The 53610-nt window shown below is 41.5% G+C and overlaps 1 protein-coding gene across 1 annotated transcript; it reads left to right on the forward strand.

The window, feature by feature from the left end:
* Positions 1-708: 708 nt before the first annotated feature.
* On the forward strand, positions 709-26215 carry LOC121293224 (tetraspanin-8-like). The gene is made up of 8 exons (XM_041216071.1): positions 709-863; positions 13975-14037; positions 15660-15791; positions 17024-17098; positions 17218-17313; positions 19756-19890; positions 24558-24641; positions 24726-26215. The coding sequence occupies exons 1-8, from the start codon at positions 804-806 to the stop codon at positions 24777-24779; spliced, it is 699 nt and encodes a 232-aa protein (XP_041072005.1). The 5' UTR covers positions 709-803; the 3' UTR covers positions 24780-26215.
* Positions 26216-53610: the final 27395 nt, after the last annotated feature.

Here is a 53610-nt window from a genome sequence, read left to right on the forward strand (position 1 = left end):
GTTAGTGCAGATAACCAAAAGCTTGATCAAAGACAAAAACAATAAGACCTGGAAAAACTCAGCAGGTCTGGCAGCATCTGTGGAGAGGAACACAGTTAGCGTTTCAAATCCGAATGACCCTTCAACAGTTCTGAGCCAGTATTTTCTAATGAACACATACAAGTTTTAATTGAGTTTAATGGGAATTGCCTGAACACGTCAGCACATTGGGAAACCTTTCTCTTGGCTTCTTGGAGAAAGGAACACTCAGAAGAAATTGAATGTTTATGAATGAGGAAGTCCATTTGGTCCGTTTAAATCATCCATCCAAACCGAAGCCCGCACTCCCTCAATTGCTGCTCCGAGTTGCTTCTTAAATGATACCAGGGATTGTATCTGTCACTTGGAAGTCCATTCTAAATACTCGCGCCCTTCCCCATCTACTTTGAAATGTCACCGGCAAAAATTACCCGATTTACATTGGGTATCGGAATGCAAGTCATTGATTAAAATAAGAAACCGCGGGCTATGTGGCTGGCTGGATCTGTTTAGTCACCTTTTTAAAAAAAAATATGGGCACCACAATTAGCCTGTTTTCATATTCTACTGTCCCTACAGGGGTCACTGATCCCTGATAGCCACACTCGGTGCATCGCTGAACTCTCGACACTTTGCACAGTGTCTAGTGCAGCAATGCGCAGCCTCCACTTTCGAAGGGTTCGTTCCAACCGGGCTGGGAGTGGCACATTCATTAGCAGTGAGGAGCAGGAGAAGCAGTATTAAAGTTTCACCCGGTGGCTGAGAAACAAACAAAAAACAGGGAAATGGCCGGGGTTAATACATGCATCAAGTATTCCATGTTCTTCTTCAACTTTTTATTCTGGGTGAGCGTTTATTTTTAAATTGCCAGTCAGTTTACGCGCTGCAGAAAGTAATTATATCCGTTGTGATTAAAACTAAAGTAGTTAAAGTTGTACCGCCCGTCTGAAACTGTAGCGTTTACATTTCCGCGTCCAATTATGTTTTATTTCATCTCCATCATAATGCCTGACTTATCGTAAGACTGCCGCTGAATCGCTGATCAGCCCCTGCGAGCAGTTTCACTCCTTACCAATTGAGTTTGACCTAATCGCACGGATCTCTTAGTTTAATTATTTGTTTCCCGTTTAATCATTCGTCTACAAAATACAGCTCGTTTTATAGAAATCTCCATATCTTCTAAGGGGCATTTTTAAAAATAAAAATTTCGAGGGAGCCTCTTCCTGTTAACACACACACAGTTGTTCATCGATAACCTGGCCATGTTCAGAGTGATTCATGTGCGGAACGTGGATTTTCCTTTATTGCTTCCCCGTTTTACATGCTCCTGAAAACGACATAGATCTTGCTAACTGCTACTTGTAATTATTTAACGCCAGGTTCCTTGTTGTGTCTGAATTTTAAAGTCTGTATTTTAAGATGGAAGTCATAGTACAGGTTGCAGTTAGTCAAGGTCAATATTTATGTTAAGTAAACAAGCACTCCCTCTACACTTAATCGATTCCTCTCCCTTCAGACGATTGAGCGTTAGTTCAAGGGTGAAGTTTTTTTACGACATGTACTAGACTGAGACTAGTTGCGTGTGTTAGTTGCAGTGAAAGCCATTACTGGTTTTCTGGATATGTATGTGTATTCACAAATTTCATGCACCCAGCAAACTTAGTAAAATCTAATGTGAAGTGGAATGAACACAGTAATAGTCATCTTCTGCATCAAAACTATTGGACTCTGGTGGAGAAGATGGCACTCCCCATGATGGGATTTGTTTCAGCATCTCCTGACGTCCAGTTTGATGCATTCCTCTGCACATTGCTGGTTGGAGTTAATCTGCCTCTTGTATGCAACATCTGAGAGTTTTGTTCATGAGATGTGGGCATTGCTGGCTAGGCCAACATTTAATACCCATCCCTAATTGCCCTTGAGAAAGTGGGTGAGCTGCCTTCTTGAACTGCTGCAGTCCATGTGGTGTAGTTACACCCACAGTGCTGTTAGGGAGGGAGTTCCAGGATTTTGACCTCAGCGACAGTGAAGGACTGGCAATATACTTCCAAGTCAGGATGGTATGTGGCTTGGAGGGGAACTTGCAGTTAGTGGTGTCCCATGTGTCTGCTGCCCTTGGCCTTCTAGGTGGTAGCAGCTATGGGTTTGGAAGGTGCTGTCTAAGGAGCCTTAAATAGAAGAGTGGAGGATAGAATGCACATGGGACCTAGTTCACTAATCTGACTTGAATGCAAAGGCAGCAGTATAAGTATAATGTAAAATGGGAACCATTATATGTTGATGCAAATCTACTAGCATAATGGCAGCCATAACTGAAGCTTTAATATTCACTTCTGTTTTTAAACTACTTTTATATGTTTCTCTCTCTTTAATCTCAGGATATTTACCTTTCCCATAGTACAAAAATCTTTCTTGTTGCTAATATGGTCAATACCTTTGGGGAAAAATAAACATACTGCTTGGCCTTGCTTATGTCTTTAGTTGTAAACATCCCATCACCCCTTCACTTACCTAAAAATGCAAATTCCCTTCATACCCCACATGCTAAGCCCTCATTCTTGTTAACTCATTTAGCATTTCAAATTCCTTTTATCCCTAACTTATTTTGATAATTTCAAGCTCGCAGTCTTTCTTGCTGTAATTCAACTAAATCACACAGAAATATCTACACTTACATCCGTAAACCTACTTTACAATAAACCACAATAATATAATGAAAAATGTTAGCTTCATGACACAAATAGTAAAAACACTATTGTACTAAACTTTTCTGTAGGTAACTTAAACTGACATTCTCCTTTTATACTTATTACCCATCCCACTCCCCACAGATTTACTGTTCTTTTAGCAACAGTCCACAGTTGTTCTCAGCTTCCTTTGGGTTCGTATCCCCATTTTGCCAAGTAGTAGCATCGAATGACAGTGTCTAAGCCTTTCCCTTGGTTTTTGGAGAGTTTCTTAAATCCACCATCTGCAGTAAATCTTGTACTGAGGATTTGTCCTCCTCCCTGGCCAGGACAAATCTCCTGGAATCTGTATGTGGCTGCAGGGTAGGTGTCTTTAACTAGAGACCGCCTCCCTCCTGCTTCCAGCGGTAGCTCAAAAAGCCGAGCAGTCTTTGCCCTCTGCTGACCACACAGAATCCCTGTCTGTCTTGTGATATTTGATGATTTTTAAGCCTCGTAGCCTGATTTCAAAAATCACTCCCTTTACCTTCCCGTTGAAAACATGAAACACATTAACCTTGCATCCAGGTAGAACTGCTTATTAGGTATTCTTGACCCCAACTCCTTTTCCTCTTAGAAGTAAATAGACAGTTAACAGCCAACTGTTTACAATCTGATACTGATTATACTTTTCTGGAATTTTGGGAGACGCCAAGTATATTCGTTGTAGGCACAAAGACTGCCTCCAATGTCTCCAAGCGTAAATAACTTGTACCTCCTTCCCAGTAAAACAATCAAAACCTTTCTTTTGATATCTTAACAATCAAACCACCAGGCTTACTGTCAAGCAGAGCTCAGAACAGGACACATTACTCCCTTTATTTATCCTAAATTTAAATCTACAGCCCTAAAATATCATCATAGAAACCTCAATACTAATAATATTTCCCAAATGCCTATAAGTCAAGGGCAATATTAGTCCAGCAGCTCTGCACCTACAGTACAGGGAAAATCAAACTAATGATTGAATATTTTTGTGGAATTATGTGCCACTAGGCAATGGCTAGTCAGTATTTTAGTGACTCTTTAAATAGCCATCAGAGATGGTGGTAGAGTAAAATTTCTCTTTGGTTCTGTTTGAAAATCAAATTTCTGTCATGATACTCTGAAGGATTTGCTTAGTATTGTGATTGCATCCTCCATTGTTGATTGTGTTTTAGAATCTAATTATGTTATTCAGTTAAACAGGAAGCCCTGGAATTATTTAAGAAATGGCTGGTCCTGCACTGCAGCATTCTAACTAAGATCTTTTAAGACGAATGAACTAAAATGGGCCAAATGCTTTTTGCTTTTCATCATTACATCATGAAAAGGACCAAGTTAATGATTGAAGTGTTCCATTCCAAACTTGTTTACTTGTGCTAATTTCCTGGCTGGCTTCCCATACAACACCATTCATTAACTTCAGATCATTCAAAAGTTTGCTACTTCTGTTAACTTCTGCAGTGAGTCCGTCTTACCTGTTGGCTCTTCTGCTAACCAGTGTTGGTTACAAGTTAGCAAAAAACAGAAAATGCTGGAAAAACTCAGCAAGCCGAACAGCATCTGTGGAGGGGAAAACAGAATTGACGTTTCAAGTCCATATGACTCTTCAGAGCTCTGAAGAAGAGTCATACAGACTCGAAACATTAACTCTGTTTTTCTCTCCACAGATGCTGTTAGACCTGCTGAGTTTTTCCAGCATTTTCTGTTCTGTTTCAGATTTCCAACATCCACAGTATTTTGCTTTTATCTTGGTTACAGGTCCTCCAGTATCTCAAATTTCAAATGCTTATTCTTGGGCTATGTTCCTCCATATACCTCACATCTTCTAATCTCTCTATCATCCTCCAGTCCTACAACCTCCTGCTAAACTCTCCCATCCTTTTGACCCTGGCTACTTGGGCATCCTCCATCCCTTTGCCTCATTGTTAGCTGCTGTGACTTTAACTACCTGGGCTCCTTTTTATGGAATTCTTTTAATAAACACCCCTAAATTTCTAATTGCCACCCCTTACTCCTTTTCTGATCTTAGTTAAAACCTGCCTCATTGGCAACACCATTGATCATGCCTCCTTACATCTCCTTTGTCCTGGAATATTTTCTCTCCCATGTTTCCAAAGCACCTTAGGACATCATTCTTAAAAAGTGCTCTTTAAATGTAAGTATTTGTAGCCATGTTGGAGAGCTATTAAAATACTGACAACCCTGGCCAGTGTGGTATTGCATTGTGCTGGAGCCAGCACTTTTCTGCAAAAATATTGGGACGTTGGTCCGATATTTTTTTTTCCCCCCTACATTGTTGAAAATCTGACTGAAATAATACTAGTGAGGGGAAAATGGAAAAAGAAAGCAAGGGGCATGTTTGTACTATGTCTGAACAGCACTGGTTTGAGCAGAATTCATGAAAACCTGGGTATAATTTAAGACTTGTACAGTCAATGGGTGGAATTGATTGGGGTGGTGTGTGGGGACCATGCCATTTCCCCCCCACCCTCCACCATGATTAAATCCATGGTGGGAAGGCCCATGAACAGCCATCCCACCCTGCCACCAGTTGTGGCCCTTAAATGAGCAATTAATGCCCACTTAAGGGCCTCATCCTGCCGCAGGTGATAACCCAGTGGCAAGTGGGCAGCTTGCCAGGCGGGAAACATAACAAGCAAACCTGTGTGGGGTTACTTGCAGGCTCCCAAGGCTAGTAGGTGGCTATTGTTCAGAGATCTGGTATTGAGAAAGGATCCTGCTGAGACCCAGCCCACCCTTGTTGTCAACCCTGGCACTGTCATTTAAGAGAGCTGCAGGCCTCTAGTTGGCAGTTCTGGATGAGCAACCCTCCCACTCTCGGGGCCCCAACCACAGGGAACACACCAGCTGCTGACCAGTTAAATGCCCAAATGGCACTTAATATGGCAGAGCCTTCCCTGAAAGAGATGACCTGGCACTCTCGCCGGCTCTCTAGCCACCAGACGAGAATCTCATTGCCTCCAACCAAAGGTTCATTTAAGGAATCAATGCACGATCTTCTCTGTGGTTCTTTTATAGTCATGTTTCTTTTCCTTGATGTTTTTCTGATATTTTGTTTCACTGTCTTTTGAGAATCAAAGGTGAACGTGTTAAAGGTAATGCAGAGAGAATCAGGGGTTCCACTCTGCTCATGTCCCACGTTTTCTATCCCCATAGATTTGCCAATGCTCTCTGATGTTCTACTAAACTAGGAGTCAGCAACTGTAGCCACTATGACTTATGAAGGATTCGTGACCTTGATCGGTCGAACCATTTTATTTCTCAGTTTTTAGAAAATAGTTGTCTACAATACTTTCTTAAAAATATCAGATAGTGAAAACGCTCCTTGGTGATGGATATCTTAGCGGATAACAGCCAGAACATGTGCACTATTTAATCACAAAAATATTAAGTTGTATCAACCCTGCTTGGATCAAAGTTACAGTTGCACTGCCAAGCAAAATGACATCATGTGCCATTGTGCTAGTAGCTAGCCTATCATCCATGAATCTCTTGCAGACAAAGATGTATACACCAATAAAGAAACTAAATGTGGTCTTTGTTTCAAGACTTTTTTTTGTAGCAAAAGCACTTATTACAGGAAAGAGAAGTTTGCGACATTCATCAGGGGTGCCGTGGGGAATATGAGGGTTGGCAGACGTTTTTTAAATGGATTAGCGTTTGAATTTAATTTTGTTTGAATTTAATTTATTTCTTTGGTATTGATACATGTACGTTTATAAGCATCAGTCAAAAATCATGGAAATCCTTAAATGTGTTTCTGTCTAGTTTTTCATTATTATTTGTACTTGAGTAACAGCATTGTGGGTTGAAACTTCCGAGGAGTGCCAATAGCCATTGGATTGCCATTCCACTTCTATTTTACTTACCTTACACCAGAACTTATCATTACTTGCCTGGACCTTGGAACTGGGCCTCAAATGTGGAAGGTACATGTTCTGGAAGTCGTCCTTCGTAGAGCAGGATGGTCAGCGAAGCCAGGCCATGCCACCTTTTTACAGCACTAGTTGCCATATTCCAGTAAGGTTGAAAGGTCCAAGTGCCACTTTGAGAAGCTATAGCAAGAAGGTAAGTATGTAAGGTGGGTGGGTGAGGGGGTAGGGTGGCAGGTGGGTCGGGTGGCAGATGGGTGGTTGAGGAGGTAGAGTTGCAGGTCGGGGGGAGATTATTGGGGTTATTCAGTGGGTTAGTCAGGGTCGGTGGGGGGGGGGGGGGGGGGGGGGGGGGGGGGGGGGGGGGGGGGGGGGGGGGGGGGGGGCTGGTGGGGGGGTGGGCTGGTGGGGGGGTGGGGGGGGGTGGTGGTTGTTAGAGGAGTAGTTATGGAGTCTGTAGTATAGGTACCCAGGAGTTAGAACTGGTTTTAATCCTTCCAACTTTCCAGAGTAACTATTTGGGTAAGTAAATCAGAACCACCCGAAGTCTCCAACCTTATCAGAGTTTCAGAGGGTTCCAGACACATGGTAATTGCCCATTGGAAGTCCAAACTTCCCAGACAATTCCTGTGTAGTCATTGAGTGGGGACTTCTGAGCGGTCCCCCACTGCATCTTGGGGAGTAGCTCTGGTTTACGAACATCCAGAGATTGGAAGTTCTGGGCCTGTGTCTTGACTAATTTTTAAACTCTGCAAGTTGTATTTCTAGTTTATAAAGAGTCAACTGATGATTTCTTCCAGGATTGCAGTTAAGCTGCTGCACTTGACCTTAGCAGCCTGGGCTAGGAAGGAAAAAGTTAAAGCAGGGTTCCTATTCCTGATCATATTGCGCCATCCAAAGAATGCAAGTTGTGTGGACGTTGATGGTCTAGATAATGCTGGCCACCAGTACAATTTGGAAAGGTGCATTGACCTAACCCAACTGGTGCTGCTCCAATTTCTGCCAGCTCATGTCGCCGATTGCTCTAAATGTGTCTCAAATTTCATGGTTTTTCAAGATCAGACAGAGTAGGAGCATGGGCAAGCCAGAGGCAAATGCAATTTGGTGCAAGAAAACATAACACAATCCACATTGGAATTGGAAATGGAAATGTAACCTTTAAATGGTACTTTTTTCAACTCAGTAGCAGAACATGGGTGAATAAGTTTTATTAAAAGATTTGAAGGCAAATGGAATTTGGTTTTCTATTGACAATAATTGAATATAAAAGCAAAGAAGGTGTGAAAACTACAAAATAACAGGCCATATCTCGAATACTTATACAGTTTGAGCTCCACACTTTAGCAGCAACATATTAGTGGCCCTGCAGAAAGTGTAGTGCAAACAATAATAATACCAGAGTTTACAAGTTAGCAGGGAGGATTGGCTTGACTAATTCCATAACTATATTCCTTCCAACTGAGAAGATAGAGGGAAAATTTGATGTTCAAAATAATAAAAGGAATACATTTTTTGGTAGGTGAATGAATGGTCAATGATCTCAAGGTTACATGAGGTTGGAGATTAGAAAAACTATGGCACAGTTGTTGAAATGTGGGATGCTTTGTCACATAGTGTTAAATTGTTACATTATTCAAAAATGAATAAGGGCCTAAATTCAATACTGACAAATGGCTTCTTGCTGCATTTGGCATGACCAGATTTTCAAAGTCAAAACAGAGGCATATTGAAAAGCCTTGGGAAGGTGGAGCTCTGTGATGATTGACATGTTGGGTGACCAATGGTATGAGTCTGGGGAAGGCATGGTTGAAGGCGGGAGGTCATGTGATGACATCTCTGGAATATGTCCAGCCAGAGTTGGCAACCCTAAAGACACCCAATTGTTGAAGACAGCAGTTAGGAACCACAGACTTCTGTTTCAATGACATTTCTGCCCCATTTTCTCAAAGAAAAACTGAATGGCGTCGTTTGTCACAAGATCCCAGAATCCTCTATTCCACACTTTACTGTACAATGCACAATGGTAAGACCAATCTCTATTTAAAAGCTTTGTTTCTTTTCATTTGCACACTAAGTTATAACACAGTTGTTTTCAGCAGGAAGTAGGATTTTAAGTTGGGGAACGTACCTCAAATGTGCAAGAATTTGTTTGCACCCAGAGCTGCAGGCAGAAAAACACACATGATCTTTCAGTGAAAAGTCTGGTCGAACATGCGAAGGTTCAACCGAACTTGCCTCCCACCTTCTTCAGTGCTGATTGGTGTTTTACCAAACTGCGCTGTCTGAATACCTCGTGTGGTTGGTGAACACTGCTGTCAATCTTCTGTCATCACCCAGTGGCTGATTCCTCCTGGCTCCCAGGTAGTCATGGGGATAATTTATAAATCAATGTTTTCCCCCCACCCCCTGCTGGCCACCTGCTCTCTCCCATTGACCTTCAGCTCTCCCTCACTGGCCACCTCCATGGAATTCCTGGCTGGCCAATTGGAGTGGCCAGATGGAATGGCCATTCGGGTTACTGAAAGGCAAACCAACCAGGGCAGCAGGAAGCTGCCCCATTAAGAGCCAGTCCATTTTGTGGAGTGGGGGGGCGGCGGTGGAAATATTTGACCTGACACCAGCGGCTCTGCACATGCTGGAGTGTTCCAGAACAGCTGATACCGAATTGGAATGCCACCCACTCGCCAATCGTTAGAGGGTTTATTTTGGGGTTTGCCATCAGCAAATGGCGCACCAGGAAATGGGGAGATGAGAAGAAGTGAAGAGAAGAGATGCCCATGCTGTGTGAAAAGGTGAAGTGCTGACAGAAATCTATGAAAGGGTTCATTTTCAGAGGGAAAAGCTGCAAAACGAGCGTTTAATGAAAAATTGGGACTGTTGCAGCAGAACCAGGCTGTCTGGTCACCATGTGCTGCATTATAATTTTTATTTCTAAATTTGAGTGTAGGAAATGATAATAGGAAATCCATTGGAACACCAGCATTTGGAGTTGAATTTAATTTAAATATTTAGAGAGTAGAGGTTGTTCTCTTCCAGCACATTGAACATTTACATTTTAAGTTTGGAGAAACACCTTGTGGGTAGAGCATGGATCATTTGTACCTGGGAAGTTTTAAACCAGGTCCTATAACCGGCATATTATAGTCTTGGGCTCAAAAGAGCCGGGTATGTTGATTGCCCATTTATATTGCATTAAATGGACCTTCATCCCTACTGAATCATGCTCTCTTACTCCACCCTCCACAAGCTTCCTGCTTTTCAGGTGCGGTTAGCCTAATTGTACATCACAAGCTGGAAAGCAATGTCATAAGTTCAATTATTGCTATTTTCTTCACACAATATTAATTCTTAAACAAGAAGGTAAACTAGTTTTAATGCATGTTACTTTTTAAACCATAATATAATATATTGAAATAATTTTGATGGCATAAAGCTTTCCCCGAGCCTCATCTGATATCTCTAATGTTAGGCTGAATGTCCTATGTGCAGCATTGATTCCTATGTCTCCATAACCCTTAACATTCATTTTCTGTGCCGGCCAGTACTTGGAAGCTTATGTTAGACAATTCATAAATTTAGGAATTATTTGTCATGTCTTGTAATTATGAATTTGATTAACATTTTAAGACTATTTTGGATGCTTTGTAGATGATATCAGAACTAACCAATGCAAGCTGCAAATGCTGCTCAAGTCTTTAAACATATTTATTTACATATCTTAGTTTTCCGCTCCCAGCAATGCAATGCTTAATTTACTTTCACTGTGGGGGAAAAGAAAAAAACAATTTAAAAGATAGGAGCAAAGGAAGGGAAATGAAGGGTGTCATAACATTCAAGGCTATGGGCCAAGTGCTGGTAAATTAGAAACAAAAACAGAATTACCTGCAGTAGACTAAGTTGGGGGAAATGCAAGTGAAATGCTGCTTCACTTGAAAGGAGTGTTTGGGCCCTTGGACGGTGAGGAGAGAGGAAGTGAAGGGGCAGGTGTTGCATCTTTTGCGTGGGCATGGGGTGGTGCCATAGGAGGGGGTTGAGGAGTAGGGGGTGATGGAGGAGTGGACCAGGGTGTCCCGGAGGGAGCGATCCCTACGGAATGCCGATAGGGGAGGTGAAGGGAAGATGTGTTTGGTGGTGGCATCATGCTGGAGTTGGTGGAAATGGCGGAGGATGATCCTTTGAATGAGGAGGCTGGAGGGGTGATAAGTGAGGACAAGGGGGACCCTATCATGTTTCTGGGAGGGAGGAGAAGGCGTGAGGGCGGATGCGCGGGAGATGGGCCGGACACGGTTGAGGGCCCTGTCAACGACTGTGGGTGGAAAACCTCAGTTAAGGAAGAAGGAGGACATGTCAGAGGAACTGTTTTTGAAGGTAGCATCATCGGAACAGATGCGACGGAGGTGAAGGAACTGAGAGAATGGGATGGAGTCCTTACAGGAAGCGGGGTGTGAGGAGCTGTAGTCGAGGTAGCTGTGGGAGTCGGTGGGTTTGTAATGAATATTGGTGGACAGTCTATCACCAGAGATTGAGACAGAGAGGTCAAGGAGGGGAAGGGAAGTGTCAGAGATGGACCACGTGAAAATGATGGAGGGGTGGAGATTGGAAGCAAAATTAATAATTTTTCCAAGTCCCGACGAGAGCATGAAGCGGCACCGAAGTAATCTTCGATGTACCGGAGAAAGAGTTGTGGAAGGGGGCCGGAGTAGGACTGGAACAAGGAAAGTTGTCTGGCGCACTGACCTCTACCTCGCGGAGGCTGAGCGTCAACTCGCAGACACTTCCTCCTACCTCTCCCTGGACCATGACCCCACCACTGAACATCAAGCCATTGTTTCCAGGACTGTCACTGACCTCATCTCCTCTGGGGATCTTCCTCCCACAGCTTCCAACCTGATAGTCGCCCAACCTCGTACGGCCCGCTTCTATCTCCTACCCAAAATCCACAAACAGAACTGCCCCGGTAGACCGATCGTCTCAGCTTGCTCCTGCCCCACAGAACTCATTTCTCGTTATCTTGACTCCCTTCTCTCTCCCCTTGTCCAGTCCCTTCCCACCTACATCCGTGATTCCTCTGACACCTTACGTCACAAAAATTTCCAGTTCCCTGGCCCCAACCGCTTCCTCTTCACCATGGATGTCCAATCCCTCTACACCTCCATCCCCCACCAGGATGGTCTGAGGGCCCTTAGCCTCTTCCTCGAACAGAGGCCCGAACAATCCCCATCCACCACTACACTCCTCCGTCTGGCTGAACTTGTTCTCACGCTGAACAATTTCTCCTTCAACTCCTCTCACTTCCTCCAAATAAAAGGTGTGGCTATGGGTACCCGCATGGGCCCCAGCTATGCCTGTCTCTTTATGGGGTATGTGGAACTTTCCTTGTTCCAGTCCTACTCCGGCCCCCTTCCACAACTCTTTCTCCGGTACATCAATGATTACTTCGGTGCCGCTTCATGCTCTCGTTGGGACTTGGAAAAATTTATTAATTTTGCTTCCAATCTTCACCCCTCCATCATTTTCACGTGGTCCATCTCTGACACTTCCCTTCCCTTCCTTGACCTCTCTGTCTCAATCTCTGGTGATAGAATGTCCACCAATATCCATTACAAACCCACCGACTCCCACAGCTACCTCGACTACAGCTCCTCACACCCCGCTTCCTGTAAGGACTCCATCCCATTCTCTCAGTTCCTTCGCCTCCGTCGCATCTGTTCCAATGATGCTACCTTCAAAAACAGTTCCTCTGACATGTCCTCCTTCTTCCTTAACCGAGGTTTTCCACCCATGGTCGTTGACAGGGCCCTCAACCGTGTCCGGCCCATCTCCCGCGCATCCACCCTCACGCCTTCTCCTCCCTCCCAGAAACATGATAGGGTCCCCCTTGTCCTCACTTATCACCCCACCAGCCTCCGCATTCAAAGGATCATCCTCCGCCATTTCCACCAACTCCAGCATGATGCCACCACCAAACACATCTTCCCTTCACACCCCCATCGGCATTCTGTAGGGATCGCTCCCTCCGGGACACCCTGGTCCACTCCTCCATCACCCCCTACTCCTCAACCCCCTCCTATGGCACCACCCCATGCCCACGCAAAAGATGCAACACCTGCCCCTTCACTTCCTCTCTCCTCATCGTCCAATGGCCCAAACACTCCTTTCAAGTGAAGCAGCATTTCACTTGCATTTCCCCCAACTTAGTCTACTAAGTTGCTCCCAATGTGGTCTCCTCTACATTGGAGAGACCAAACGTAAACTGGGCGACCGCTTTGCAGAACACCTGCGATCTGTCCGCAAGAATGACCCAAACCTCCCTGTCGCTTGCCATTTTAACACTCCACCCTGCTCTCTTGCCCACATGTCTGTCCTTGGCTTGCTGCATTGTTCCAGTGAAGCCCAACGCAAACTGGAGGAACAACACCTCATCTTCCGACTAGGCACTTTACAGCCTTCCGGACTAAATATTGAATTCAACAACTTTAGGTCGTGAGCTCCCTCCCCCATCCCCACCCCCTTTCTGTTTCCCCCTTCCTTTTTTTTTCCAATAAATTATATAGATTTTCCTTTTCCCACCTATTTCCATTATTTTTAAATATCTTAAAATCTTATATGCTCTCCCCATCCCCACTAGAGCTATGCCTTGAGTGCCCTACCATCCATTCTTAATTAGCACATTCGTTTAGATAATATCACCAACTTTAACACCTATGTGTTCTTTTGTTCTATTGTTGTTGACATCTTTTGATGATCTGCTTCTATCACTGCTTGTTTGTCCCTACAACCACACCCCCCCATCCACTTCTCTCTCTTTCTCTCTCTCTCTCCGCCCCCACCCCATACACCTTAAACCAGCTTATATTTCAACTCTTTCTTGGACTCGAACTCAAGTTCTGTTGAAGGGTCATGAGGACTCGAAACGTCAACTCTTTTCTTCTCCGCCGATGCTGCCAGACCTGCTGAGTTTTTCCAGGTAATTCTGTTTTTGTTTTGGATTTCCAGCATCCTCAGTTTTTTAGTTTTTATCTGCTGGTAAATTGGATTAGGTAGGTCAGGTGTTTCTCATGTATCGGTGCAGACTCGATGGGCCAAAGGGCTTTTTCTGCACTGTGATCGTATGAAATGGCTTAGTGCCTTCCTTCTGTGGTGTAAAATTCCATATGTTGTGATAATGGTGGATTTATAGTTGTATTATCCGTCAATTATTTTATATTGCCCGTGGCTTACAGCAGTATGAGATAGCAAGGTGTTGGTTATATAGTTCCGGTTTTAAACTGAACTAACTTTAAATGTTTTTCTTGTTCAAGCAACTGTTTTTAAATAAGTATTTTTAAAATGTTCAATCTTTTGGTTTTCAGCTGTGTGGTTCGGTTATACTTGGAATTTCAATATGGATGCGTGTGAGCAAAGATGCAAAGGAGGTAATGATGACAGCTGATTGACAGAAATGCTTCCCATGAATAGAAGTTAGAATCTTGGGCGGAATTTTACGGCCGAGTCACAGTGGGAACTGGGTCGGAAAATGCGGCAAACTATTCAAAAGTCCGTGACTTCGGTGGGACCGGAAAATCCCGTCGATGGGAGGGTCCCTAAAATTCCATCCCTAGTTTTGAAAAGGAACTTTCATTTATGTGGCTGTTTTCACAACATCCATTAAATATTAGGGAGGACACCCACAGTCTCCTTTGAAATAGTGCTACAACATCTTTTATGTCTGAAAGGGATGACTAATGGGGCCTCAGTTTAACATTTTTCCCCAAAATCTATATTAAATTATATTATTTATCCCTCAATCAACTCCACAAAAACAGGTTATCTGATTGCCATTATTGTAATCCTGCTATGCATAAATTGGCTACTGCATTTCCTACATTGCAACAGTGACTACAATTCAAAAAAGACAAGTTCTTTATTGGTTGCCTTTATGCTTTGAGACACCCCAAGGTTGTGAAAATAGCTACATAAGTGCAAGTTCCTTTTCTGCCCCTTAGCACTGTACTGAGGTATTAATCCAGATTGTTCTCATTGGAGCTCAGGAGATTGAGAGGGGATTTAATAGAGTTGTACGAGATTGACAGGTTTTAATGGGACAGGAACAATTTTTTTTTGGCTATTAGCTGATGGTAGAAGGGCCTAGGAGACACAGATTTACAATTTTAAACAAGAGGTGGGGTGGGGGAGGACAGGGTAATGTGAGGAAGAACAATTTATGGAAGACCAATTTAGTTTCGATGAAGGTGGTAACCTGCAATTTGATAGTTAGGAGAAGGTCGGAAATGGAGATGATTAATGATTTCAAAAGGAAATTGGATGGGCATCTGAGGGAAATTAATTGGATGAATACTTGAGGGAAATAAACACCCAGAGCTGCAAGGATAGAATGGGATTGACTAGATTTCTCTACAATGAGCTAGCATGGATTCAATAGGCCAAATGGTTGCCTTCTCTGCAGTTAAGACTCATCTGTCTTTGGTGTGGGGCTTGAACATAACTTTCTGACTCAGTGCTATACTGAGATATGTTATCTTTATGGTAAAAAAAGTAATATTGATGAATTGTTATTATCGTGTTTTGCATTATGCCACCTCCCCTTCCTTTAAAATTTGTTTAAAAAAAATTATTTCTGCATGTTTGCAATTTCTTTCCCTTGCCAGCTTCCATCCATGGGTCATATGAATTTTGCATAAGCCAATTTGTGAAACTGCAAAGGCATATTGTACAGCTTCTGGTTTGACTTGTTTTATGATTTTAAAGTAAGTGTTGGCTAAGGGTTAACTAAATCTTGTAACACCATTGAATGAAGTTGAATTAAACTGTTGAGAATAAAATTACAGGGATTTGAAAATGTCTCCTGAATCCACAGGAAACAATTGTTTTAATGTCTGCTGGCTTGATGTAGCGCACACCTTTCAATATTGTAAAACGTTCAAACAATTTTGAATTGATAAATTTAAAAATGTTAACTTTGTCAAAAATACAATGGTAGCAAAATTGAACTTACTGTTATTTTGTAGTTTAATGTATCATGTCCTTTTCACTGCAGACTATTGGAGTAAATATTGCAGAGTTTTACCCTGCAATAAATCTTCTGCTTGCTGTTGGGTCTATCATTATGGTGCTTGGATTTCTTGGTTGCTGTGGAGCTATTAAAGAGAGCAAGTGCATGTTACTCTTGGTATGTATTTGACTTTTATAAATACTATTAGGAATTGACAGTGTCGAGAGGTAATTTGACATCAGTGATGGTGTAAAGTGGGCAATATCTGATCGTCAGTGGAAACGGGAGAGATGTGTAATGGAAGGCTAATCAAATGTACTGTTTCTAATGTACCGTTTTTATATTGCCCAAAGTGAAAGCTACCCCATCTTCTGCTCTCATTATTGATGGAAAATATTATTGCTCTTTTTGTACGGCTTTAACCTGCAGTAAAACCTTAATTCTTCCTGGCACCTGGCTTTGTGCTCACAACTTTCCACAGTGATTTTCTGATTCCGAGTGATAATGATTTGTGTGGAGTGACGTTCAGGCTCTTCATTGAAAGGGAAGGAGAACACCTAAGATCCAATAACTCTAAATCCACTGTAAAATCTTCTTTTTAAACTTTGAAAATGTAGATTCAGCGGAGAGAGCTTTAATTGTAGAAAAGAACTGCGGACAGTCAGGTCTTTACCAGCTTTGAGCCAGTGAGTAGAGCTGTATATCAGTTATGTATACACATGCATAGTTCTCCTTCATCAGAATACAGAATGCCGTGGAGCACGCTGTATAGCCCTGTGCTGTCAGCTTACATTGCGCTTAAGATCCAGCACCAAATCGTCACTTGCAAACTGTAGGAGCTCTAAATTGTACTTCATGAGCACTAACATCACAAAAACTATTGTTTAATTTTGTCATGGCTTATGAGGTTGTCTTGACTGTGACTTAATGTTGGGTGCGGTGAATGTTGGATGCGTTGGCACCATTTTGAAGTGAAACATGAAACTTTATTTTCAAGTAATATTTTAAGCCTTTTGTTTGCTATTGAGTCACAATCTGGAGGACAGTGGCTAAAGATATGTTTCTGAGACTTTTTTAAAAAAATTGTTTAAATGAAGGACAAATGGAATGAAGAGAAGCAAATGTGTTGTAATATCTGGAAAATAAACCCATATTTCACAAAATAAGGGAATGATTTATTGTCTCTTTGGAGTTTTCATTTGGTGGGTCGCGAAAATGGACAGGAATTGAACAAAGATCAAAATAAGTATGAAAAGGAAACATTTTGATTGGAGGGACAGCAACAAAGATTTATGCAGTGGATGAATAAAGAGACAATTTAACATAATGCGAGAATGTATCTAAATCTTTGGGACGTAATTGCCAACAGCATATATTCTACATTTTGTAATCTTTCTCTTGCTTCACAGTTCTTCATTGGACTGCTCCTAATTCTGGTTCTTCAAATAACTGCAGGTATTCTAGGTGCTGTTTATTCATCACAGGTAATGCTTTCAATATCTTTACATTACATTACTTCAGAAAAAGAGGTAATTGAAATAATTTCCAGTTAGATCCAGAGTATATGAGAGTTGAAACAAGTTGTTCTATTTGTTTCTTTAAGGTTGCATCAATGATAAAGGATAAATATCAGGACTATGTTCCATTAAGTGGTCAACCAGATAAGATTAGAAAAGAGATAGAAGTTATGCAGCAGGAGGTAAGTCTGATACTAAATTCACATCAATATTGTAACTGCTCTTCCAACATAAAAAATAACCCTTTGTATTACAGAGAAATCCATATGTAGATTCCTCCTTTCTGTTTATAGCCCAGCCAAAATTAATCATGATGTGCTACTGACGTACCAGAAGTTTTACATTAATGCAGAATCAGCAGGTTCAATTTATTCTGTTTGCTGCACATTACTTTGCAGATTAGCCAAAGTGAAACTTTGCATGTGTGCTGGTTATGCTTTACTTCTGTATTCATTCATATGAGGTATGTTAGTGGTATGGAACAGAAACCTTCCTATGTCAAGTATGCAGTCATCTGGTATAGTACAATTGAGATGGAGTAAAGCTCCTGTACTCTGGCACAAAAATAGACACCTCTCCTGCAACCCAGCCAAGTCCCACTATTACATTAATGTAACCTTACTTTTCCATTTTCCACCCTGTAATGTGCAAACTTCCAATTTAGTTGCTTTATTCCCATGCCCATTAGAAACTGGATTGAGACAATGGAAATTAAATTTACATCAAGACTCTCTCAGCTGGTAGACAGGGAATACTTTCATCCCAACAGTTGGAATTGAACCTAGGCCGGCTAATCCACTATGTCATCAAGTTTCTCCAGGTTATCTTTTTTGAGTGTGGTGAAGAGCCAAATGACATTCAGTTCTCAACTAAGAAAAGCTTTTGACCTTAATTTTTAAGCTTTACCACCTGGAAATATTTTTTTAAAAATCACTAAGGACAAATTGAATTATATACCACAATTGGTGTTGAACTATGTGAGACTATAACAGTAACTTATATTTATAATAGCATGCAAACATTGTAAGACACCACAAAAGCTCTTCAGACTACCAACTCAAATTCCAGATTTTCATTCAAGTCACTTCAGTCTAAATTTGTTAATTTTTTTTTGCACTGTCGCAAAATGATGGGAGTATGACTGGCCTACTAAATATGATTCTATTCGTAACGGAAGTGCCTGTCCATAACTTATCTTTGGCAGAATTCCACATTGGGTTAGAAACGAATAACGATTTTGCATGCACAATACATGACTTTTACAACTGATGAGATTATTAATCTAGGCTGGGCGCCTGAAAAGGGAATTGAGTACGTTAAGCCACTCTTCCACCAAATTGTTTTAATTGTTTCCACTAAATTGATCAGTCTGGAGTCACATGTAGGCCAGACCAGGTAAAGAGGGTTACTGAACCAGTTGGGTTTTTACAACAATAGTTTCATGGTCATCATTAGACTTTTAATTCGAGATTTTTATTGAACTCAAATCTGCCATGGTGGGATTTGAATCCATATCTCCAGAGCATTACCCTGGGCCTCTGGATTACTAATCCAGCGACAATACCACCACACCATTGTCTCGCCTGAAGCACTAAGACCAAGTTGTGACTTTATGATTTGGTAAGACACAGGTGGGAAGCAAATGTGATTTTTTTTTCACAGTTAACCAAATGACATGGTAGAGCCCAGCAGTGGGTGCACTTGCAGGATCAGTATGGTCCTACCAATCACAACTTTTTTAGAGGATGATTTTCAGTCTTTGAATGAGGTGCATCACTGGATAAATTAACAGGCTTCTACCGACACTTTTGAATTCAATTCGTACAAATAAAAAGTCAGAGAAAAAACCCTTAAGAGTCACATATGCTTGAAAACAGTCTTAGCTTATCAATAATGTCCAGCACTTGAGGCTCGTAATAAGTTTGAATTGTGCATTCTCAGGAGATGGGAAAAATGCCCATTTTGCACAATTACCTTGACATTTTTTCAAACTCACCATCTGTAATCCGTAACATCTCATTAACACATAACAAAGCGTTAATTCTTGATAAACATGTCCGTATGTTTACTCAACCTGTGGTTTAATGAGTTTTTGAAATGTTCTCGTGCATCAGAATATGAACAGACTCCATAGCTGAGCAAACTTGAGGGCAGCTTCTGGAGCCTCGATAGTACTTGGACAATTAAAATCATCTGTGATCATTTGTTTTTGATTCTTTAGTTATAACAAGAATGACACCCATTTCCCAATGTAATGGCACCAAACAATTGATATTAACAGGAACAATTTGGCCCATTATCATTGCTTTCTGTTCAGTCTTTCATTCTCTGCTTCAGATATTCATCTACTTATCTCTTAAACGATGCAACCGCTTCCGATGACAAAGCATTCCATTTTTGTTGATGAGACAGAGGCTTAACACGTTTACATATTAATTATTCATGTGCTCTGCAAACAGTTCATTTGCTTAAAGGTATACTGCATCCAAAGCACATTTGTAAACCCAGAGAAGAGTTATGTAAAACAAAAATATTCTTGGACCTTTTCTCAAACATCTAAACAATAGGTTAGTAGTTGTAAAAATAAAACAGATTGTAACTTTTTTTCTTCCCCTTGACTAAAGCTAAAGTGTTGCGGTCTTTTCGATGGCTATAAGGACTGGAAACATCCTGTTCCATCATCCTGCGACTGTAAAACTGATCAGTCTGATCCGACGCTATGTGTGACAATAGAAGTTGACAAATCCGTTTGGAGTCAGGTACCTTGTTGTTAAAATGACAAATAAAAATAAAACTAGCTTCAATTTTTTGCTTCTGATTTTGAAATTACCATGTTTCTTCTACAATGCGAATGGCATCATCATTACGTTTTAAACAAGGATTCATGTTTTTAAATCATTTAGGATAACTGTGCTTGCAAAACTTTCGAAACTACCTTTGCATGACCTGTCATTGGAAGGTTGGCAGTAATGTTGAAATATATGTAATCTTGATCAATTTTATCTAAACAGATCACATTCCTGCATTTTAGAATGGTGGTTAGAATGTTACTTTTTCATTGTGTATGATGTGATTAGACTCCAGTAAAAAAAAGGTTGCATAGTTATAATTCTTGGCCAGACCCTCAAGTTGTTGGTAAGATCTGGTTAGGAACAAATAACATTTTGTTTAAAGTAGAAAAAGTTTGAGATTTAAGATACTTACTCAGCAAAGAGATTCCACGGATTCTGATCAAAAAAATAAATAAATTTTACTATGCAAGATCAGAAGGATAATACAATTTACAATATCTTTCTTATACTTCAACATTCAGGGTAAGAATAAGGTAATGTGAATTAACATCAAGCCAACTGTGGTTGAACACACCACAATAAATGGCAAATGTGACAAAGACAGTACATGGATTTCTCAGCAATCTACCCAGATGTTAGTAACACTAAGTCAACCAATCTCGCTGAAACTCCAGCTGTCTACAAAGGTTTCCAAGCTTCACCTTCAAAGATCTCACCTTTGAATTCTCTTGAAAAGTTGCTCCAACTCAGATGGCTTCAAGGATGGCCCACCTTGCAGGGTTTCAATCACACCTTCCAAGATTCTATTCCCCTGGATTCTCGAGTCTACCAACTCATAAGCACAATTTCAGCTCTTCGGCCATGCCAAGCAGAACACTACTGCTCCAAAGAGATACCTTAACCCTAACGGCCCACAGCAGGGCATCACCAACCTTCAGCTGCCTCCCTGGATCTTCAGGGCTTCTTGAGCCCCCTTCGAATCCCGAGCCCACTTCTTCACTTAAAGTCTGCTCTCGGCAGCCCTTTCTCAAATCGGAGCCTGTTTCTCTGCTCCTTTCTTTTCTCTTAACTTAGTTGGGACCTGTCCCTATCCCTTACATGGGGTGCTTCTTAGGACCTATCCCCTTTCTCTGTTCCCTGCTTGGGGCACTTGCTGGCTATAGCGCTCCGCTGCCGGTTATCTGAACCAGGTTTTTGCACCATCTTTTTCGAGTTCACAAGCACACTGGGTCCCAAAGAACGTAAAAGATGCAGAACTCTGTTGCAGCCTCCTTGAGGTCTGTTGGGAGTTGAACTCTAGACCTCTGAGCTCAACAGTAGGTTAAGTTTGGGTTTGGTAACAGTAGGTTAAAGTAGAAGGGTGGCTATTTCTGGGGCTCCATATTACATTGCACACAGAAGGTGTGCTGGAAAAATTGAAAAACTGTGGGTGCATTGCCCACATTTATTCCTCCGTTACTCACCACCACCTCCTCGAGGGCAATAAATGTTGGCCTAACCAGCAATGCCCACATCCCGTAAAAGAATAAATTTTTTAAAAATACTGATAACGGATGAAAATTCTGCCCAAAACATGCAGGTCAAGGTTGGATGATCATGCTGATGTCTGGAGAAATTGAGGCATCTGGCTGACTGGGGAGTGAGGAGTAATAGCACTGAGACATCTTCAAGAGAATTTTCCCCTCGGCGATTTGGGGGTGGGGCCCACTCGTTGAGGGGAAAATGACGCGGGATGACATGGGGAGGAACCCCCGACGTCATCCTGGTCCATTTTAATCTTCAGGAAAGCGGGCAGACAGCGAAATCAGCTGTTCGCCCGCTGACCTGTCAATGGCCAATTAAGGCCATTGACAGGCTAATTCACTTTGTTAATGACCCTGCCCATCCAAGCTTAAGTCTAGCGGGCAGGCCAGGAGCCCCAGTGGGTTCCAGATTATTCATGAAACTTCATCCACTGGCAGGATGAAGTTTCATGTCCGTTTTTAAAAAATGTAATAAACTTTGTGTTTCTTATTAGCATGTCCCATCTCGTGTGACATTGTCACATAAGGGGGACATGTTAATAATTTTAATATTTCTCTATTTTTTGACTTTTCTTACCTGTTAGTAAACTCCCTGAGACAGCATTTTGCCTCAGAGCGCACTTTGACAGTTGGGGATTCCTTTCCTCCCATAGAAGCATAGCGTTTCCTGTCGGGCAGACCGCTGGGCAGGCCTTAATTGGCCCGCCCACTCAAAATGGCAGCAGGCCCTGTTTCGGCGGTGGGAGTCAGCTCTCCCACCAAGGGCAAAGTTCTGCCCCTTGTTGCAGCATTCATGATCTCCTGGTGTTCTAGGAAGAAGACCAAAAAAAATTACTGAAGACAGCATAAGGGAGCAATTCAATCACTTGCTGAAATCGGACCAAAGTTTTATTTTTACTTGATGCCCCATGGTCCTAGCAATGCTGCATCTGAGGAACTTGCTCCTAAAGGTGGTAAATGGCCCTCTGTTGACTCTACACCTGAAATCTGGAGCAGAGACTGATTGGAATCCTGGCCCATAGGATTATAATTCAATAAGGTTATTCAAAATTCAAGTTCTCTTTGTCCAGGTATCTGTAGGCATTCCATTGGTACAATTTACTGGAGCTGTGGATGGGGCGAGGGCAATGTGCAGCTCTTGTGTTTTGGATGTCCTTTGGTTCCAGGTGGCACATCATTTCAATTGAGGAACTCAATTATTGATATTGAGGGCCATGTTATGGCCACCTTAATTCTGCTACTATCCTCCTCTGTTTGAGTTTCATATCGCAGCGATGTATGAAGGCACATGACCCAGATATAGGGTCAATATGGTGTTGAGTAGAGATGTGTTGAGACCTAGACATAGCTCCTCACTTGTACCCTTTACTATATTTATGGATATAGTTACAAGACCTAGACATAGCTCTTTGCTTGTACCCTTTACTGTATATATGGATATAGTTACAAGACCTAGACATAGCTCCTCACTTGTACCCTTTACTGTATATATGCATATAGTTACAAGACCTAGACATAGCTCCTCACTTGTACCCTTTACTGTATATATGGATATAGTTACAAGTAGTTAATGAAGACTTGCTGTTAACATTCAGAAGACTACAAATACTTCTTTAAGAGAGATGTTCTGTAATGAATACCAACCTAACAATATCCTCTCCATGTTTTGAAATTAGACCCTACAAACCAAAGTCTAGGCTATTAATACATATCAAAAAGAGCACTGATTTGAATACTGACTCTTGGGGGACACCAATGTTTGTTTTCTTCAGACTGGAGAGAAGTAATCATTCACCTCTACTCTGCTTTCTGTCTCTTAGCCAATTTTGTATTCATGCCGCCACTGCCCCTTTTAATCCCATATGAACTTTAGTTTTGCTGACAAGTCTGTTATGTGGTACTTTATTAAATGTATCTTATAAGTCTCTCTGCAACATCAACCGCACTACCCTCATCAATCCTCTCTGCTACTTATTCAAATAACTCAACCAAGTTAGCCAAACATGATTACCTTAAAAAATCTGAAGGGAGGAAACACAGCAGCCATTTTTCACATAGCAAACAATAATGAAATAAATTACCAGATAATTTGTCTTAATGATATTATTTGAAGGATAAATTTTGGCCAGGATGCCAGGAGAACTCCCCTGCTCTTCTTTGAATAGTGCCCATGAGATTTTTTTTTTACTTCCAGCAGAGAGGACAGATGGGACCTATGTTTAATCTGAGAATGTACTTCCAACCCCCTTAGTATTATACTGAAGTGTGGCCTGTTATTTGCACAAACCTTTAATGCTTGAACCAATGACCTCCAGGTTGTGAGGTGAGAGTGCTATCACTGAGCCAAGGCTGATGTTAAAGCCTGATGAAGTGAAAATGATTGAAAGCATCAAATCTCTTTAGTGCCTTATCCAATTCTGGCACTAAAGGGGAGCCTGTGGGAAGAAGGTGTTGTGCTAATCCACGTTCTTGGCTAAGCAGAAGTGGAGGTAATGTGAGTGTTTTGAGTTTGTGCAGAGTGAAAGAGTAAACGTTCCTCTTAGTATACAATGTTCTATATATAAGTAAAGGCCTGAGGAAATTAAAGCAGTGCTTTCAGCCTTAGGTTTCAAGGATCTAGGAAAACAAAATGAATTCACTTTTTGAAAGAAGGAACTGAAAAATTGCACCAGCACTGGGAAAAACTCACTTCTCAGGTAATCTTTGAGGTGTAAAGTTTAACTGGCGGGTGCACGTAGAACATTTTGATTAAAGTTGGGGATAAAACATTTGAGAATGGAGGGGACTGACAATGAGAAGATGTCTCTCTAATGCCACAGTGCCATGATCACTTAAAGAGGAAGGGTTTTCTTTTCCCCAGTGATGCTTCTGTCATAACATGTTTGTTTCAAGATTATTACTTGGAATTATCTGCAGTGTGTTCTCCCGATGTTTGCGTACCATAGTTTCAATGGAAGATGAGCGGAAGTGCCTTAGAAACAGTGTAAGCAGGCGATCAAGGAACAGCTATAGAATTTCTATCCCTAGTATCTAATGTGCTAATCCATAATGTTGCTATTACCCGATTTAATTCCATACTAAATATTTATAATTTTTGTGTTCCTCCTCTAGTCCTGTGTCTCGGCCTTGGTTGACCTTTTGAAGGCAAATCTTGTTATCATCATTGGCATTGCCTTTGGGCTGGCAGTCATTGAGGTAAAACAGCTTTGTGAATTCTTTGCCAGTTAAATAGGGACATCTAGTAATTTTCTGTTATTAATTCCACTTTGTTCTCTCTAGATTTTTGGGTTGGCTTTCTCTATGACCCTGTACTGCCAAATCAAGAACAAGTGAGGAAGAGGATTTTCTCCAGTCAGTGCACTGATTCACTAGAAACACTTGATCTTTGGCATATAAATCATTCCTGTGCTTAATGTGTAGTTTTTAAATTCAGATTAATTTGATTCAAATCTTGAATGTAACTCAGCCATTAGTGCTTCTCAATGTATCCTGTTGGTTTACTGCAAGTGCATGTGCAGGTGGATCCTGCTGTTTTGTAAAGTGGTGTTGCAGTTCAGTATTGGGTTATTCACTTTGACAAACTTGCATGCTGACCAAATGTGAAGAGATTTTCTCGGGTCAGGATTTTCATCTGTCATCAAGGCTTTGAAAACTCAATTTTCTCTGCAGTGTTGAATTCTCCCACAGCAATGATGTTGTCCTAAGTGAAAAAAAGATTTACCAGAGAGGCCATGAACTGGTTTTGATCAAAAGATGGGGACTGTTGCACTGAGGATTGGGGGGTTGGAATCGGTCTGTGCCAGATGTGTGAAATAGACCCCTAACAGTTTGGCAGCCTGTCTTGCATGGAAAATAAAATAAAATAAAATGGGGTGTGAAGCAGGCTGTAAATTAATTGTTTTGCATTAATGACACAACACAATTAAATCCTCACTGATTCTAGAGAACCAGGCTGTGCTTCAGTTCATTGATGTATAGAGCTGAATAAATAGTGACCTGAATTTTGTGGTAAGAACGACTCATTGCTCACTATTAAGTAAGTTGGACAGCAGCTTCCAGGGCCCTCAAACGTGCAGTTTGAATACAGAAATCGGAAAGCTGCTGCCTGAGTTGCCTTGCTTCTTCACAAGCTTTGCTATAAAGAGTATCTCACTGAGAGACTCAGTATTCACATACACAAAGGGTGTGAAATTATGGTTCTGACCCACTAAGTATGCCAGAAAAGTTAACTTGTACGTTCAAGTGGAAGTGAATTTTTAATGGCTCAGTTAAGTATAAATTACTGCCAGACAACCCCTCTGGCACTGAAAATTTACTTCAGGAAAAGGAGGCTCATTGCTTCAGATTTACTTTATTTAATATTTTCAGCAGAATTTCTTTCAAAACTTTGTTCAAAACAAAATTTCTACTTGCATTCAGTTGACAGGGATAAATTTGCTATTTAGGGTCACCAGAGAGTGCAAATAGCGGCTGAGCCATTTTTGATCTCAAAATAGAAAACAGACCCCCACTTGATGATAAACCACAGACAGTCACAACTGAATTTGTATTGTTGGGAGTATTTTTTCATAGTTTTAACGTTTTATTGGACAAGCTTTAAATGGAAACAACCATGTTTTGCAAAAGTGGAGTATTTTCGGAAAGGTGCCTACTTTGTAATCGTTTTTGAGACTAAGTAGAAAGGAAAAGTTTTTTTCCAAGCTTTTTGTGGCATTTCTATGGCTGTTGCCTGTGGATGTGATGTGATAATAAACGAGCCAAAGTTTAAAGGATTTCATTTTCTTCAAAATAATCAAGCAGATGTCTGTGCACTGAGGAGGTGTAAATTACTGGAATTAGTTAATATTCCCTCTCTCTCTCTCTCTCTCTCTCTATCTATCTATCTATCTCACTCTCTCTATCTCTCTCTCTCTCTGAACATGAGTTTGGGGTTAAAAATCTACAGCCTGTCTAGTAGAGCTGTGCTAAGTGGGCCTTAAATAAGGCTGAGACTTGGGGAGGCTGACTCTGGACTTGCATCAGTTATTCCTTTTGATTTTTTTTTAAAGGACCCAACCCATTCTATCCTTCCCTTTCAAAGCTAGTGCTATGGGAGAGGGTGGGGTTGTGTAGCATCAGTTGTCCTGTCCTCACGCAATTTTACTTTATGGTCGTATATCGCGCAAACTCTTGAATAGGCACAAGGCCGCCACTTTTGGTCCTGCAGAGTGCCCAGCCTACCTCAAATATACACCAGAAGGGTAAAGTATCTCAAAAATTGAGCTCAGGTGAGGCTAGCCATTTCATACTGTTACTATGCAGTAGCAAAATGAATGGTATCCCCCAGTAACAGGATGCTGCTGTCAAACCAAATGATATTCGGCGTACCACACAAATGAGTAATGTGGTGTGTGAATCTCTGTGCGGGTGTGATGCCACGTATGTAGGTTGGATGTCCCAATGACTGGCGGATCATAACTAACAGGGTCTTCTTTTGGCTGTAGGCAACTGGCAGAGTACTGGCTGTACACAACCAGCCCATGCTTACAAATCTCAGAAGATAAGTGTTCAATATTAGATGTGATTCCACAATTGAACAGCACTTGCTGAACAATCCCAAGTGTGCAAAGAATTATAGCCCCGAGCATGCTAAGAATTACACTAAGAGCCAGTTTGAGATTGAGTTCAACTCGCAATGGGGCTGACTTACCCTTGCTAGAAGCTTCATATGTTCATATGTAGGGTCTTGTCCTCTGCAAACAAAGAATGTGTCCAGGCATTGCACATCTTTCAATTAAACAAAAGCCTGGGGGATAACTATTCCCTGGTGCATTCTTCATGGCAATATTTTGACCAGAGTCCACTTGCCAACCAATCAGTCACCTTTTCTCATACAGTGGAAATTGTTCCTTTTGATATTTGGTATTCTTGAGCACGTCCTGATGGGTGCAAGATGAAAAGCTTTGAAGCGTGTTTTTTTCTTCAGCAAAACCCTCATTTGACAGATCTGAACTCAAGATAGAGTTGCATCAATTTATTACAAATGAGGGAGAAATGATTCAAATGGTAAACTATTCATGGAGCAGAGGAACAAAAATATTTACAAGCACAGCTTGCGGAGTAAATGGTCAAAAATTATTTTCCTGGTTGATGAATTAATAAACATTTTGGATTAATTTTAGAGAATAAAGTTATTAAAACATGCAATGCATTCATGCAAATGGTTATTGAAGCTTGAGCTGATCGTGATGTTAGATTAACACTTTGGGGGTGGGGGGGGGAAGGTAGAAAAATATGGGGAAAGGTGTAGGTAAATGAGAGTAAAATAAACATGATTGATCTAAGCACAAGGGAAAATTACCTTCTTTGTGCTGATTCATTGCCAGGGAGCATTTTTATTCTCAAGTATGTCTTGAATTCATGAATGTGAAGATTTTTATTGTAAGCTGCAAGGGGGAGTGGGTTGCAAAGTAGCACATATGAAAGTTAGCACAATGAATAAAAATTAGTGGAAGCATTGACTGCACTGCAGTCCTTAACTAGATTTTAAAGTTTTTACCTTTGCGTCTGTGTGTGTGCTTTTATTTTTTTATTTGAGTTCCTTTTCTCTAAACCATTCACCATTCAGTCTTATGGCACAGTGAGTTTTCTTCTTTAATGTTTCACAATTTGCAAAGCAGTGCCTGGTACAATGATCTCCTTCATTAACATAATGACAATTAAGATAGAAGAACATCTAACCACACAATGGACAAATATTTGCCTTTATTTGTCAGCCTTTTGAAATATTGCCAGTTTTACGAGCCACAGTTGCAATACAGTTGGGCACGATGCTAGGACCAGTTTTACAATGCGCAGTTTTACAACATGCTGCACATCAAAGTGCTTTATGTTTCAAGGTTCCTGCAACCACTGAACAATTTGTGGTTTTGTTTATTTAAACAAGTAGTGATAATTTAATTAGTCGTAAACAACCCACACATGACCTGTTTTTATATGAACTATCAAAGAACCTTTTTTTACTGTTTTTGATAATCAATGTTATCCTGTTTTCCTGTTTGATGGTTACTCCTACTATATAAATAGATTACATGCACATTGGGGAGTTATATGCCAGTGATGCTCATGTTGCATTGTTATCATCCAAAAATCACCATCTTGGGCCATCTACATTTTTGTATGAATATATAAATGTTTGGAGTTAACACTTAAAAAAAAAATGAAGGGAAAGATAGCAGGCAAATTCCATGGACCATAAGTCAACCTTTGAAGCTTCAAAAAATCTTTCTAAAAATGGGGTCAATTTGTACACCAAGTATAAAATGTGAATCGTTAGTGGAGGTGGGCGTTGTTTTGAAATGTGAAAAAAGACAGAATGCCAGTAATTTGAATTAAATCACATTTTATTTAATTAAATAATTCTACTAAGATTGAGTGATTTGTTTTTAAAAAATAAAATCATTGGCTGGGACTTTCTGGTCCTGTCATGACGGGACCGGCTGTGGGAGTCCATTGACTTCCAGCAGAACTGGACAATCCCGACAGCGGGTGGGGGCAGGAAGATCCTGCCTAGTGTCTGTGGCATCCGACGCAAAGGATTCGTCGGATTCGTCAAATTCATCATTAGTCACTATGCCTTTGGCATTATCATAAGGTTCCCACTCTGGATCAGATGTGACACGTCTGGTTTCAGAATCAACCCTCCAAAAAAAAAATCTTCTTCCTTTCCATTCATTGCATTAAATATTCATTTTTTAAAAACAATCTGGTAGTTTGCATTAATAACTTTCCATGATTTGATGCCCAAACTACAAAAAACATGAAGTGGAGCAGCAGGCATATTTCCACTCTTCGTTAAGATCTTTTCTTCTCCATCCACCATCCACTTATTCCATTCAGAGCAAACATGATCCTTGAATGGCTTGTTGAGGCACACCCTACAGATGTTAGTGTCTCCCCCTGCACTCACAATTTAACTGCATTTTGGGCATTATTTCTTCGCTGGTGCCTCTTGATTGCACCGGTTATTTGGGATTTGAACATGTCCCACACTAATAATCTGCATTCTTTGCGTAGGCCATGGGGACGCCTATCCCGCACATTATCAATGCACAACTTAACTCTGACCTCATCCATTCAACTATTGTCATGGACATACACAAAACCTCCTGCCAGGAACTTGTTTTTCAATATGGTCTTATGTTTGAAAATTACCAAAGGCATTAATTTTGTTACATCAGCCATATACCACAGTGAATCTCATCTTCTTATATCCCATGGTTTTCACTAGAACTGCTTTCGAACCTTTCTATTCCATGTTGTCAATGTGATAAAATGGATACTTGTGTTTTTGTCACTGTCTGATGATGAATCGCTGGAAATTTGTAATTTTGGCATTGAGACTTTTTTTATTATTTATTGATGGGATGTGGGCTTCACTAGCAAGGCCAGCATTTATTACCCATTCCCAATTGTCCTTCATTGAAGAGTCAACCACGTCGTGGGTCTGGAGCCGCATGTAGGCCGGACCAGGTAAGGATGGCAGATGTCCTTCCCTAAAAGTCATTGGTTAACCGGATGGGTTTTTACAATAATCAATGATAGTCTCATTGTTACCATTACAGAGACTAGCTTTATAATTCTAAGTTTATTAATTGAATTCAAATTCCACCAGCAGCTGTCGTCACTGAGCAGTCTTGGTCTTCTGCTGCAACAGTAGGCATACTTGTTCCATAAAGAGGTTACATCAGCTTGCTGTTGTTCTGAAATCTGCTGGACACATTTGATTTGGCCCACTTAAGTGTGTACATACCCACTGCTTTTCTAGTGATAATGTATTCATTCTGATGACTTTCAAGGACCCATTTCCATACATGCTTCTCAAGATAAGATCAGGCCAGCGCCAGGTCCCTGTTCGCATGGCACTTTTGGTCTTGGGCAGCTTCAAGGCAGATTCCTTCTTCCACTTTTGCTCCAGTGTTTTGCTAACACTGAATTCCTTTCCTGCAGCGCAGTTATCTGATGAGTTAGCAAATGTTACACCTTTAAACTCAAAACCAGCTTAGTTTTTTGCAAGAGGATCCGTTCCCACTCATTGGTCGCCAAGTGCAGTCTGCTCTGTGTGGGTATCTTAAGCTCCTGTGCATCATCTTAACAACATTTGATCAATACCTGCTTGATCCCATATAAGGTAAGTATAATGCTAAACATGTTCTCAGCTGAAAAATTGAGGCCAACTCCTCATGCGAGTATAACCCTAAATGTGCATTATTTTGGCTGAAAAATGGTGGGGAGGAGGGGAGAGAGTCGGGGTGATGGTGGTGGGTTGGCTTACACACACAGTATAGGCCTATTTGGTGCTGACAAAATAGGGTCATCTTATTTACCGGGACACTGTGATCCAGATATGTGAAAATGGTTTTAAAACTGAAGTGTTAGTATTTGAGAAAGATGCAGTGAGTTAAATGACCTCCACTTGTAATTTCTATCATTCTAAGTGATGATACCTCTACGAACTGTAACCTAACACACCTCATTTTGTCACCTTTATTAAAAGACAAAACCTAGTGTTATGACCCAGCAGTTGGTAAAGCTGAGTTATTTAAAATCCCAGAGGGAAACTTTAAACAACTGTCATAACCTATATTTTAAGTGGTATGTTTGAGATGCAGCTCTAAATTCAGGAATCAGACCACCAGTTCTCAAGAGGTTTTATATTAAACTAAATGAAACATTTTATTAAATTACAACACATTAAACACATATACACGGCTAAAAATTATTACTATCATAACTTTTAACAAATTCCCAAACTAATCTCCATTAAGGCAACAACACCCATAGACTTAACCAGACACCATGCAAAGCATTTTCACCTTATGAATTCAAAATGAGGTTCCTTTCACTTTGGTTCCTGTGGAGACAGTTGTAGGCTTACAGTTGCTTTGATCTTACATTCCTTCTGCCCTGCATACTCAAAACTGCTATCTGTTATACCCAACACAGCTCACTGAATGTAAATTCTTCTTATATCACCAGCCCCTTTGAACTCCGCCTCTTCTAAGAATAAAACCCCTTTTGTAGTATCAATTTCATTAGTAATATAACTATATTGTTTGGTCTCTGCTGGCTAGGTGTCAGAATTTACTCACCTTCTTGAATGCTCTATTCAACAAAACGCAAATGTACCTCTACTTCTCTGGTTACATCTCAAAACTAGTGTATATCGAAGCACCCAGACTAGCTGGCTTTAATCCAATTAATACACACCCACAGACTAGCCCTCTTTTTTAAAAAAAAAATTCCAATAATAGTATATACATTAATAGCTTCATGATACCTAGACAATTATGAAATCAATGCCACTCAAAATCAATAAGTATTGTCTTTATACTTGATATCTACTCTGAGTACCTCCAAAAATGGACCAACTGACCAATCCTTGAGAAACTTGCTTATTTAGTGTATTAAGCAATCCTATCATTTGTGCAGAGATTGCCTTAAATAACCTGAAAATCAAACACTTTATTGTCCAAATTTATTTGGAACCTGGGTAGAAAATCTCTTGCTAGAAAAAGCATTTTAGTCTCCAGTAAATCAACTTTGTGGACATAGTGATCCAGATAAATATTGGTTAAAGTGTCTACTAAATCTAATGTCAAAAATCTCTGATCATTGTGATTTTTGGCATTTAGATCAGATCTGTAACCATGTAAATGGAGACCAACTGTGACTCTGGCTTCCATTTTCAGCAACAACTCATTTGTTGATATGACTGAAAGAAAACTTTCTGTGTGTGTGTGTGTGTGTGTGTGTGTGTGTGTGTGTGTGTGTGTGTTTGTGTTTGTGGGCATCTACATGACACAAATATGTACAGAGACTTCCCATTACCCAGCCCTATCAGTTTAAAGAGGGTAAAAACTTAATCAGCTGTCATGAGTAACTAATGTGCATTTGAACCAATATCCCCGAGGTAAACCATAGCTTTGTTCCCATTAAATTAATTGAATTTATGAATGGGCACACAAATCATTTATTACTCAGCACGTTGAAAAATAGAGAGCAACAAACCAAAAACACTGAATTAGATTCACTTGATGCCATATTCTATTGAAGTGGCTGGAGAATTGACCATGAAGGTTGCTGCTTGAAACTCTAATTCAAAATTGATATTTTTTTCCCATGTCATATTTAAAAGAAAACAATTCACAGGATCTCAGGGACTCTAGCGAGGGCAGCATTTATTGCCCTTAAGAAAATGGTGGTAAGCCATCTTCTTGAGCCACTATTTTGTTTGTTTGGCATAATTGAGTGGCTTGTGAGGCTGTTTTCAATTTAATCACATTTCTGTAATTCCAGACTGGGTAAGGGCAGTAGAGTTCATTCTCTAAGTGAAGCAGAAGGGTTTCATAGCTGATAGTTACTGATACCGGGTCTTTTATTACAGGTTTATTTAATTAACTGAATTTAACTTCCCCCATCTGTCCTGTTGGGATTTGAACTCATAAGCCAGATCATCAGACAAGGCCTCCTATATTTCTAGGCCAGTAGCACAATCACAGTGCTACCAATCCCCAAGCTATAGGATATTGATAAAAGATTAAACTAATAATATATAATGGCCTGGATCTTCCTAGCAGCGGCAATGATTGTTGGATTGCCGCTCTGTCCGTAAATCCTCCCTACTGCTCGCTACTGCGCATTTCTTGCTGGGTCTTCTGAGCCTGGCTTTGTCAGAAATGCACAGCCACCTTCTTCAGAGAACTCCATGGATCGCAGTAGAGTTGGAGGAAGACGGAACATATGGTACTGATTGCCATATGATAAATTTAAATATCCAGTTTGAATGTTTTTTTTTAATTCATTCATGGGATCTAGAGGCCAGCATTTATTGCCATTCCCCAAGTGCCCTTGTTAAGGGGGCATTTAAGAGTCAACCACATTGCTGTGGATCTGGAGTCACATGTAGGCCAGACCAGCTAAAGACAGCAGATTTCCCTCCCAGATGGGTGTTTATAGAAATCTGCAGATTTTTTATTCAAATTCCACCAGCTGCCATGGCAGGATTTGAATCCAGGTCTTCAGAACATTAACCTGGGTCTCTGGATTGCTATTCCAGTGACAATACCACCATGCCATTGCCTCCCCTTAATGAATAGATGAATGAATGGGTAAGCAGGTATGTGGCAAGGGGATGAGTGGGTGAGGTGGGTAAAGGAGTAGGTGGATGTGGCAGGGGGGTGGTGGTGGTGAGTGAATGGATAAGTGGGCAGGGGAGAGGTGACTGAGCTGGTAGTTGAGTGAGGTGGGTAGATGGATAAGTGTATAAGGGTATGTGGGTGAGGTGGGTAGGGGGTGAGGTGGTAAGTGAGTAGGGCAATAGGTGGATTAGGTGCATAAGTGGCTAGGGGGTAGATGGATGAGGAAGGTAAATGGGTGAGATGGATAAGTGGGTAAATGGGTAGGGGCTCGGTGGGTGAATTGGGTAGGTGGGTAATTGAGTGGGGTAGGTGGGTGAGGTGAGTAAATGTCTCGGTGAGTGAGGTGGGCAGGTGAATGAGGTGGGTTACTGGGTAGGTGGGTGAGGTGAGTAAATGTCTCGGTGAGTGAGGTGGGTAGGTGGATGATGTGGTTAGGTGGGTAGAGGTTGAGATGAGTAAATGGGTAAATCAGTAGGGGAAGGTGGGTAGATGGGTAAGTGGGTAGGGATAGATGGGTGAGGTGGGTAAATTGGTGGGATAGATGGGAAGGTGTGTGAGGTGGGTAGGTGAGTGAGGTGGGTAAATTGGTGGGGTAGATGAGGTGGATAGGTGGGTGGGGGGGTAAGTGGCTGAGTGGATAGTCAGGTCAGAGGGTAGTCAGGTCCTCAAGGCGATAGTCATGTCGGGGGTAGTTGGGTGTTTGAGGGGTGTAGCCAGGTTCTTGAGGAGATAGTCACATAGGGAGGTAGTCGGGGGTGTAGTCAGGTTGGATCAGGAGGGTGGTCACAGTGAGTCGAGGTCACGGGAGTAATCAGGTGGTCGGGGAGGGTAGCCAGGGAATCAGGGGGTCAGGTGGGGGAATAGTTGGGGATCGGTGGGGGTTGTGGGGGGCGCAGTGGTCATGGGGTAGTTGGGATGTTGGTGGGAGTGGAGTTATTGAGGACTCAGTTGTGTAGTTACCCAGGAATTAGACTAGGTTTTAAACTGTCTAAAATTTCCTGGGTAACTATTCAGGTAAGTGCATCAGAACTGCCTAAAATCCCTGACTCTAGCTTTCCTGGCAAATCCCATGTAGGTCCGGATGTCAGGATTTCCGTAGGGTCTTTCGGTCATATGTCCAGTTTCCAACGATCCGGACACTGCAAGTAAATGTGATGTATGGAAAAATTATCTCACCGAGAGGATGGTTGGAGCCTGGAACAAACTTCCTGGAAGGGTGGTGGAGGCAGGGTCAATCGAGGTATTCAAAAGGGAATTGGATTGCTACCTGAAAAGAGAGAATGTGCAAGGTTACAGGGATAAGGCAGGGGAGTGGGGCTAGGTGGAAAGCTCTTTCAGAAAGCCAGTGCAGATTCAATGGGCTGAATGGCCTTCTTCTGCACTGTAAAGATACTGTGATTTGATCCATTAGTTTCTATTAATCTGATTTATTCATTATGGGAAAAATTTTCCCCCCCCCATTAGGGGGGGGGGAAGTGCATGAGCAAGTGCGCCCCCAATCAGATCGGGGGCCCGCCGCCATTTTATGTGGGTGAGCCAATTAAGGCCTGCCCAGCGTGATGTCTGCCAGGAAGCGCTATGCGCTCCCTTTGCGGGCCAGGGGATTGCCTCAGCCGGGAGTGCGCTCTTTCGCGCATGCGCACCAAAGAGCACACAGATCTCCCTAAGGCTAATTGCTGCCTCAGGGAGATCGGCTCTGATTTAAAACTTTGAATAAAGATTAGAAAAAAATTTCCCTGCCAATGTCCCCTGTCACATGAGTTGGGACTTGTCCATAACTTTTACTGTAAAATATTCTGCATTTTTTTAAAACACTCATGAAACCTCATTCCGCCTATGGATGAGGTTTCATGTTTTTTCAGAAGCTCGCCTGGTCTCCTGGCCTGCCCGCCGACCTTAAGGTTGGACGGGCAGGTCCATTAATGAGTTCAATTGTTTTTTTAATAGCCTTAATAGGCTGTTGACAGGTCGGTGGGCGCGCACCCAACTTGGATGTGCGCCTGCCAAGCTGACAATCTAAGTGATGCGGGGTGACGTCAGGATGCACACCCAACTTCACCCCACGTCATTTTATGCATCAGCAAGTGGGCCTTGCCCCCGCTTGCCGACCGGAAGTTGCTGGCCTGTATTGCGTATTTATTGCATAACTAAATGCATTTAACGGAATTAAGTTAATCAGATAAATAACTTTTGAAGCTGATTGGGAATGAGCAATTAGACAGCAGCCAAAATTAAAAGTGAACAGAATGTGAAAAGATTTAATGTTAACGCTGTATTGCTGTTAGGCTGAACATAGCTTGAGTACCATGTGCAGTTTTAGCTACCATCACAGAAGGGAAATGTTCAAATCAATCATGTCATGTGTGTTCTGCCAGAAGGCAGGTCCTTGGCTCGTTGTCTGATGATGCTTCACCCTGAGCTGTTTTTAAATCAGTAAGGCAGTGCAAAGAAGATTCACAAGCTGATAATGGGTGACAAAATTCCATTATGGGGAAGGATTGGTGAAACTCAGGCTAATTAGCTTTGAAAGGAGGTAACTGACCAGGGCCTTAAAAGAATGTACAAGACATTAAGTGGCATTGATCAAGTAAAGCTAGAGAATTACTTCAAGCTATTACCAGGATACTGGCATAGGGTAACAAAGATGAATTAAGACAGTTATCAGAAATAACTTCTTCGCACACAGAACAATTAACATATAGATGGGCTAAATGGTCTCCCTCAGCTGTGCTGAACTTGAAAATGTCGACATTGTATCCATGGATACAATCAGTGCTGCTTTGAGTGTGAATGTTGAAGGCTACATGACATTCTACTGCAGCATGGCCAGGACTTTTAGGACAGAGGAGATTTCCCATCCCGCTATCCAAAGAGTCAATGGGGAACATATCCCCTTCGACATTGCCTGACCCGCAGCCATTTCACAGTCCAAAGAACATTAATTGATAGCAGGCGAGACTTCTGCCCCTCACTCAGGAGGAAGTCCTGTCTCAGAGAGCTGGTGACCAATCCGATTGACCGGCAGCTCTCCAGTCCCTGTAGCAACAGAAGCTGCAGTGGACAGGACTGGGACTGCATGCAGTCACTGGAGCCTAAATCCCGGGATTCCGGGAAAAGGTAGGCTTTGGGGGTCGCAGGGCGGGGTGAGTAGGGGAAGACTTGGGGTGTGGACAGCAGGGGGTTGGGGTGTTGGGGGAGAGGCCGAGGGTGGGTGGGGGGAGATCCCGTAGTTACCGGACCCTAAGGGGTGAGTGCCCGAAGTTATGGAGGTCAGAGTGGGTGGGAACCCAGCAGGAAGATCATCTGTGCTATTTCACACTCACCACCCCCCTCGCCTATAAACCCACTGGTGGGGTGTGTAAAATTCAGGCCCATGTTTTATAAAAGTCAACGTTACAGGAACTGGATTCTTCGTTTTTGGACTGCAAGTTATAAATATTTTGAAGTTGCTGTTCCCGCACTAGCCAGTTTCTTGATGGAAGATTATGTTCTTTCAAACATAACATCAATATTTGAGAATGTGATTTAAAAGCTGGAGGATGAAATTAGTTTAAAAAAAAAGTAAAGTTGGAGTGGGAAGGGGAAACAAAATTCCTTTCTGACTATCAGCGTGGCTTGGTGTTGGCCTTGTTCCAATTTCTGGGACAGATCATTGAGAATAAAGCATGAAGGTCAAATTGTCGTTAATGGTGCTTCCTTGCTGTCCAGGACCTTCTGACAAAGTGACACCTTATTGCTTCAAGAAGTGGCAGACTATCGACCCTCTAAACAGGCTAAGCCAAAGCTTGCCAATACTGATGATGCTACTTTCCATCAGCTTTAATCACTTTGGGAACAGATTGCTTGGAAATACCGCAGTACAGGGAAGCATTACATTGCTTCACTTAAGCCCACATGATACAACTTTGCAGATGCATGATGCTCTGAAGAAGAGTCATACAGACTCGAAACATTAACTCTGTCTTTCTCTCCACAGATACTGTTAGACCTGCTGAGTTTTTCCAGCATTTTCTGTTTCTGTTTCAACTTTTATGCTGTTGCAGTGGTGGGGCTGGTGATATTCTTAGCAGATGACAGCAGCTTGCCAGCTCCACCTCTTCTAACATCATGATAGAAGGGGGCCGGGACTGAGAAAAGTTGGGACGGAAACCTAAATTAACCAGATCCTGTCATAACATTCTGAACCCAGACCCTACATTCCAAAGAAGAGTCATATTGGACTCAAAATGTTAACTCTGTTTCTCTCTCCACAGATGCTGCCAGACCTGTTGAGATTTTCTGTTTTCATTTAACATTTTAAGTCAATCTTAATTCTGAAGCTTCTACACCTTTAAATAATCTTCATGATTAGCACTGTTCTAAGTGCAAGTCATAAACTGTACATATCACATTGAGATATAGTAAATGATTAGTGTGGTGTTGGATTTCTCTGTTGCTAAATTATATCATCCACATAGATGTAAACAGAGCATTTGTTTTAATCTGTCAAGAATTAAGTTTAGGGTTTGTCCTGAATACGTGTCACTTGATGGATAATTTTTTTGGTATATAATTAGCTGATGTAATCAGTTTACGCAATATTTCTGCCCATGCACAAGGAAGGATTATTAATTAACACATGGAGGTGGCTGTCCTTCTCTGGTATTGCCTGGGAAATTGGATTGTATGTATACATAAAAAAACATGCTAGGCAACACAAAGGGCAGTCACCATAGCAGCTCCCTTCAAACACTCTCCCATTTCCAAATACTGTAAAGAGCTCTGTGGGGGTAAGGCCTGTAACAAATTGATTTTCTCTGTGGGCAGGTCTGTTTAAATTTAAATTGATTAGAAATATATTGGTGTGACTAGAATCTCTGTAGTTGTTAAGCCAGGTGGCTGGTAACTGGATAGCAATGGTCCATGGTAAACATTTAGAATGCTATTTAGAGCCTTTTGCATAATGTGCTTCCAGTAATAAGTTACTTAATGAAGCATAAAAGGAACTGATGCAAAGTACATGGCTCAGAACCAGGAAATGGCCCATTTGATCTTAATTTGACCACTCTGATAGAAATCATATTTTAGGCGATTTGTGCCTTATGTGAAAAGACATTGTCAAATGTTTACAAAACTACTTACCTCTGGCATCAGCCTGCTTATGCTACAATTGCCTAACAAAATAATGGCCCGGATCTTGTGGTAGTATTGGTGTCAAAACTGTCAGCGTTCATTGTCATTCTCTGAAACTGACAACAACATGTGTGGTTGAACGCGGAAATCCATAAGTTGCTATCAATGGTTCTACATTTTGCCAGAAAGTATGCTGTGAAATCCCCGCAGATTGCAATCAAGTAAGGATCACTGAACTGATGAGAACATGACCTTTTACACTTAGTCATGCAATAAAAACCCCTGAAAAAGTTACACCTTGTGTAATTGGATTTTTAACGGCATACTAAGTTCATAATTACTGATGAGCAGCCTCATTGGCTTTGAAAACCTAATTTTATATTTGTGGTGCAACTAATTTCTCCATTATAAAAGTTAGATTTCTAATTATATTTTAGTAGCTTGTTTATGCTATTTCAGCTTTTACCTTAATCCCATGTGTAAGTCCCAGTCATTTATTTCATGTGCTGTAACATATTAAAAAGTGAAGGATAAAGATAATCAGTGCATTTTACTTCCTGGTTTTCTGTCTGTGAGAGTACTTCAGTGTGATTGGCTGCTCATCCTGCTTGATGACAACACTGCTGCTGGATGTCTGAAGTTCCCTTTGACTTGTGGGTAATTAATGTTGAAAGCAGCTAAACATCTTAACAAGTTAATGGCAGGTCATTAAATTCTGCAAATGCCTCACAGAGTGAGCAGCATGACATAAACAAAAAATCCATGTTCACTAATACACTGTAAAAGACAGGAGACCCCGTACGCTAGATCATCAGTCAGTAAAGGATGTGCGAGGACACGGGTGACTATGCCGTTGTGAGATTAAATATAGATTAAGAATCAAGATCTGACATAAGTGAGTTAGGCTAGCTTGTTAAGTAGAGAACTGCCTGGAGTGGCAGTTATGTGTCAATCAACTGAAAGCAGTTGGTTCAAGTGGTGTTAATGTCTATAGCAAGAAGTTAAATTAGCTAGTGACTCATCAGAGGGTCTATAAATGAGACAGGCTTTTCAAACCGAATGGTCAGTAAGGGACACACGAGACAGGCAATTATGCCGGAGTGAGATGGAGACCAAGTGAGTACCAAATTAGGTTCGCGGAAATTCGGTGTACTGGGGAAAGAGGTGTGTTATGCATAGGAATTATTCTAAGTTGGGAACAGAAGTAGCTGAGCAGAAACGGACTTGGGTGTAAACTTCACCTTCAGAGTTGAGTTTGATAAAAAAAACTGGACGGATACATCACAGGAAAACTGTAAGTTCATCGGTTGGTAAGAAACTGCTGTTAGGGGGTGTCTTTAAATAGCTGTAAGTTAGAAAAGCATTTTATTTTTAAAGAAAGAGCTACTTGGATTTGAGTAAGAAACCCTAAGAATAAGGGGCAGTCAGGGACAGTAAGGTAAAGTAATATAAGTAAATCAAAGTAAAATAAAGCTAACGCAAGAGGAGTAAAGTTAAGACATGGCAGGGCAGCTTAGTGACGTGGAATGCGTGTCTGTAATATGTGGGAAGTCGTGGACACTACTGGTGACCTAGATGACCATACTTGCAGGAAGCTCTGCCAGCTGCAGAAACTTGAACTCTGGGTTTTGGAGCTTGAGCAGTGGCTGGAGTCACTGTGGCACATCTGCGAGGCTGAGAGCTATGTGGATAACACGTTCAGACAGGTGGTCACACCATAGGTTAGGAGCATGGAGGCAGAAAAGGAATGGGTGACCGCCAGGCAGTCTAAGAGAATGAGACAGATAGTGCAGGACCCCTGTGCCCATCTCGCTAATCGATTTTCCATTTTGGATACTAATGAGGGCATTGTCTCCTCAGAGGAGTGCAGTCTGAGCCAAGTTTGTGGCATCATGAGTGGCTTGGCTGTACAGGAGGGGAGGAAGAAGAAGGGAAGAGCAATAGTGATAGCGGATTAATTAGGGGAACAAACAGGCCTTTTTGCAGCTGTAGCTGTGACTCCAGATGGTACATTGTCTCCCTGGTGCTGGGGTCAAGGATGTCATTGAGCAGCTACAAGACATTCTTCTGGAGGATGAACAGCCAGAGGTCCTGGTCCACAATGGTACCAATGACTTAGGTAGGAAGGGGTATGTGATCTTGCAGACTGAATTTAAGGGACTAGGTAGAAAATTAGCAAGCAGGACCTCAAAAGTAGTAATGTCTGGATTACTCCCAGTGCCACGTGCAAGTGAGTAGAGAAATAGGAGGATAAGGCAGATGAATGCATGGCTGGAAAGAAGGTGCAGGATTGAGGGCTTTAGATTCCTGGGACACTGGGACTGGCTCTGGAGGAGATGGCACCTGTACAAGCCAGATGTGTTGCATGTGAACAGATCCAAGGCTGAGTTCCTTGCGGGATGTTTAGCTAGCGCTGTTGGGGGGCGGGGTGGGGGGGGGTGCGCTTTAAACTAACTCCGCAGGGATATGGGAACCTGGAGGGAATATTAGAGATTAATACCAAGGTGCACAAGATACTGGATGAGACAGATAGCATTAGAATAGAGAATAATAAGTTAATAGGCGGAGTCAGAGTAAGGGAGAAAGTAATGAAGTCTAAACCAGGTTTATATTACATCTATGTACATGCACGGAGTATAGTAAATAAGATTGATGAGCTATAGGTGCACATTGCCATGTGGAATTAGGATGTGGTGATAACAGAGTCCTGGTTCAAGGAAGGGCAGGACAGGGTGTTAAATATTCTTGGGTACAAGATGTTCAGGAAAAATAGGGCAGAAAGAAAAGGAGAAGGGGTGGCTGTATTGGTTAAAGAGAGTATTGCCATGCTGGAGAAAGGGGATGCCCCAGAGGGTTCAAGGACAGAATCAATTTGGCTAGAGTTAAGCAACAAAAATGGAGCAATTGCTCGATGTAGTCTATAGGCCACCAATTAATGGGAAAGATGTAGAGGAACAAATTTGCAGGGAAATTGCAGAGAGTTACAAACATTATAAAGTAGTTACAATGGGTAATTAAATATAGACTGGGACAGTGTTGCTGTAAAGGGTAGAAAGGGTCAAGAGTTCTTAGAGTGTGTTCAGGAGAATTTTCTACAGCAGTATGTGTCCAGTCCAACAAGAAAGGAGGCACTGCTGGTCCTGGTTCTTAGAAATGAGGTGGGCCAAGCAGATCAACAGTGAATGGGGAACATTTAGGAGACAGTGATCACTGTATCATAAGGTTTAGGATGATGGTAGGAAAGGACAATGGACAATCCTGAGGAAGAATTATTAACTGGCGGAGAAGGGACTTCAATGGGTCATGAACAGAGCTGGGCCGGATCTACTGGAACCAAAGGTTGGCAGGGAAATTTGTAGTTGAACAATGGGCTACCTTCAAGGAAGAAATGGTTTGGGCACAATCAAGGTATGTTCCCTCAAAAGGGAAAAGGTAGAGCAAACAAATCCTGAGCTCGCTAGATGAAAAAGGAAATAGAAATTAAGATAAAGAAGAAAAAGTCTGCTTATAACGGGTGTCAGGTAGAAAGGTTTGTGATGCAGAGTGACGCAAACAGCATAGGTTCACATCCTGTACTGGCTGAAGTCATCCATGACCTTCTCAACCTCACCCATCACCTGAGGTGTGGTGACCCTCAGGTTAAACTCACCACCAGTCGTGTCTCTCTGATGATAGAGCAGCCTATGGTCCACTGGGACTACGGTGACTTTCATTTATCACTTCACAATTGAGAACCAAGACAGATACAGCAGGTTCAGAGTAGAGGTGAAGGAGTAAATAGGAGAAGCGAAGAGGAGTTTTGATAAAAAGACTGGCAGCCAACATAAAGGGGAATCCCAAAATCTTCTATAGGCACATAAATAGTAAAAGGATGGTAAAAGTAGGAGTAGGGCCAATTAGGGACCAAAAAGAGAATTTACACATGGAGGCAGAGAGCATGGCTGAGGTGTTAAATGAATACTTTGTATCTGTCTTTACCCAGGCCATGGTGATGAAGGAGGAAACTGTCACCAGAAGGGTTCAAAATTGATAAGGAGGAGGTATTGTATAAACTGTCGGTACTTAAAGTTGACAAGGCACTTGGACTGGATGAGATGCATCCCAGGATAGTGAAGGAAGTGAGAGTGGAAATTGCAGGGGCACTGGCCATAATATTTCAGTCTTCCCTAGACTCAGAGGAGGTGCTTGAGGACTGGAGAATAACAAACATTCTGCCCTTGTTCAAAAAAATAAGGATAAGCCCAGCAATTACAGACTAATCAATTTAACTTCAGTGATGGGGAAGCTTCTAGAAACAATTATTCAGGATAAATTTAGTAGTCAAATGGAAAAATGTGAGTTGATTAGGAAGAGCCAGCATGAATTTCTTAAGGGAAAATTGTGTTTAACTAACTTGCTGGAGTTTTTGGATGGCACAACAGGGAGGGTTGATGAGAATAATGCTGTTTGTTATGGTACAGTGGATGGTAAATGCCGATCTGCTCAAATTCCAGAGGGAAACTTGAAACAGCTGCCACAACTGTTTTGCAATTTGTATTTTGTTTCAAGCTGCATACCCTGAATTCAGAAGTAATAAGACTACCATGACTTCAGAGGTTTTTAGAAAACCAAATTAAACATTTATTAAGAAAAGAAAAGATTTCAAGCACATACACAGGCCTGCAAGTTACTACTATATAACTCCTAAAGCCCCTTATTAATCTGGCTCCCAGTTACACTTCCATTAAGGCAACAGTAGAAAAACAAATAAATTTAAACAGACCCAGGCAAAGCAATACAATGACCTGGACAGTTGCATTCAACATGAGTTTTCTCAGCTTCGGTTCCTGTAGACAGTAACTTGCTGCACAGAGGCTGGAGGCTTTTCACACTTGCGTTAGATATTTATTAGAATGCCTTCTTCTCTTACACATAACCTCAGCTTCTTTTTACACGTTTCTCCTTTTTAAGGCAAATTCCATTGTTCCAATATGTCTTTGCAACTTTACTTTTCTCATAATATAAATCTTTTATAGTACTAATTTGATCAATAACTTTTGGGAAAAATAAACACACTGTTAGGCTTAGCTTCTTCTGGCTAAGTGTAACATCTTTCCATCTCTTTGAAATTCAAACTACTCTAATTGATCTAAAAATGCAAATTTTCCTTACACCTCACATTCTAAAACTCCAGCCATGTTTTAATATTTAGCGTTTCAAACCTAGCTTCTTGTTGGTAACTCAAAACCTCTAGCCCAGCTGTCTCCAATTCAATTAAATCCCCTCCCCCAGCCACACACACATAGACACTGAGAAACAAACCCAAACCCCACTATTAACCCATTTTACAATAAATCACAATAATATTATGAAAATTATTATATTTTCATGACTTGTTGATTTGGTGTACATGGACTCGCAAAAGGTATTTGATACAGTGCTGCACAACAGGCTTGTAAGAAAAGCTATAACTTATGGGATAAAAGGGACAGTAGCAATGTGGATACAAAATTGGCTGAGTAATAGGAAACAGTGAGTAATGGTTAATGGGTATTTTTCAGACTGGAGGAAGGTTTGTAGTGGAGTTCTCCAGGGGTCGGTATTGAGACTCTTGCTTTTCCTGATATATATTAATGATCCAGATCTTGGTGTGCAGGGAACAATTTCAAAGTTTGCAGTTGATACAAAACTTGGAAGCATTGTAAACTGTGAAGAAACTGTAGAACTTAAAAGAGGAAATAGACAAGTTGGTGGAGTGGGCAGATAGATGGCAGGTAAAATTCAATGCAGAGAAGTGTGAGGTGATTCATTTTGGTAGGAAGAAATAGAGACACAATATAAAATAAGGGGTACAATTCTAAAGGATGTGCAGGAGAAAAGGGACCTGGGTGTATATGAGCATAAGTCATTAAAGGTGGCAGGACAGGTGGAGAGAGCAGTTAATAAAGCACATAGTACCCTAGGCTTTATTAATGGGGCATAGAGTACAAGAGCAAGGAGGTTATGCTGAACTTGTATAGGACATTAGTTAGACCTCACCTGGAGTATTGTCTACAGTTCTGGGCACCACACTTTAGGAAAGATGTGAACGCATTGGAGAGAGTGGGGAAAAGGTTTACAAAAATGGTTCCAGTGATGAGAAACTTCAGTTATGAAGACAGATTGGAGAAGTTGGGACTGTTCTCCTTGGAGAGGAGAAGGTTAAGAGGAGATTTGATAGAGGTGTTCTAAATCAGGAGGTGGGCTGGACAGAGTAGATAAGGAGAAACTGTTCCTGCTCATAAAGAATGGAAGGGCGCAGACTTAAAGTGATTTGCAAAAGAAGCAAATGTGATGTGAGAATTTTTTTTTTCACACAATGAGTGGTTTGGGTCTGAAATGCACTGCCTGCAAGTGTGGTGGAGGCAGGTTCAATCGAGATATTCAAGATGATTATTTAAATAGAAACAATGTGCAAGGTTATGGGGAAAAGGTAGGAGAATGGCATTGAGTCATAATGCTCATTCGGAGAGCTGGTACAGACATAATGGGCCAAATGGCCTCCTGCTGCGCCGTAACAATTCTGTGACTCTGATACCAGAACGCCATTAGTCATTCTTCTCCACTCCAGTTAGATATATTTAAAATAAAGACTTGCGCCCCCAGTGGCTCAGTTTTTTAAAACATTCAAGTCACAAAGTCCTCAGTTTGAGCTCCAGTCTATTCTCAGTTAGGTAATCCAACTCAAAATGTCAGTTAAGGTGCTGGGTTAACTACATTTGACAAAACAATGTCTACGTAGGGCCAGAGGATACTTCTTAAAAAAGCTGCTGGAGTCACCAAAAATGCAATTTTAAGAAAACATTCTTACCTGAATGTGGAGTTGGATGTAGCAGGAGTGGTCTTCCCATAACCTCTGAGTGCCAAGGAAATATGTACCCTCACAGCTTGGCTCAATCCTGATAATTACCCCCACCCTCCTTCCTTATCCCTCTCTCTGTTGGTTGTCTCCTCCATCCTGATTTCTTCCCCTCTGCTGCCCAAATATCTTTTCCTCACATCTCCCAATCTCTTCCCCCATCCCAATCCTTTCCCACCTGCAAGCCCTTTCTACCGCTGCTCCCAACCTTTATCTCTTGCCTCCTTCCCCAATCTCTCTCTCCCTTGATCTTTCTCTCTCTCCATTCTCTCCCATGATTTCTGTCTCTGTCTCCCCCTTTCCCCAGCCCCCCTATCCCCCTGACCTCTCCCTCTCTCTCCCTCCACTGGCCACTTTCCCCTCTGATGTCTCTCTCTATCTCTCCCCCTTCCCTCGGCCTCTTTCTTCCCCTGACCTCTCCCTCTCTCTCTCCCCCTCCCCAGCCTCTCTCTTCCCCCTGCCTTTCGCTCTCTTCCGCCTCTCCTCTGACCTTTCTCCCCTCTCTTCCCCAACTCCTACTCACCTCCCCAGTTTCTTTCTCCCCTCCTCCCTTGACCTCTCCTCACCCTCTGCTCTGACCTCTCTCTGGCCCCTCCCCTGTTCACCTCCCCATCTCTCCAGAACTCTTTCCCCTCTCTCTCGCTCTCTCTCCCTGCTCCTGATCTCCTCCCCCTCCCACCCTCCCAATATCTTGTGTGTAATAGAGTTATTCATTATCTAAATAGTTCCCTAAGATTAATGGGAGGCATCAGAACATGAACTTCAGCTGTTAAAAAACGTCCTTGTTCTTTTTTGTAAACTTTCGATAAATTACTGATTTATTCAGGTAGGAAGGCTATTTCATGGTTCAATTTTATCATTAACTATTGTTAATGTTTAAACTGTCGGCTTGTGTGAAGTTATCCCTCTGAGAGGATTATGCTAGCTATAGCCAATTCTCACTGCAAAAGAGATCTGAGGTTTTAGTTTGCTGGTTGGACTAATGCCAACACAACAACTGAACAATTTATAGTGGCGAACGGAAGTTGGGTGTTGACAACTTCTGGAATGGATCTGACCTTGTTTGTTACTATAACAAGAACTCACAGACCTTCATTGTTACACAGTATTCAACAACTTTGAGACAATTGGCTAGCATTACTAAACCTGCTCCTAATTGGTCATGGGTCACCAAATGATTTGAGGCAAAATAGCTCTGTGTTTGTTAAACCTTTTGGCATATTTTGAGGTGTTAATCCATATTGGTACTTATTTTAACTCTGTCTCTGCAAACTTGCTAATTTTTACACCACTTTAATATTTTCAATTTAATGTCAATCCAATGCTGCAAAATGAAGATATTTTACTATTTTTAGTGACACTTTGGGAGAAATGTTAATAAGAGCTACATTCCAAAGAAACCTGACATCTGCAAACTAAGCAAAAGGTGCAGACAGAAGGCTTACACTTCTCATATACAGTGAAACATCTCACCATGGTTGTGGGAAAGAAAGGCAAGAGGGTGAGATGGAAGAGCATGTTTGAAGAAAATGACATTTACGGGTCCTTTGTAAAATGAGGCTGATGGAGGAAGTTTTCATGATAATAACCTGGAAATAATCATTGTCAATGTTAGAGGAGAATTTTGGAAATGTCACCACTATTGAATAAGGGAGGGAAGGGGAAAACCAGTAACATCAGACATGTCAGGTCAACATCAGTTGTGGAGAGGACACTGGAATCTATCATCAGAGACAGCATAAAATGAACATTTGGACATGTATGAACTGATCAGAGAGAGTCGGTATGGATTTGTGATGTGTAGGTCATGGAAACGACTGAGTCCATGTATTAAATTACAAAAGCTAGTGCACATGTACAAAAAGCAATCATAAGGGTTACTGGAATGTTTTAACTCATTCAAGATCCATTCACTTGCACAAAGTTAAAATCAGTCCCAATACTTCAGTCAGGCAGCATTTTGGTCAGACTCCATCTGGAGTACTGCATTTAGTTTTGGGCACCAAACCTTAGGAAATATCCATAGAACTTGAAGGAGACACAGTGCAGATTTGCTAGAAGTGCTTAAAGCCGTGCTTTAAGGGCTAAATTATGAGGTGTGTTCGTATAAGCGTGACTTGCATTTCCTTCAGTTTAATAGCTAAAGTCATTCCGATATTTAAGAAGGGGGACAGAACATGCTCAGGGAACTCTAGTCAGCTTAACATCAGTGATAAGAAAAATAATGGAATCCCTACTAAAGGAGAGAACAGAAAACATCTAGAAATGAAAAATATAATAATGAATAGTCAGCAGTGATTTCAGAAGGGAAAATTTTGCTTGACCGATATTATTGAATTTTTTGAGGACGTAGCAGAGAGGGTTAGGCAATGATAATGCAGTAGGAGTACTTTATCTGGATATCCCTATAATAGACTAATGACTAAGGTCAGAGAATGTGGCGTCAGGGGAAAAAGTAGCAGAATGGTTTGTGAGCTGCCTTCAAGACAAAAAGCAGACAGTGGGAGTAAATGGTAGTTATTCAGAGGGACAGAAGGTGGGAAATGGAGTTCCACATGGATAGTGCTGGCACCACTCTTTTTACAATTTACATTAATGATTTGGGCTTTGGAATTAAAAACACAATTTCTAAATTTACAGATGATGCTAAATTGGGAAGGATGGTCAATACCGAGGAGGGCAGTAACAAATTACCGGAGGACATTAGTAAATTTGCTGAATGGACGAACAATTGAAAAATAAAGTTCAATAAAGATAAAAGTGAGGTAGTATATTTTGGTAGGAAGAATAGGGAGGTTGCTTATTATTATTGGAAGGTGCAAGTCTAGGTGGAGTAGGAGGGATCTTGAAGTACAAATACACAAATCATTAAACGTTGCTCCACAGGTTAGCAAGGCCTTAAAAAAAGCACTAGGCTTTATTTCTAATGAGATAGAATTGAAAAGTAGGGAAGTTATGCTAAACCTGTATTGAACCTTGGTTCATTCACACTTAAGTGTGTTCTGTGCAGTTTTGGTTGCCGTATTATAAGAAAGGTATAGAGGCACTGGAGAGGCTGCAGAGAAGGTTTACAAGGATGAAACCAGAAATGTGTGAGTATACATATCAGGATAGGATTGACAGGCTGGATCTTTTCTTCTGAAAAAAGAAGGCTCAGGAGCGATGTAATCGAGGTCTTTAAAATTCTGAATGGTTTTGATAGAGTGGATACAGAGAGAATGTTTCTTTTGTAGGGAAGAACATTACTAGAGGCCACCAAAATAAGATATTGATCAAGAAATCCAATAAGGAATTCAAAAGAAATTTCTTTACCCAAGGAATGGTGAGAATGTGGAACTCGCTATCACAGAGAATGATTGGAAGGAATAGTATACGTGCATTTAAGGGAAAGCTAGCAAGCATCTAAAGGAGAAGGGATTAGGGGATTATGATGAAAATTTACATGAGGGAAGATGGCAGGAGGTTCAAGAGGAACATAAATGCCAGTATGTACAGATTGGACCAAATGACCTGTTTCTGTGCCATATATCCTATGGAATTGGTTGAGGGGTGGTCAAATTGAGGTGATAATGGAATTCAATAGGATGGAAACAGAAAAACTCTCTCATCTGGTGGGGGATTCCAAACAAAAGCCTCCAATTACAAAAGTAGTGCTAGGCCAGTTAGAAGTGAAATCAGTAAGCACTATTTTCATACAAAACGCATTCGAAATCCACACTTTGTTCCTACAAATGGCTGCAGATGTTGAATCGATTACAATTTTCAAGGCTGAGAACAATAGATTTTTGTTCAGTAAAGGTAACTAGAGACATGGATCAAAAGCGGGTGAATGGAGCTGAGGTACAGATCATCCATAATCTAACTGAATGGTGGAACAGTCTCAAGGTAGCTGAATTGCCTACTACTGTTTTTGTGTTCCCTGGAAACTCTTAATTAGTGCTTGCCTTTATTATTGCCTTAATTAGTCCTGTATCCACTATTTAATGGAGACATTGGACATAAAAACTGGCATTGTAGCTCCAGTACCTATCAAATAAACTGCGCAATTTTCATTTCCATGACAATAAATATCAGATAGTTTCTATAATGGGCGAGCATTTTACAATGCTATCTTTACGCCTAGACAGCAAGTTCAAACACTTGCCCATTAATCTGTTTAATTTAAAATGGACGTACTAAACTCAAATGACTCCTGCTGCATATGATTAAAGCAAAATTATGAACATACCTTTTTCCCAGTGTCTTTCATTGGTTTTGGTGAAGGAAGACTGGCCTAGAAAAGGATGACTGGTAACCAGAGAGGTTGGTTTGATTCTTTGCAAAGGTGCTTGCTTTAGAGAAAGGGAGAAAAAGCAAGTTAGTCTGAAAGTTAATATTTCCAGATCAATCCAGATCAGATCATTTGGATTTGAATTACCTTTTAACCTTAACCATTAGCCATGTTTTACATAGAGCCATAGAATCATGGCATAGAATGAGGCCATTCAGCCCATTGAATTCATTGTTCTCTGTAGAGCAATCCAATCAGTCCCATTCCCCTATCTATCCCTTAGCCCTACAAGTTTATTTCCCTCAAGTGCCCATCCAACTTCATTCTGAAATCATTCACCAACTCTACTTCCATCACCCTCATAGGCAGGGAGTTCTAGGTCATTAGAACACGCTGCATAAGAAAGTTCTTCCTCACATCACCCCTAAATCTCTTGCCCAAAGCTTTGGCCAGAACCTTCCAGCACCACCGTGGTGGGTTCCCCCGTGGCAGTGCTGGCGAGCCATTGAAATCTTCTTTCACATCAGCGGGATCGGAGATCCCACCGGCATGAGGGACTGGAAAATTCCAGCCTTTAAATCTATGTCCCCCTCCCCCAGCCCTTGCACCATCAGCTAATGGAAACAGCTTTTCTTTACCTACCTTATCTAAACCTGCTATAACCTTGCCCACCTCTATTGAGTCTCCCCTCAATTTCCTTTGCTTCAGAGAGAACAACCCCGGTTTCTCCAACCTAACCTTGTAGCTAAAATTCCTCATCCCTGGAACCATTCTAGTAAATCTCCTCCGTGCTTCCTTCAAGGACCTCACATCCTTCCAAAAGTGTGGTGACCAGAACTGGATGCAATGCTCCAGTTGTGGCTTTACAAAGATTCAACATAATTTTCCTGCTTTTGTACTCAATATCTTTATTTACAAAGCCCATAACCCAGTGCATTGCAAATACATGAAATCATATAGGAATCTGAATTGTTCAATTTTCTTGATGAGATACCAGTTTATTGTTGTTAAGTTCTGGGAATTGTACTTTCATACATTTTCTTCTACTCTGTGTGTTTCAATGATATCCACCCATCCCTGGAAGAAGGGGAAGGCAGTCTCCTGTGATCCAATTGGCCTACACAGAAATAGATGCATGAGCCTTGACTCACTCTCTGATTTTAAATCCCCAATTCCTCCTTATGTGAAAACCATCTTGACTCCATCCTGAGCCTTCCCTTATTGGCAAAGGTAAGATGATCATTAAGTTAGTTTCAAATCAAAATTTGTATAGACTTGTTATGACACAGCAGTTAGTAAAGGCTGAGTTGTTTAAACACCAGAGGGAAACTTGAACAACTGTCAAAACCTATATTTTCAGTTGGTATGTTTGAGATGCAGCTCTGAATTCAGGAATAAAACCACCAAACCACACAGACACATGTCTACAAATTACTACCATAATAACTTTTAAACAAACCCCAAATTAATCACTCCCAGGTAAATCTTCACCAAGGCAGCAATAATCCATAGACTTTAAACAGACACCAGGCAAAGCACATTTGACTGTACAAATTCAAAATGAGGTTCCTTTGCAGACACAGCCCTAGGCTCACAGGCTGGTTATATCTTAAATGCCTCTGACTCACACACAAACTCCTTTCTGTTTATACCTATCTTTCCTTTGAATGTAAATTTTCCGTAGTGTCCTAGGCCTTTAACGTCACATCTTCCAACAATAACATTTTCATCCCACTAATTTTATTAATCATATAAACACATTGCTTGGTGTCTCCTAGCTATGTATAAGATTTCACCTATTCTTTTGAATGGTTTACTCAACAAATGGAAATTGCATTTTACCTTTTAACTTACATTTAACAAATTAACATCTCAAAGTACTATACATCAAAGCACCCAGACTAGCTGGCTTTAACCCAGTTAAGACACACAGAAACACACACATAGATGCACACATAGACACAGACCCTACTACAATTCCAATTTTGAAATAATTTCCAATAACATTATACACATTAATATTGCTTCATGACAAGACTATAAACTGTTAGGGCAAACAAAGCAAGGGGATACTCAATAAATGGGAGGATATTGAGAGGGGTTGAAGAAGTGAGAGACCTTGGAGTGCATTTACACAGGTCCTGCAAGGTGGCAGGACAGGTGGATAAGGTAGTAAAGAAAGTATATGGAGTGCGGTCCTTTGTTGCATGAGGTATTGAATACAAAAGCAAGGAGATAATGATAGAACTGTATAAAACACTGATTAGGCCACAGCTGGAATTTTGTTTGCAGTTCTGGTCACCACATTACCGGAAGGACATAATTGCTCTGGAGAGAGTACAGAGGAGATTTACAAGAATGTGGCCAGCGCTGGAAAATATGAGGAAAGATTGGAAAACAGAGGAGGCTGAAGGATGGCCTAATTGAGGTGTACAAAATAATGAGGGGCCTGGATATGGTAGACAAGAAAGACCTGTTTCCCCTGGCTGAGGGGTAAATTATCAAGGGGTATAGATTTAAAGTGATTGTTAGAAGGATTAGAGGGGACATGAGGAAAAGCCTTTTCACCCAGAGGGTGGTGAGCATTTGGAATTCACTGCTAAAGCTGGTGGTTGAGGCTGAAACACTCAACTCATTTAAAAGGCACCTGAAGTGCTGTAAGGCACTGGATCAGGCTCTGGAAAGTAGGATTAAAAATGAGCGGCTAGTTTTATTTCCTCTTTTTTGGCAGGCGCAGACATGATGGGCCGAATGACCTCTTTTTGCACCATAACTTTTCTATGGTTCTATTGTAAGTGGTTCTTAGTTTTATAAAATATTACCAATGTGCAATACATGTTGGGCTGAATTTTACCATCAGCGAGCAGGGGGCGGGGCCTGCTCACCGACACACAAAATGATGCGGGATGACATCGTGGGAAACCCCTGTCATCATCCCGCCCCATTTAAATCTTCAGGAAGGTGGGGGCACAGCGAGATCAGCCATTGACAGGATCATTAGTTGAGGCCATTGATAGGATCATTAAAACAATTAAAGGACCTGCTTGTCCAACCTTAAATTGGACCAGGAGCCCTGATGGGGAATAGAAAAAACATGAAACCTCATCCACTGACGGGATGAGGTTTCATGTACAGATTTAAAAAGTTCAATAAAGTTTTAGTGAAATTTATGAACTGTTAAGGATGGTTTTTTTTGCTATTTTTTACTGTTTTCACAACTGTCAATGATCTCCCTGAGGCAGCACTTAGCCTCAAGGAGATGTGCGCTTTTTCGTGCGCATGCGTGATAGAGCGCACTCTCGCTTTTGGGGAATTCCCCCTCCCCACCCGCACAGGAAGGGCATAGCGCTTCCCGCCGGGCGTCACGCTGGGCGGGCCTTAATTGGTCCATCCACTTAAAATGGCGGCAGGACCCGCTTCTCCGGTGGGGATCGGCTCCCCGCCCGCTGGAGATTGGGTCGGGCCCGCCCGCCCGGTAGGCAGAAAATTCTGCCCATTGTGTCTGGGACTTGTCACCACACAGCTGTAGCTATAATAGATAGAGCCACTGGTCATACCTTATGCAATTATCAGTGGCAGCCAATGGTACAGTGGTAACTGATTTGGCACTGAGTGGAAAAGGTTTTGGGTTCAAGTCCCACTCTAGAAACATAAGCACAAAATCTAGGCTGATTGAGGTGCAGGATTGAGGGGATGCTGCAATGTTGGAGGTGCTGTCTTTAAGAT

Source organism: Carcharodon carcharias, chromosome 21 (genome assembly GCF_017639515.1).
Source record: "Carcharodon carcharias isolate sCarCar2 chromosome 21, sCarCar2.pri, whole genome shotgun sequence".
Classification (NCBI taxonomy): Eukaryota; Metazoa; Chordata; class Chondrichthyes; order Lamniformes; family Lamnidae; genus Carcharodon; species Carcharodon carcharias.

Bases quoted from the DNA above. Each gene is read 5' to 3' on its own strand.
- LOC121293224 (XM_041216071.1), top strand. From the start codon at position 804: ATGGCCGGGGTTAATACATGCATCAAGTATTCCATGTTCTTCTTCAAC. The intron at 14,038-15,659 runs GTAATGATGACA...TTTTCACTGCAG, and splicing joins TGAGCAAAGATGCAAAGGAG to ACTATTGGAGTAAATATTGC. The intron at 15,792-17,023 runs GTATGTATTTGA...CTTGCTTCACAG, and splicing joins GCAAGTGCATGTTACTCTTG to TTCTTCATTGGACTGCTCCT.